We start from the raw sequence: 71,683 nt of genomic DNA on the forward strand, positions 1-71,683 counted from the left end.
CACAAAGAATATTCTGGAAACCGCTATCCACACTCGGTCATTGTACCTTTAGCTCTTACCTTCAGAAAGCATCATGGGTGCACACGCAGAGGTCTGTCTCTAGAGAAGACACTTTGCCAAACCTTTCCCTTAAAGTTGCCAACTAGCAAGGTAAAAAAAAAAAAAAAATGTCAGGGTAGGACAGGCTGAAACGCAGTGCCAACTTTCAGAAGAAGCTGAGGCGGTGAAGAGATCAGGAAAGAGGGAGGCTCCAAATTCAGGATGAAGGTTCAGTAAAGGAAAAGATTCCCCAACCAGCAAACACAGACTCAGAATTTACTGGGAAGTGTTTGCTGTGGAAAGGCTTTCCCTCCACAGCACGACTCAGAAGCAAAGCCGCCACCTGCATCGGAATCCCAAGACAAGAGAGCTGCGTGTTCAGACTCAACACGGCCAAGCCTCCATCTCTCCCCAAACCCCAGACTCCTCTCCCTGCTCGCCTCGGATGCCCGCATTCGGGCTGAGCGGGCGTTATTCTTTCTGCTCTTTTCAGAACCTCCAGCTTTTGTTCATAGTTGCCGAGTTTTCCACCTGAGCTCTCCCAAAACGCACAGCCTGAGTCAAGGACTTGGGTACAAGTGGTTTATTTGGAAGATGCTGTCAGAAAGCAGAAGGCAAAGAGAGCCAATGAGGGCGCATGCTAAGCTGGCCAGACCTGAGTCACAGGGCCTGGACCCCGTGGGATGCTCTGAGCAGCATCCCGGGGAATATCCCCAGAGTCCTGACCCTGCAGTGAGGGTTGTCCTTGGAGGTTTTGACCTGTCCCTCCTTTGTGTTTTCAGCCACATCTGACACACTCCAGTGTGACCCACCTTCTTCAGTTTAAGAGAAAGCCCAGAGGTAGCAAAGCTAAGAGGGTTGTCGGGCTGTCCTGGAAGCACCCTGCAAGACCTGCTGTGGTGCGCATGCGTGGGCTTTCTCCTCCTGCCTCCTGGACAGCTGGAGCGCGCAACCACCTTAAAAGAAGGAAGAGGTCCGGCGTGGTGGCGCACGCTCGCTCGTAATCCCAGCATTCAGAAGGCTGGGACAGGAGCATCACGGTTCGAGGACAGCCTCAGCTACTTAGTGAGGCCCTTTGCAACTCAGTGAGACCCTGTTTCAAAATAAAGAATTTTAAAATTAGGGCTGGGGGTGCAGCTCAGAGGTAGGATGTCCCTGGGTTCCATCCCCAGATACCGAAAAAATAGAGGAGGAGGAAGAACGTGAAATGCAGATGGTCTCAACTGCAGACTAATCTGACCTTGGCTGACACTTGGAGTTTGTCCTCCATGCCCTGAACCTGAAGGCTTTTTATCAATCCCTTCTCCCTGTGCTGTCATGGAAAAGACCCTCCTATCATCGTAAGGGAAAAAAGAAACCCATGAGGAAATAAGACAAGAAAAGCGCTGCCCTTGTGCGTGGTGAGCGGCTGCGCCCGTCAGTATGCTTGGACTGTGATAATATTCAAAAACACTGGGGGAGCGCCTGTCCACATCCATTGGGCACTTTGCTAACCCCATTCCACCTGCCCTCAGGAAGACTCAGAGCTAGGGCCAGGCGACCTTGGGCACTTCAAGTCATTAACCTCCCCCTCTGTAAAGCAGAAGTAGTAACTGTGCTGACACCACAGGGCCTTGTGATTAAAGAAGCCAGTGTGTGAAAAGACACTTTGTAAACTACAAAGGGCCATTCGGTTACCAGTTATCGGAGTTATTACAGCAGGCCTGGCTCCGCGGCTGCGAGCTGAACCCAGCCAGCCTGGGGTTTTCTTCTCTGAAAGACCTGGCTCGGTGCAGGCACAGACTGTTTCCTTTGCACTTTTCCACAGTCCCTTGCACTCGGTTTTTTTTTTTTTTTTTTTTTTTTAACAGTCTATTAGAATGGCTCTCAGCTTCCTCCTAGAGAAAGCACAGCTCAGACCCAGAAAAGTACATGGCCTCCGGGCACTGCACAGGTGACAGTTGGCTGCACCAGCACAGACCTGGACGCTGTCCTTTTCATGGTCTCCAACACGCTCTCTCTGCACATCTCCCCTGGACACTCTCAAGTTCCCCCTTGACTTTCTCCATCCAACTTACACCCCTTATTTTAGAGTCAGCTTCCCCCATTCTTCCATGAAACCCTTCTCAGGCCTTTTTACCCATGCAGTGAAAAAAGTATTTTTTTAAGCCGGGTGTGGTGGCACACGCTTGTAGTTTCAGTCCTTAGGAGGCTGAGACAGGAAGATCGCAGATTCAAGGACAGCCTCAGCAAATAGTGAGACTTTCATTATTCTAAGCGAGACTCTGTTTCAAAATAAAAATAAGCCTGGGAATGTAGGTCAGAGATAGAATGCCCCTGGGTTCAATACCCAGTGCCACATACACCAAAAAAAAACAAAAAACAAAAAAAAACAACTTTTTTTTTTTTTGGTGGTACTGGGGTTCCTGGAAACCCTTCTACCTCCGGGCTACACCCCCAGACCTATTTTTCTACTTTTTTTTATTTTTGGAAACAGGGTCTCTTAACCTGCGTCATCCTCCTGTCTCCGCCTCCCAAGCACGGGATCACAAGCGTGTACCACCACACCTGGCTAGAAAAAAAAGTATTTTTCACTATATACTATGTGCCAGTACTGTGCAAAATGCCAAGGGCACAATGGTGAACCTACCCATCTTTAGCCCTTCCTTCACAAATCTAGAAGGTTCTAGAGACCTTCCTCATCACACTGGTTCAGACGACTTGACGTGGGACTTTCCTTTTGTATGTCCCTTGTGTGTGCCCAGCCTGAGAGTGAGACCTTTTAAGCAGTCCGTCTGTCTGTCTGTTTCTCTCTGTACTGAGGGATGAGCTCAGGGGCACTTTACCTCTGAGCTACAGCTACGCTCCCAGCCATTTTTAGTTTTTATTTTGAAAGTGTCTCACTAAGTTGCTGAGGCTGGCCTGGAACCTGCGATCGTCCTGTCTCAGCCTCCCAAGTACTGGCATTAGAGGTGCGCACCAGTGAGTCCAGCTGAGTGGGCTATTTTGTACCTTCCCATTTATAAGAAAAATGACCTATGGTCTGTGGTAGGCATTTGTCCCAAACTAAGGTAGAAATTCAACTCGGTGGAGGATTAAAACATTGCGCATACCTCGACAGGCATGACTAGCCCCAGATACAGGGATCCTAGATGGACATGAACAATTTCCTTTAGAAATGTTGCCATTGGAATATATATGTATACATATATATATTCCAATGGCAACATTTATATTATATTATATTATATTAATTATATTATATTATCTGGTACCACAGGGTCTAGAAGCCAAGTCAGCCATGAGTTTCTAGGGTGTGATTTGAGTATTAATTAACATCAGATGCCACCTTGTGGACAAAAGTTGAGATTCAGGGCCTTCGCTGGGCAAAAGAATTGCGGATGGTGTGGGAATCAGATATAAAGCGGCATCCCGAGCGTACTATGCCGTCCCAGTGAGGAGAGTGTGTGCCCACACTGGCCATCAGAACAGTTCTTTGGCCTAATCTCTGACCTCCCTACAGCCCTAACGCTCAATTCACACACAGGACATTGCCAGCCTCCTAAACCTGCTCTAATCCAAGTGACTGTCACTGCCTGTACTAACAGACTATGTGGAAATAAAAGCATACATCCCTCTCTAGGCTGCAGGCATTCAGCATAACTACTGTTCTCCTCCTCCTCCTCCTCCTCCTCCTCCTCCTCATCATCATCATCATCATCATCGCAGTGTTGGGGATTGAGCCCAGTCCACCACCACCTCCTCCTCCTCCTCCTCCTCCTCCTCCTCGTCGCCATAGTGCTGGGGATTGAGCCCAGTCCTCCTCCTGGTCATAGTGCTGGGGATTGAGCCCAGTACTCCTCCTCTTCCTCCTCCTCATAGTGTTGGGGATTAAGCCCAGTCCTCCTCCTCCTCCTCCTCCTCCTCCTCCTCCTTCTTCGTAGTGCTGGGGATTGAGCCCAGGGACATTCTACACCTACTTCTGAAAGATACTCACAGCCCTATTTTATTATTTTATTTTGAAATAGGCTCTTGCCAGGTTGATGAGAGCCTCACTACATTGCCGAGGCTGCCCTCAAACCTGCTCAGCCTCCCGAACATATGCTATCTCGCCCCACTGAGACCGACAGTTTGCACACAGAGTTCACACAGACCCGAGGATGAGGCTGGGGATGTAGCTCAGTGGCAGAGCGTTTTCCTGGACTTCCAAGGCCCTGGATTTGGTCCTCAGCCCTGATGGGTGGGGAGGAATAAGGTAGGTAGACATGTATGCAAGTTGTTTATTTGATTATTGCACAGATGGGTATCAATTACGAACATATTAAAGATAAGGATGAAGCCATCATTTTCCTACGGCAAGTTCATAAATTTTTCAATTTTTTTCCCTAAACTATTGTTTAGGAAGTGAGAAAAAGTAAAGCAAAATGGTAATGAGTGATTCTTGATGGTAGGTTGGCTAAAAGGCCTGTGTGATTTCCCTTCTAATCTCATATGAAGAGCATGTAATCATACTATAATTATGGACTTAGAGACTGGATAGAGCCCGTATTATATGGACATTATCATAGGCTGTGGAGGCCGGAGGAGCTATTATCCCTCATCTGGTCCAACCCTTTCATTTGGCAGAAAAGGAAACAGTAGACCCAAGAGATTAAATGATACACCCAGAGTTGCCCAGGACCGCCCAACCAGTCAGTGACCTCCAGGACTGGCTCTCAGTTCTCCAGACATAGGCATCTACCCTTCAGTGCTCAGAGGTTAAAATGGGCCAGAGCAAATAAATCGCTTCATTGTATCAACGAATAAACAATTATTCTTGTATGGGAATTCACTATAAGGTAATTGTATGCACTTCAAGTTTATGTTTTTAGAAACTTGCTTCTACAGAGGCCAAGATGGACGTGTAAGATAGCATCAATAAACAAACACTGTGACTGAAATCAAGCCACCAGAAATAATCTCTTTAAAACAAGAAGATGGGGCAGCGAAGCATGACTCCAAGAATCTAAGAGCATTTCTCGGATGAGAGCTCCTGGCTGCCCCAGTTCACCAACGCCAGGAAGCGTAGACACTAGGTTTCCACTTGTGTAAAGGATGTTTTTCTACCCTGGTGAGCAACAGGCTCAGGCTCACTTTTCTCATCAAGAACATCCTTTTCTCCTGGCTCCACTTCCCAGGACGATTGCCCTTTCGGTCCCACTAACCGTGGCACCCTGAATGTGTAACTTCTCTAGACTTCTCTAGACAAAATCAAGATCTTGAGGGGAAACAGGAGAGGGAACCATGCGTAATTACCCTCAGACCCTGGGCTCTGGAGTAGCCCGGTTCTAGACACCACTAATCATGCATAAGCCTGCCCAAGAAACACAGGAACTTGCTAGCACTTGGGTGCTACAGTTTGCTCAGATTAAGCTGGGGTGCTACAGCCCCACAGGTGAGAGAGAGGCTGTGGAGAGGCAGGAGGCCCAGCAGCAGAACCTTCCCGAGCATCCCCACTGAGGTAGCCGAGCAAGGAGACGAGGGAATATCACCCAAGTTGGAACCTGGGGGAGGGGGAGGGGACAAGGACATGAAAGCGGACGAGGTAACCCTCCAGTGTTGCTATTGCGCATGCCCAGCACCGGAAGGTGTGAGAACGCCGAGGCAGAAGTCTCTGCTGCCACCTGCTGGTCCTCTCACCTCTGACACCCTCCACCCGCAAACCCACCCGTTCTGCCCCGTGTCCATTGCCTGTCTCTTCAGGACAAGGTCACCGTGGCCCCAAACTCATCTCCTCCCTGCCTATTGGGGTACTCTGTCGCCGCTCACTCCTGTGCACGTCCACAAATGCCTTCTTCCATCATGGTACCCCCTGCTCAACTCCGCCCCTCCCCACGGCTGAAAGGTCGCACTTCTTATGCGGGCCACCAATGCCCTTACCTTCAGTTCCCTGTCAAAGCATCTCCTGCAAAGCCCTCTGCCTGCAAACTATGCTCTGCACCCCCAAACTACACTCATTCCTCTTAGGCCAGACGATGTGCTTTTTTTCCTCATATACAATGATAACCCACCTCTACCCCCTCCCGCTAGTTACCCCTATCTTGAAATGGGGTTATATTCTCTGATTATATCCCATCAAGGTCACCCCCTTTTTCTTCTTTTGTGGTACTAAGGATTGAACCCAGGGGCATTCTACCGTGGAGCTACACTCCCAGCCCTATTTTACTTTTTTTTTTTTTTTTTTGGTGGTACTAGGGGTGGAACCCAGAGGCTTTCTACCTCCGGGCTATACTCCCAGACCTATTTTTATATTTTATTTGGAAACAGGGTCTTGCTAAGTAGCTGAGAACCTGAGTAAGTAGCTGAGGCTGGCTTCGAACCTGTGCGATGCTCCTGTCTCAAGCTTCCCAAGTGTGGAGATTACACCACCACGCCCGCTTTACTTTTCTTTTTAAAGAGTCTAAATTGCAATAGACCTCACTAAGTTGCTGAGGCTGGCCAAGAACCTGCAATCCTGTCTCAGCCTCCCAAGTACTGGGATTACAGGTGTGCACTGTCACGCCCAGCAAAGGTCACTCTTATGGACCGAAACGGAGGTATTTCCTGTAGCTAAGCCACTAAAGGCCAGGACAACTCGAGACAGTAAGGAGACCTCGACCCCAGAGGAAAGAAAATGCCACGACTCATGGATTTCCCGGGGACGGAATGGAGTGTGGGTGCTCTGGACCGGCTCCTGGGCAGGAGGCGGCTGGGCAGCAACTGAGGGGCAGCTCTAGCCAGGGCCCCAGCTGAAGATGAACAGTATCTACCATCTTTCTCCCAGCCCACCTTTTGTGAATCTGGGGTACCAGGCAATAAGCACTGCGTTGGGTCCCAGCCATGGTTACGTGGTTGCTCTTAGAAACCAACTTTGAGTTGAAGGCGAATGCCTGTTTCTGTAGTGGAGATCTTCCCACTGCTGCAATTTTAAGCCGCCAGCGTGCATTGCCGAACACTAAGCTGGGAAGAGATGCATACGCCCTGGGCTAAGGAGCTGGCACAGGGGTAGCCCCAGCCACCACCGAGGGGCAAGGCAGTTGTCTCGTACAGCTTGGCCCAACAGGCACGATGCTACCGTTCAGCTTTCATGTCCGCCCTCCCTGCCATTGGGGGGGACAAGATGTGACTGTACGAAAAATCCAGATCTAGTCCTGTATTCTATTCGGCCCTAAGGCCTGCAAGGGTGGGGATTTACACTTCCCTGCCCCACAGCTGCAGCACGACGCTGGGCACAGGGGCGGCACTGCCCACTTACCGGCTGAGTTTCTAGGGTAGGGAGCAGAAGAATGAGTGGTTATGCACCAAACAAAGGCCAAAACAGGAAGCAAGAGCAAGCCACCAGCACGTACTGACCCCCAATCCTGCCCTCTCGCATCGCCTATCCCCAGTATCTGGACCCAACGGGGACTGAATCCAGGGGCATTCTCCCTCTAAGCTACACCCGAGTACTATTTTATTCTTTACTTTGAAACAAGGTCTCACTGTGTTATAGAAGCTGGTATCAAATCTGGGATCCTCCTATCACAGCCTCCCAATTATTGGGATTATAGGCTATGCTACCATCTGGCTGGTTTTTTATTTCCCCCTTTCCTTTTGTGGTGTTCCAGATTGAACCCGGAGGTGTTCTACCACTGAGTCACATCCCCAGCCCCATTTTAGTTTTGAAACAAGGTCTCACTAAGTTGCGGAGGGCCTTGCTAAGTTGCTGAGGCTGTCTGTGAACCTGCGATCCTGCTGACTCAGCCTCCCGAGTACTGGAATTACAGGAGTCCACCACTGCGCCTGGCCTCTGGCTTACTCTTGACCTGGTATCTTCCCTAAGGGCTGTAGTGGTCTTGCTGGGAGGTCATCTCTGGCTTCTCAAAGGGGTTCCCTGACTCCCACCTCCAGAAAGGTTATTGGTCACTCTCAGGGCCTTTCCCATGCGTGTGGGGAAAGAAATGGGCACGCCCATCACATTCCAAGCAACACATGTACCCTGCCACCCCTCCCCAGGACGGTGAGCCAAAGGAAGTGTCTCCGGGCACAGACACCTGGGTGCTGCTGGGTCGGTGGTCAGTGTCCAGTGTGGAGAGGGTGAACCCCATCCGGGCTGTCCATGCAGGTGCTTGGTGCACCAGATCCAGAAGGAGCGTCTCTTCTTGCTGCCCCCTCTCCTGTCGCTCCGGCGCTTCCCACCACAGAGCAAGACACTTCCAAGATCAATGCTTTATTTGCTCTAGCTCCTGTGTTACAACTGTAGCAGCATATCAGAAACACCCCACACGCGAATACACACTTCACCCCTTCTCCAGAGAGCGCGCGGCAACCGCCAGGCAGAAACGCCTTGGCAGCGGCCACTGGTGTAAGACATTACACCAGTGTCCTGCAGGTAGAAAGCAGCAGTACATTCGCATTTCACAGACATAATCGTCCTTAAATAAAAGTTAAATTAAACCTACTGGCAGAACGGCGAGTTGGAGATACGGCCTCTGGGCCATCGGGGGATGGAACTCAGAATAAGACATCAGCATTAAAGAGAAAAACAAGCCACAAGCATTAATAGTAAACAGCTACACTCAATCCAAGTCAAGAAAAAAATCATCCCAAATTGAGGATTTCTCCCATTTGAAAAACCATGTTTTATTCTAAAACTCCCACCTGCAAGTGGCTAAACCTCAAATCATAGTGTGAGGAGAGCTAATGCCCATGAAAACGAGAGAGAGACAGAGACAGAGAAAGACAGAGACAGAGAGACAGAGAGAGAGAGAGAGAGAGAGAGAGAGAGAGTGTGTGTTCAAGTAGGAGCGCTGTGCCATTGTGACACTGCTGTCATTCCAGAGATGCTGATGGCCAAGCAGCCGCCACGATGCCCTTAGGTGGGTCGCTGGGAGGGGGCGGCGTTCCTGCTTCCCACTTTGCAACATCAAATATCACTATCAGCTCATGGCTACAGCCTGCACAGGGCAATGACACCAACTTCCAAGCGAAGGGCAAGGTGGGGGTCCGTTCCATTCCCAAAGAATTAGTACACACATCACCTGTTTAGTGCTTCGAGACTTCCCCAAGTGTTTCCGTCCCGTCACACATCACTGGCTTGGCCTCCCTAGGACCTGGTGGGGTGGGCAAGACGGGGCGCAGGGCTGCTGGTCCACCTGTCATCTCAGGAAAGGAGGGCCAGGCTAAGGGCCCTGACTCCCAGCCCACAGAGACCTGAAGTCCGGTTCCTACCTTTCCATCCTGCATCCCTCCAGCCAAAGGGCCCCTCCCTGAAACCAAGGGTGTCTCCTGTAAAGACCACCAAGAAAATCCTATGGAAAAGGAACATTCCACAACATTCCACAGTGCATTTGTATCCAGTGGATGAAAATGAGTGGTGGGGATACATTTCGAAGGATTTGATGGACATTCCACTTCAGGATCTACAATTCGACTCCCCCTCTGTTTGCAGCACTGAGCACAATTTCACACGAACCCAAGAGAGGGTTGGAGAGATGTAAACACTTTTCAGCAGCGGCGGGAGCACAGGCACTGGCTTAGGGCACACGAACGAGACACCCAAGGTGGCTCCCTCCTCTCCTCCGTCTGAAAGAGGAAGGCTGTTCAATTACACAGCTTCTCTTAGCCACTGGAACAACACCAAAACCTACACCCAGAGGCCTTGTGCGCACGGTTCAGGAACGAGAGCTCTCCAAGAGCAACTGAGTTCTTCCTGCAGTCAAACCACCCAAAGGCCGGTCAGGTGTGCGATGGCTGTTGCCATGACGAGGGGCCAAGGCCGGGACTGCCAAGTTGAAAACAAGGGGCCAAGGCCGGGACTGCCAAGTTGAAAACACACGTGTTGTGTCATGGCGTTCCCGGCTCATTCAGAGACCAGCTCTGGGGAGGGCGCGGCAGAGGTAATGTCCATCCAGTTTTCCCTTGGACAGTGCGCAGGAAGCCCGCAGAGCGGTGGAGCTGGAGGAAACAGGCTTGTATTTTCTTGTGATGGCTGACTCCATTTCAGAAAACGAGGTGGCAGTGAGACCCGGTATTCCTGGGTGCGGCGGCGAGGTCAGGCTACGGAGCGGCTCTGGAGAGGTAGCCTCTGGCTGGGACAGTGGGGCCCCAGCTTGAGGGGGGCCCGGCTGTGCCGCTGTGCCATGGGAGGCGTGGCCGGGGAACTGAGGGTTGGGGGACGGAGGAAGGCCACAGGTAGGCCGACTGTGTTTTTTTTAAAAAAACCTCTAGACTACACAGGGCAATGTGGATTAGGAGGAGACTCAGCCAACACACACACACAGAGCAAGTTTAGTAAGTGCCTGAGAAATAAAGGCAAACACACAAGTCAGTCCTGGATAAAGGGAGGATTTGTCCCAGTGACCTGCTCAGCAAGTGGCCAAGGGTTGGCAAATCGAGGGCGTCTAAGTGCCAGGCAGGGAGGCAGAGCCACGTCACTCCCCAGGGAGGACACGTTCTCAACGGGTTAGGACTGGTCTCCCCCACCCCGAGATTCTCCTGGGCCCGCCACCATCGAGTGTGAGCCTCCCTGCACCCGGCCTGTGTGGACACAGCCGGGGAAAATGTGCCAGGGCCTGAACTTTTTAGTCCTGGAAGTTTTAGGAAAAGATAAAAAGTTTAAAAGGCACATGAAGGTGACTGAATTAAAAAAAAGGATAGCTGCAAGTAATATAGCATTACTTTGATCTTATTTTCAACGTACCTTTTCCCTTCCCCATCAAAAGAGAAATTTTAAATATAAACTTAATATTTATTATTTTTACATTCAAGTGAAACTTCCACCTGGGGGGGGTGCTGCACACAATTTCAGGCCGCGGTTGGCCATTTATGACTTTGGTGCCTGTTTACTTGGCCCAATGGAAGAATTCAGCCCTCTAATAGCTTTTAAAAACAGCTCGATCATGGCGGCTGTAATACTATTTATGGACACACACACACACACACACAAATTCAAAAACTTCTACGTAGAAAAATAAAGGATAAACATTATCCACCTATTTTAGACTGTGTAATGAAACTTTTATATACATAAAACTTTCTTCCTTTTTTAAGGGGTTCAGTCTGTGATCCCTCTTCCCTGCTTGTGTGACCTAAGGATCGAGGCTGCCACCCCTGGGGAGGGCAGGGAGCAGAAAAAGCTACATTCCTCTCAGGGTGAGCAGGAGAAAAGGCCGTTTCTCACTCCCCTTAAAAGTGTTCCCATCGGTCACCACCTGGGATGTCCAGCGGACAGCTCCCGGTGGGCGGCCAGTGTCCCAACCTCCCTTCTTCCTAAGGCATCGGGGAATGCCCAGGGCCCGTCAGCAGCGCCCTGCACAAAAAAGGCCCGGGTGTGAGCGCGAAGGGATGGAGGCAGGCAGGGGGGGCCCTTTGAGAACAAAAGATTCTGGAACCACTTCCCACAGCCTGTTCCTTTAGTATGGAGCCCGGTTTTCCAGCTGGCGCTTGGTGAGGAAATATTTGAAGAATTCGTAGACAGACCAGGAGATGGCGGTGGAGGGGATCTGGTAGATGACTCGTGCCTGGATGCCTTTGAAGTAGCCGGCCAGGCCGTTGAGCTGGTACACGGTCCGGAAGGCGTTGGCCATGCCCGACAGCCGGCCGCTGACGTTTGCCAGGGAGAGAGCCATGTTCTCCTGTGTGTTGAGAAGGGTCTTGCAGACGTCCAGTGGGGTGGTGGCGGCCGCGGCCAGGGCCCCGGCCAGCCCTCCTGAGATGATGTGTGATGGCGGGTTATACTCGCGGCGAGGGTTGACCTGCTCCTGCAGGAACTCGTAGGTGATAAAGTGAATGGACTGGAAGGGAATGTTCATGGTCAGCTGCGTGGTGTAACTCCGGTAGAAGGCCCCCAACCCCTCGGTCCTCCACACCGTCCGGATGCAGCTGAGGGCTGACCGGTGCTGAGAGTTGTACATCTGCATGCGCTGTTTCACCACTGTGTTGGGGTCGCAGGCCAGGCGGGCAGGCAGTGGGCAGAGGGTTGGTTTGGCCCCACCCCGGGTCGGAGTGAAATGGAAGCCAAGCCAATAAAAAGAAACAAGCATGTTAGACACACTGGTGACAGGGACGGAGGGGAGCGCGCACAGCCCCAGCCTGAGAGCCTTGGGGGGCAGCTTCCCCCAGGCGGTCCCCTGTTAACATTCCACCATCATCTCTAGGACCCAGTGCCAGGAAGGTGGCTATCTCCTTAAGTGTCTCCAAACAGGCAGCCACTTGGAGTTGGGTGAGCCGAACTGATCACCCGACCCTGGCTGTCCGCAACCTTCTGCATCTTCCACCAATCTGAAGCCTCCCTCCACCCCAAGCCCTCTGCTCTCCTCTATGGTCCCCAGCCCATCTGGTAGACGTGTGTACCAGCCGCGTGCAGTGGTGCATGCCTGTAACCCCAGTGTGCAGGAGGCTGAGACCGAAGGATTACAGGTTTGAGGCCAGCCTCGGCAACTTCGCAAGACTGTGTTTCAAAAGAGAAGATAAAAAGGGCTGGGGCGTAGCTCAGAGGTAGAATGCCCCTGAGTTCAATCCCCAGTACCCTCCTCTCAAAAAGCGTGTGCCTCGCTCGCTCTCTGGGTCAGTGTATATGATGGTGAGTTTACTTCTGTGTCATGGTGCACTTAGGATAACTCTAGAATTACATCTGCCCAAGCTCAACAACAACCTCCAGTGCAGACACTGGCTTTGTTAATACAAAAGTAACTAGCGGTGCACGGGACACGAGCAAATGGGGCTGTGCCCCTAGACCTGGGCTCTGACGTGCCTCGCACTGCCAAGTGAACTCCTATGAGGTGCTTCACTTTTACAGAAACAAGGACCTTAAGTCGACAGGAACAACAAGAGTAGGGCCTCATTTTTTTTTTTTTTCTCCTTTAAAAGAGACAGAATAAAACCCTTGCTGAGTTTACAGGGGCCAATTAACTGGGCACTAGCCAGGAGGCATAAGATACCGAGGTAGCCCTCTAAACCAACTGTGAGTCAAAAACATTCAAGACAAATGCATGTACAGAATTCCCAGTATAATGACTACGTGTAAAGCATTCACATTGTCTTATAAGTAATCTAAGGATGATTCGGAGTGTATGGGCAGGTGTGTGTAGGTTAGATGGACAGAGAGCACTCCAGCCATCCAGAGATTTGGGCACCCACAGGGGTCGGAGGGATAACTGTAATGTGTGTGTATCAATTGGGGTTTTTTGTTTCCCAGTGAAAGACTACTTCCCATCTACCTAAGAACGCTTCTCTCCTGGCCACTGAGCACTCTGTCTTGAACACATTCATTACGGGATAAGCCAGGAGAACAGGTGAATATACTTCAGGATCTCAGATCTCTTGCAAAAGGCAGAGTGTGTGAGCTACAGCAGAACACAGGCCATCTTTCTGAAAGTGAGCCGGGTGACTCAGTGCACAGGAGGAAGCCAGCCTCCAGGCGCTTAGTGCCTTCCTGCCCATCTACCTGCTCACCCCGGCATCAGGAGAGAAGGACCCCTCCCCACTTCCCGGTGTGCCCCTGCATGGCCCTGAAGGTGGAGAAAAGTCCCCTGTCTGCTAAGACATGATAAGCAGTCAAGAGCAGCTAAGAAATCTCAGTCTTAGAAGACAAAACACAGGCTTCCAACCCAAGCCTTATAAACTCTTCTCTCCAATTTTCCCTTTCAGCAAGGGACCATTTTCAGGTACAGGGATAGGAGAGAGATTTGTGTGTTACCTAAGGCCACCGCCAGGTAGAGAATGACCCAGACGAAGGCATGCCCAGTGCCGGTCCCCAACCCTCCTCACTATTCAGTTACCCACTGGTGGAGGACGCCAGGATGTATGGACATCCAACGGAACTCAGGCTGCACGGCCGAGGCTTGCTTTAGTACACTCACAAAAAAAAAAAAAAAAGACAGCCAAAGCAAAACGGCCACATGACTCGGAGTGGTGGATCCCCTGGGGTGCACGACGTGACTCGCTATTTGCCTGTACCTTCTATTTCCCATAATCATTTCAAGTTTTAAAAAAGCAAACTGGATGCAAGGCCAGATGACTGGCCCCCTAAATGTGCTTAGGGAGCTGAAAAAGGTTTACAAGGGCCAGCTATGTACACGTGTGTGCCTGTACATGTGCATACCCACATGCATGCACAGGCCTCAGAGCAGGGAAGTGTGTGCAAAAAAAAAAAAAGTCACCGCGAGCACTTGTTCCAACAGATACAGGGTCCCTCTTCCCAGGGATTCCACTTTGGTAAGCCTGGGGGGCAGGTCCCCAGAACACTGCCAACAGCTGGGGCTGGGGACCACACTTTGGTAGCTCTTGCTTAGCACCTTGGACAACAGGAAGACCGTAAGGCTTGGTGAAGCTCCCTTCCTTCCGCAAGCCTTCAATAATGTCGCAGAGTCCAGTTCTCAAGGCTCTGATGGTGCCAGAGTCCCGTGCCCACTCTCTGCCCCGCTGCTCATGCCTGCCTTTCTCCAACCCTCTCTGCACATCCCCTACTGACCCTCCCTGGAACCGTGAGACATTACCTTCTGCCGGGTTCATTACCGCATCATGCAGCAGGGTGGCCATACTCCCAGCTATCCCTGCAAAACAAACTCCGGAAAATTACATTCTGGCACCGGCTGTTCGGAGGAAATCCCTGGAATCCTAAAATCAGAGGAACCCTGGACTTAGCCTTCTAAGGAGCAGAATGTACTGGCAGCTCCACCCAGGTGAGCATCCATCCTTAGCGCCCTCAAGCACACACGGAAATGCCGACTGAAAGAGGTGCAGGTTGACAGAGGCTCGGCTACCCACGTGCCAATCCTGCCGAAACCTCCTTTTCTTTCTTGTAGTCAACCCTGGGCAAAGGCTGGACCTGCTAATGTTGGATGACACCCAGAAACCACGCTTCGTGGCTTTTTCCACATCTAGATTTTAATTCTCTCTCATCCCTTACTTTTGTCTACAGATTAGCCTCCTGTCCCCTTAAGCCAAAGCAATCAAAGGGGCTAATACTATGGATAGGGGAAAGAGTCAGAGGAGAAATCGTTAAGGAAAGCCCTTAGCTAAAATCCAGGCATTTTTGTGAAACTGATTCACAGAAGAAGAAATCAAGAGGATGGGCGTCTGGCAGATCCAGGTTAAGTTTGCAAAGTCATGAAGAGTCTGTCTGGCAGATGAACCACAGCACCCAAGGGTCTCCTCTGGCCTGGCTTTGAGAACAAGGAACCCCCAAAGCCGCCGCCTGGGACTCTACCCTCGGCATTGCATTTTCTCCATTGGTGACACTGCTGCCCACCAGTTAAAGTTACCCCTGGAAGGTAGGGGAGGCTGAGGGGCAGACAGCAGGCTAAGGCCTCAGAATGCACGGAATGCCCCCACCCTGCACTTGGAACTATTCCCCAAGGCGGTAAAAGGCAGCCACGGCCACACCACCACGCTGGAGGGACAGCGCTTGGCCGACCTGGGGGTAAACCCAGTTTTGTCAAACCTTCCTTCAAGGCACTAATCATTACATTAGGCAGCTTGGGCAAAAGGAGGCCCCCGAGGTCATGGACCAGAGCAGGGACGCGGCTCTGAGTGGCCATGCCAATAAATGCAGCTAAGGGCCATCTGCTTAAAAGTCAAAGAAAAGTCTATAAACCAGCCAGGTGCACACATTTCAAGGGCAAACTATGGGGAGGGATGCCTTTTGATTCTCTGAATAGAAAAGGGGGGAAAAGCAGCTATCACTGGCCACATCTACCTCTGTTGTTTCAAATAAATGCATTTTGTTAAAATAATATTTTATGTAGCTATTCTATACCCAAACAAACAAACACTGCTCTCCCACATGACAGGAGGAGAAGACCCTGGGCCGGGCTTTAGGAAAGAGCCGCCCCCCACGCACGACCCCACCCCGCCTCTCTCCCTCGGATCAACCATGCAAAACCATCTCAGCCCTCGCTCGCTCGCAGAGAGGTGCGACTCAGACACATGGAGGAGATGGGGGCAGGACCCCCGGGCCGCTCGAAGCTCAGAGTGGGAAAGGCCTTCCGCAGTGCGCAAGTCCCCTGTCAGCCATAAAACGTCTTGACCTTTTAAAGCTTAGTTAGATCTCGGCGTTGTAGAGACCTGCTGTAACCAGTTTTTAAATAGTCTCAAAGAAGCTGTCCAGATAACATTTTTTTTTGAATCCAGCATTCAAAAGTTTTGTTTCTATTTTTTGTTTTTGTTCCTATTTGTCTTTTGTTTCCCCCTAGGTCTGATCATTATTTCTGAATTAAAAAACAAAACAAAAAAAAAAGCAAAAATGGCCCACACAACAACCAGGAAAAGAAACATCTCTGCCACTGACTCCCCCACGCTTCAGACAGCGAAGGAGCGGGGTGGAGAAGGTGTATGTGCGCATGTGTGTGCACGCATGCGCGCCTGCGTGCGTGTACGTGTGCGCATGTCTGGGTGGGTGTGCGCGCGCGGCCCTAGAGTTCTTTTTCGGGAGCGAGCTGCTGAAGACGGAGGCTGCTGGGTCACAGGGAAGAAGGCCCCAGGGGGAGGAGCGTTGAAGAAGGCCACTTCCTAACTGCAGGCAAATGCTTTCAAAAATACCGTTGGCTAGGTGGCTGTTCCCTGGGTGGTTGAAAAGGTCATTTAAAGTCCTTTTTGTGTTTTCGTAGCAGGCAAAATACATGGCGTGGGCCGGCCCAGCCCCCATCATCATCACGTTGAGGCCTCGCAGGGGCCTCCAGAGGCCTTCTGTCCGCGCGATTTTCTTGAGAGCTCCGTAGATGCTCGTATACTGGGCTTTGGGATCTGGATTCAAACTCTGCATCCGTGTCTGCAAAGAGGGTGAGAAAACAAAATCGCAGGAGTTAATGAGTGTGCAGAAGGAAAGAGACAGGGCGGGGGGATATAGCTGGTGTTCAGTTTCATGGGACTTCTTTTTATTATTTTTCTTTTGGGTGTGTGTGTGTGTGTGTGTGTGTGTGTGTGTGTGTGTGTGTGTTACTAGGGATAGAACCCAGAGGCATTCTACCTCTGAGCTACACTCCCAGCCCTATTTTTTATTCTTTATTTGGAAACAGAGTCTCACTAAGTTGCAAAGGACCTCACTAAGTAGCCGAGGCTGTCTGTGAACCCAGATCCTCCTGTCTCAGCCTCCCAAATGCTGGGATTATAAGCGTGCACCACCACCGGGCTTCACGAGACTTCTAAAGTGTTACCCCCAGCCTCTCCCCAGCCTCAAGGCACAGGGACTTCACTGTGCCCAAAGGAGAAGGGGACAAGAGGTGAGAGGAGTGGGGTTTGGAGTAGAAGATCCCACGGAGCCCAGCCGCTGGCAAGCTGTGTGGCTCCGGATGAATGGCCCTGGGTACCTTCAATTAAGAACAGCCAGGCATGGTGGCGTACGTCTATAGCTGGAATACTTGGGGAGCTAAGGCAAGAGGACTGAAGTTTAGAGGCTATTCTCAGCAACTTAGTGAGTCCTTGTTTTAAAATAATAAATAAGCCGGGCGTGATGGCGCACGCTTGTAATCCCAGCATTTGGGAGGCTGAGACAGGAGGATTGCAGTTCGCGGACAGCCTCAGCTACTTAGTGAGGCCCTTTGCAACTCAGAGAGACTCTGTTTCAAAATAAAAAATATAAAATAGGGCTGAGAGTGTATGTAGTTTGGAGGTAGAATGCCCCTGGGTTCCATGCCCAATACCACAATAAATAATAATAATAATAATAATAATAATAATAATAATAATACTGTAAGAAATAAAAAGGGCTGGGGGTATAGCCTGCAAGTTGAACATTCCTGGGTTCAATCCCCAGTGCCAACAAAAAACAAAACAAAATAAACAAGTTTGTTGCAAGCAGCAATGAAATAATGCAGGTGAAAACCCTTTCTAAACTTGGGGGTCCTGGATCACGGGCCCAGGTATTCCTTTACCTCTGCAGGGCAATGCTTACAGGACCCCTGTGTACCAAAATGCTCAAGTCCGTCTTATAAAATGACGTATTTACGCATACCTCACACGCTCCTCCTGTATAATTGTTACCGCTAGATCATTTATGAAACCCAACAAAATAAATGCTATGTAAATAGTTGTCGTATGTATTATTTATGGAACACTAATGAGAAGTCCATCTGTCCAGGCCCAGTACGGATGTGTTTTTTCTCCCTGAGTATTTTCGCCATACCGCTGACCACGCCTGCTGTCATGCAGAGCCCGCCCGGTGCGAGGACGCTGCAGCGTTCTCAATATCTGAGCCCTCCGTGCTCACCCTCCCTGCAAAGGTCCCCAGGTTCTCTGGGCCTGGGCCACCTGGCCACTCTAAGGACTCCTCGGGTTTCATTTTGACACAATGACACTGAAATGCAAAAGGCCTGTTCTTGCTTTCTTCCTCTGCACAGTCCCGTGGCCTGAGGCTGCCCCCTGCCTCGGCTTCCCATCTCTGGGGCCAGGTGTGAGCGGAGCCTGCGCTGGGGGGAGGGCTAGCTTCCCCTTTCAACCCGGCTGGGCCCTGCCCCTGTCCCCAGATACTGGATCAAACATCAGACTAGCTGAGAACTTTAAGTGTGACAATGTGCACCTGCTTCTGTCTCTGTTAGTAATAGAAAGAGCTCATCCAGGTGCTACAAGGAGGGTCTCTCCTTATAAACCTGCTCGCTGGACCACTGGCATCACACCAAGCTTTACCAGCGAAATCGGGGAATGATTCAGCCCCTCCATCCCCCTTCTAAATTAGGCAAGAACAAGCTGGGCCTAGTGGCACATGCTTGTAATCCCAGCATTCAGGAGGCGGAGACAGGAGGATCGCAGTCGCAGAGGGCAAAAATAGAGCAAGGGGTGTAGCTAGGGGTATAGCTCAGAGGTAGAATGCCCCTGGGTTCCATCCCCAGTACCATACACACGTACACACACGCACAAAAAAAAAGACTAAAAAATAGGGCTGAGGGTATAGCTCGAAGGTAGAATGCCCCTAGGTTCCATCCCCAGTAATGCAAAATAAATAAATAAATAAAATAAAATAGGCACCGACACGACTGACCACGATGCAGAACCCTTGTAGGAGAAAGGAAAGGACACGTGGGTATCTCTGCACTTCGGCGACCTCTCCGTCCTAGGGTACTCAAAGGCAGTGTGTGCAGGACAGAGGCCCGAACACGGTCAGCGCGGAGCGGGGCTCGGTCGGGCCCGCTGGGCCGCAGTGGCCGCGCTCTGCCCAGAGCCTCGCTTGGCCTCACAGCGTCTCCCAGTTTCCACCTGCCTGTGCGGAGCACCCACTCCGGGCTGGCACTCAGGCACAGAGGAAAAGACCAGGAAAACAGCCAGAAAATGTACAGTAAGAGGAGAACAGCACAGGCCACCCAGGGAACCGGAAAAAAAGCAGAGAAAAGAGCCCAGGATTCAGCAAGCCCGCACTCGCCTCTGAAGAGGGGACAAAGGCATCTTCATTGGGTAAGAAACGAGGCAGAAGCTGGGCTTAGTGGTGCACGTCTGTGATCCCAGGACTCTGAAGGCTGAGACCGGAGGATCACAGGTTCAAGGCCCGCCTCAGCAACTTAGGTAAACTTTTTACAAAAGACGCTTTTTATAAAATACTTTTTACAAAAAGACCTGGTTCTGGTAAAAAAAAAAAATCCTTTTAAAAATAAAAATTCCTAATAAAAATTAAAAGGCTGGGGATGTCACTTGGAGGTAGAATGCCCCTGGGTTCATCCCCAGTATCAAAACACAAACACAAAATGAGACAGAAGCAGCCAGAGAGAAGATCATCAGTTTAGTCTGGGTTTGTTTCTTTGTATTTTTTTTTTTGCCATGAGGTGACTATCTAGAAAATGTGGAAATGAGGTGTGGTGTTTTATATCTACCCTGTGAACCTTTTCTCTTTCAAAAGGTCAGGGAGAAGGGGAGAAGAACTCATGTGTCCATCGAGGAACAAAGGGTTACATAAAATGTGGTCTAACCATTCAGTGGATTGTTATGCAGTGAGGAAGGTATTCTGCCGCATGCTACAATACAGGGGAACGTGAAGACACTGCTGAATGAAGTCAGCCAGTCACGAAAAACTAAACCCCACCTGATTCCACGGGCGCCTGGAGCGCTAGGACTCCCGGAGACCACGCAGGGTGGGCGCCTGCGGTGGGGGAGGGCTTAGTGGAGAGCCGGCGTTTATGGCTACACGCTTGGGGTTCTGCAAGGTAAAGAGTTCTGTGGATAGATGGTCACAACGGTTAAATAACAACAGAAATGTATTTAACATCACTGAACTGTGTACCTACAAGTGGTTAAGACCTGGTCATCCCGGTACCTGGGGAGGCTGAGACAGGAAGGAGGGTGGCAGGTCCAAAGCCAGCCTTGGCAATGTTGCGAGGATCTCAGAAACCTAGTGAGACCCTGTTTCCAAATAAAGAAATAAAATAATCAGGCTGGGGAAATAGCTTGGAGGTAGAATGACTGTGGGTTAAAAACAAAACAAAACAAAAACAAAAAGGTTACAACAGCAAATTTATTTTACTACTTTTTTTTTTTTTTGCAGTACTGGGGATGGAACTCAGGGGCACTCTACCTCCGAGCTACACTACCCCAGCCCTAATTTTTTACTCTTTATTTGGAAGCAGGGTCTCACTGAGTTGCGGAGGGCCTCACTAAGTAGCTGAGGCTGTCCTCGATCCACGGTCCTCCTGTCTCAGCCTCCCAAATGCTGGGATGACAAGCGTACACCACCACGCCCAGCTCTACTACAATTTTTTAAAATAAAAAAAAGGAGCGAGGATAAAGGGAAGGAAAAGTAAATCAGGTTGTGCAGAGAGGAGGCGACTTTATCAACAATGACAGCAACACACACACACACACACACACACACACACACACACACACACGAGAAAGAATTCCATAAATCACTTTTCCTGTCTGGGTTTCAGTTCCTGCTCAAGACCAAGCCTCTCCCTGTTTCCTAAAATCGCCTGCCTTCCCCCTCTGCGCTGTGACCACTCACAGGGCACATCAGCATACGGAAGGCTCTGGGAAGCGCTTCAGGAAAGAAACCTGTCCAACTAGGTTCCACAAGCCACTTCCTAAGTGTTCCTCTTTGGCAACGCAGGCCATTTTTAATAATCGGTTACGCTTTGCCGGACTCACTTGTGAAAACGCAGCCGCAGCCAACAGCCGGCTGATCTGAGTGCCAGGGACGCCCAGGCGTCAGCCGACCCTCTGAGCCCCAGAGGACGGGCAGTAGGGGGCAGGCTGGAGACGGAGGCCATAGCAGCGGCTCCTGGAGCAGCCTAGGCCCGGCCAGCATGTCCTCTGGGGGCTCCGTGCCTACCTGCATAATTGGGTCCACTGTCAAAGGGGCAGGAGGGGAAGTATGTCTGCCAGTCCAGAAATCAGGAGACCTGGGCTCTGGCTTGGCTCTGCCACTCTTTGTGGGGCCTCTGCACATGTTCTCCCGGGTCCCAGAACCTCGGCTTCACAGGAGGGCTTGGGGCAGTGACCCAAACTCTGTACCTGTGCTGAATCATAGCCATAGACTCCTAGCAAGGCTAGAATGGTGGGCAGGGGCAGCTCTTACTCAGATTCTCCCCCAAGATGACGACACAGGCGAGGCAGGGCCTGGTCTCTCACTGAGGGGAAGAGGGGGGCGGGTGTGTGTGTATGTGGAAAATGTTCTTCTGTCCCAGGTGAGACAAAGAGAGGATCATATAACAGGGCAGCGAGGGCCCTGGAGAGAAGAGCGAGCATGGCGCGGTGCAGTCCCTGCCCTTTAAGATGGGAACCTGGGCCGGGCGTGGTGGTGCAGGCTTGTAATCCCAGCATTTGGGAGGCTGAGACAGGAGGATCGTGGTTCGAGGACAGCCTCAGCTACTTAGTGAGGCCCTTTGCAACTCAGTGAGACCCTGTTTCAAAATAAAGAATAAAAAATAGAGCTGGAGTGTAGCTTGGAGATAGAATGTCCCATCTCCAGTACTAAAAACAAAACAAAACAAAACAAAAAGATGGGAACCTGGGATCTCATGAAGGAGAGTAACTTGCCCAAGACCCCGCGGAGGTGGAGCCTGGGTCGGCGCAGGCAGTCCCAGATCTCCCTGAGGATCTTACAGGAGTGCACTGCCCAGTCCAGGCCTCACAGCCTCCTGCAGGACCGGAAATCAAAAAACTCCCCGTGTACAAAGTACACATGGCACTTTTTGGATCAGAAGATAATGCAAACTCTACTCACTTGGAGCCATGTATAATGAGGTTGCCGGGCAGAGAAGGGATGGCTTGGGCTCCCCAGGGAATCCCCTGGGGGAGCCAGTGCTGAGCTCCAGGCTGCCCGCCAATCTCTCTGTCCCAGGCCTCTTCCCAAAGAAAGGCGCCCGGAAGCACCAGCCAACTGCCAGGCGGCGGGAGCCTCTGCCCCGGGGTCGGCTTTGGAATCTGAAATCAAGCTGCCAAGTTGAATTCGGCCCTGTCTGCCAACTGCTCCCAAACACACTGACATTTACTAAATCCAACCTCGGTACAGTGCCCAAGGCCAGCTCTGGCTGCCAGCTCCCAGTCCTACCCTGAATCCCCCCACCCCTCGCCAGGGCAGCTGGTGACGCCGCTCTGCAGACCCGAGGCCAGCTCCCTCAGCAGCCACCCACGACAGAGGACGGGGCCAGGGAGCTCAGAGAACTCGTTCCAAAGAGCCACTGCCCTGCGATGCGCGCAACGCACCCCCGGGGCCAAAGGAAGCAGCTCTGCAGCCTGGCTTGGAGGAAAGGATTGCCTTTGGAGCAAAGCCACGAACCTCACCCGGGCAGTGGGAGGAAGCCCTGTCCCCCACCTTCCAGAATCCTCAGGAGGCCCCGCTGCAAATGCAGAAGCCCAAGCCACATCGCAGTGAACTCCCTGCCCTCCAAAACCCACCAGTGTCCCTGACTCAGAACCTGCCTCCTCATTAAGCTCCTTCACAGAGGACGGACTCTTAATAGGGCTTTCGGTGGTCACGCCCTGGTCCTTTGAAATCGCGTGTAAAAGCTCACCAGGATGAAGCATGAGGACGCCTCCAGCATCGCGCCCCACGCCCACCAGCCCAGAGCGAGGCCAAGCAAGAGCCCCAGAACCAGCACATCTAAGCTGAGTCAGGAGGTCGTATTCCAAATCGCAGGGTTTTATACCTTCCTGCATTAGGTACATCCACACGTATATGTAAAGATATGCATTTCAATAACCCCTCCCCAACACCACTAAGTAAATAAATAAATAAATAAATAAATAAATAAATAAATATGTACATCTAAGCCGGGCATGGAGGCACATTGCTTGTAATCCCGGTATTTGAGAGTCTGAGACAGGAGGAGCACAGGTTCAAGACCAGCCTTGGCAACTTAGCAAGATCCTGTCTCAACATAAAATAAAATCAGGCTGGGGGTATGGCTCCAAGGTAGAATGTTCCTAGGTTTAATCCCTAGCACTACACACACACACACACACACACACACACACACACACACCCCATATATATATATATATATATATATATATATATATATATATATTCATGCATATGCAAATGTATGCATATTTATATGTCTATATTTAAATATATGCATATCCATATATGTCTACATTTAAGTATATGCAATGTGTGGTTTTAACTATATATACATGCATATGTATGCTTATTTTATTTTATTTTGGTGGTACTGGGGATGTACCTCCGGGCTACACTCCCAGACCTATTTTATATTTTTTATTTGGAAACAGGGTCTCTTAAGCCAGCGAGGCTGACTTCGAACCTGCGCAATCCTCCTGTCTCCGCCTCCCAAGCGCGGGGATTACAAGCGTGCGCCACCACGCCCGGCCATCTGCATGTTTAAGTATATGTGTATTAGCCAGGCGTGGTGGCGCACACTTGAATTGGCAGCATTTGGGAAGCTGGGACAGGAGGATCATGGTTTGCGGACAGCCTCAGCTACTAAGTGAGGCCCTCCACAACGTATTCAGACCCTGTTTCAAAAATATAGAATTAAAATTTGGGCTGGGATGTAGCTCGGAGGTAGAATGCCCCTGGGTTCAACCTCCAATACTGAAAAAAAAAAAAAAATGTGTGTGTGTTAAATACACATCCATGTGTCTACTTGATCAAAAGGAAAATGAGCTCCTCTTGGATTGTAGAGACCAGCAAGACACAATGAAGTCCCAAAGCAGCCGCTGCCCCCCCTAGAAAAAGGGGTGGACCACATCCCACGGTGGCGTGGTACCAGGGAGTTCCTGGCACATTCCTTCTGAAAACAGCTCCCCACGTGGCTCTGAAAAGGCCCGACTGACCACCAGCACCTTGCAGCAAGCTCAAGGGCCGGCTCAGCAGAAAATCGGCCGGGCGGTCTGCTGAGACATGGCCAGCTGAGGCCAGCCAGACCAGGTCTGCGTCCCATGCCTCAGCTCCCCTATGGAGACGCCACCCTTCCCTGAGCACGCAGGCCGCCCTGGTGTCGGGGGACAAATGGGAGGAAGTGGCTTCAGACACGGGACCAACCACAAAGGTTCTCTTGCCCTTTCACCCCCACACAGGGGTCCCAATGTTTGGAAGGCTCAGTCGTCACCTCTCTGTCCTGCCTTCCTGGCCGCCTGCCTGTCCCTGCAGTGTGGGGCAGGGACTGCAAGGCACTTGTCATTCAAATTCCCCAGACAGATTCCTGAACCATTCTGCGGTCTGTAGGGGGCACTGCTGTTTCTGGGGATGAAAGGACTAAGTGAAGAGCTTCTATCACGTGTTAATAGAAAATACCAATTCCCCCATGATGATGTGGACCAAGCACAAGCACCTCTTGATCCCAGGAAGAAGTCCCCACAGCTTCTGCTTGTTGTCAACACAGGCCACGGTGTGTGTGTGTGTGTATGGTGTAAAGATTCAGAGTCTGCATCATATCCAAGGGGAAGGTGGCCAGAGAAGGGGTCCCTTTTGCTGCACCTCGAGAGGGAAGATGTACCAACCCCTAAGAAAGTGAAAGCCAGCCGGGCGTGGGGGCGCACGCCTGTAATCACAGTACCTGGTAGGCTGAGGATTGCAGGTTCAAGGTCAGCCAGAGCAACTCAGTGAGACTCTATTTAAATGAAAAAATAAATAAGTAAAAGGGGCTGGGGTTGTAGCTCAAAGGTAGAAGACCTCTGGACCAAAAAGAAAAAGAAAAAGAAACAAAGTCATCACTACAGTCCCTTCTTTTTCTTAAATACTTTTATTTCCCCCAGTACTGGGGATGGTACCCAGGGGCATTCTACTTCCAAGCTACACTCCCAGCCCAATTTTTGTTCATTATTTTTAAACAAGGTCTCCCTCAGAGCTGAGGCTGTCCTCAACCGCAATTCTCCTGTCTCAGCCTCCCAAATGCTGGGATTACAAGCGTGTACCAGCACGCCCTGCTTTCTTAAATACTTTCATCAGTGCATTAAGTCATATCATAATGTACTTCATGATAGTGCAGTCCCTTCAATACTATGGGATTTTTTGGGCCACCTTACTTTGGGGAGGGGGAGCCAGGCATGGAAAGGAAGACAGCTATTCTGGGTCCAGGGCATGCAAACATGCAGGGGCCCTGGGCATCGAGAGCCTCGTGGCGGGGGCACGGTGGGCAAGGGAGCACACACAAGCATGCCTGAAGCATCCGATGGCCCATAAATGTCTGCTGGAAGAAAGGCAGGTTGGGGCTGGACAACGGGAGGTGGGAGGCCCTGAATTCCTTGCTGAGGAGTCTGGAATTTACAGTCAGGTGTTTTCCATGGCTTTGTACCACACACAGGATGGGACAGAAGCTCCAAAGTGCCACAGTCAGCAAAACGGATGGGCGGCCCCCTCACAGCTGGGAGAAGGTGGCAGGCCCACACAACTGCAGCCCTTCCTGCTGGGCCCCAGGACAGGCTGGCCACTCTCTCCAAGGCTCACACACCACCTAGGTTTCCCTGTCCACCCAGGGCAGCGGCTCACAGCCAGGCCTGTGGCTAGAAGGACGCCATCCCCCATTCCAGACCCAGGAGCCCGGCCTGGCCTTCTCTAGAAAATCCTACAGCAGAGGCAGGGAGGAGGAAAGAATCCATGCCCAGCCCACGCCCTGCACACCAAGACGCCCTCAGATCATCCCAAGGATTAACTCATCTCTGCCCTACAGGTGGGGCAAGTTCCTGGGAGTCCAGGTAACAGGGCTGGGATTCCATGGGTGCAACTGGCGCCATTAATAGGAGAGAAAAGGAAAGTGGGCACCAGGCGGGAGGGAAGCCAGAGTGGGGGCCACTCCTTCCCACCTGCCCAGTACTGGGAACAGGAACATCGGGCTGGGTTGCAGGTTCTAGTCCCGCATCCACAACAACAGACCGTGGCCTCGGGCAAACCAGCTTGCTTCTCTGGGCCCTGGGTGTCTCCATTTACCAAATAATAATAAAAGCGATAAGAGTATCAGCTAGCTATCCTCATTTTACAAATGGGGAGACCGAGGCACAGGGTTGCCAAACAACCTGACTTACCCCCACAGGCACAAAGCACAGACGCAGGGCAGAAGCAGGGCGATCTGGCCCTGGGCTCCTGCTTCCGGCCACGGGGCAGCCTGGCCTCTCGCGAAGGCGTGGACGCTGAGAGGCCACAGGTGCACTCTAACTTCCCTTCTGTCTCCACATGTTCTGTGTCTATGAACACGCTGGGTCACACACAGGCCACCTCCTACGTGTGTGACCCTGGGGGAGGAGAGCAGCCCTGAGCCAAGGTCAACTAAGTCCTCACTTGGCAATGTGCATGCTGGGGGGTAGGAGGGCATCTACGCCAGGCATGCACAAAGCGTGCTTGCGGGCCAGTTCAGGAGCTCACGCCCAGAGATCACTCGGCTCCACTCGGTCCCACAGCCCTAGCCGTGAGCTTGGAACGGGACCGGGCAATAGTTGTGGTTCAATACAACCCCATCTGTCTCCTAAAATAGAGCCTGATCCATTCCCCTGCGGAGGTTCATGGGTCATGGACAGGCGGGGTGTCTTGACAGATGAAAACTTGGTATTGTTTTAGAATACCACCTCCCGGGTACAACAGGAGCTGTTGGTTTGGGTCACAGTTCTGCAGTCTGAGAGGCCCAGGAGTGTGGCACCATGTCTGGCAAGGGCCTCTGAGCTGCACTATAGCCTAATACAAGGCGGGAGGCCAAGCAAGCTCATGCAAGTCCGAGAAAATGAAGACAAACGAGACCTCTTATCAGGAACCCACTCGGTGATAACCAACCCGCTCCCACCATGAGGGCACTAACCCCCTGTGATCTAATCACCTCTTGAAGGCCCTGCCTCCCAACGCTGTTGCCAGGGCAATTAAACAGCGTGAGTTCTGGAGCAACAGCGGCGTTCAGAGGCAAAGACTGAACGCTGATGGTCAGCCGCTTCCAAGAAGGAGTTTAACTCGTAGCTAGGCGAGTGGACTACGCCAGGCCTCCCACTGACTCAGCCGGCCCGGGGATGTCACTGGCCTATAAACGCCCCGCTTACAAGTAGGGACAAGACGTCCCGGCCAATTGCAGAAAGGCCTGCCTCACCCTCTCGAGTGTTTTAATTTCTTGGCATGTAGGAAGTAGCACCGCCTAAGCCTCAACAACGGAGAACAAACGTAATAGGAGGGTCCAGGCTGGGCGCTGCAGAAGCACATCCACCCGCCCAGAGCAGGTGACCCCCTTGTGCAGGGAGAGAGAAGAACCCAGGCGGGGAGCATGTGCAGAGAACACGGGACAGTGCCAGGAGCCCGGTGTCGTGTGTGACGTGGTGAGGCTCTCCAGCTCTCACTTGACCTACCTAGAGTTCTGCCCCCAGGAGTGTCCCTCTTTGTTTTGCTACCGAGAGAATACTAACATGACTGGCCCGGGCTCCCACAGCAGCATTGCCCCTCGGAAAAGCCTCTAACCAGACTTTGCTAAAAGTCTCTGCTGCAGACTCATCAAACCTAGTTCAGCCACCCACACAGGGATTAGAGATGGCCTCTGACCATGAGGACCTTAGATGTTCTGGTCGGGGAGAGCAGACTGACAGGGGTCCACAGGGATGGGGTGGGGTGGGGTGAACAGGGGTCACTGGAGACCTTGCACATCAGAAAGGCAGCTTCGGTTCAGGGCCCTGCGCACGTGCCTGGCACAGAGGACTTGAGGGGCCGCCTCTGAAATTCATCCTCGACTCGACACCTACACAGTGGCTGTCAACTGCAGGCCACACCCCAAGACAGAGATCTGAGGACACAAGGACTGTCCCCGGCCTCAACCACCTTGCAATCAAAGCCTGTTCTACTACTTTTGAGCTGTATGAACTCGGGTAAGTTACTTAACCTCTCTGAACTTCGGTTCTCTCATCTGTAGAAACTCCTAAGCTCAGAAGTTTATTATTTATTTATTTATTTATTTATTTATTTATTTATTTATTTATGGGGGAACTGGAGATTAAACACAGAAGCATTCCACCTCTGAGATATAACCCCAGCCCTATTTCTTTCTTCTTTCTTTCTTTCTTTCTTTCTTTCTTTCTTTCTTTTTGCAGTACTGGGGATGGAACCCAGGGGCATTTGACCTCCGAGCTACACCCCCCAGCCCTATTTTTTATTCTTTATTTTGAAACAGGGTCTCACTGAGTTGGAAAGGGCCTCACTAAGCAGCTGAGGCTGTCCGCAAACCTCGATCCTCCTGTCTCGGACTCCCAAATGCTGGGATTACAAGAGTGTGCCACCACGCCCAGCCCTATATCTTATTTTGAAACAGGGTCTCACTAAGTTGTATAGGGCCTCACTAAGTTGCTGGGGCTGGTCGTGAACCTGTGATCCTCCTGTCTCAGCCTCTCAAGTAGTAGGATTACAGGTGGGCACCACCGCACCCAGCTCATGTTTCTTGAGATGAACAAATAGGAAAACTTAAATGCCATCAACTACCTAGCACAGTACAGTAAGTGCTCGGTATATATTAATCTTACTGTAATTATTTTTGGAAAGGTCCCAGTGTTCTGGGGGGGGGGGAGCAAGGGACACTCCCTCTGTTCATACAAATGGCCCAGGCTCTCATCAAGAACTGCCACAAGAGCTGGGCGTGGTGGTGCACACTTGTAATCCCAGCATTTGGGAGGCTAAGACAGGAGGACTGTGGTTTGCAGACAACCTCAGCTATTTAGTGAGGCCCTTTGCAATTCAAAGAGACCCTGTTTCAAAATAAAGAGTAAAAAAATGGAGCTGGGGGTGTAGCTCGGAGGTACAATGCCCCGGGGGTTACAACCCCAGGACCACAAAAAAAAAAAGAAAAAAAGAAAAGAGTTGCCCCAAGGTCAGGCTTGGCCTGGCTTGAAGGAGTGGGTATTTTCCTTTGCTTGCTAATAAAGCGCTGTCTGGCACAAAGGGTTTCACTGCAGGCTTGAACAGAATCTATTAGATGCCAGAAAAGGACAGAGTCCTAGAGGGCAGCTACCAGCCACAGGGCCCGGGTTGGGGGACTCCAGGCCACAGCATGAATTTCGCAGGAATGAAACCTTACCCTGATCCCCTCTGACCAACAAAGCTCAACAAGCAAGGTGGCCTTTTGGTTTCTGATGAGTACAGATCCTGGGAGGCCTGGGCCAGGATCAGACCTGCCTGGAAAGTCCAGCTGTGGGGCTGCTGCCCTTCATCATCCTCCTCCTCCTCCTCCTCCTCCTCCTCCTCCTCCTCCTCCTCCTCCTCCTCCTCCAGCTGTTTCCTTATCAGTACCAGGGCTCACCACGGCACCTAACTTCTAAAGGCCCTAGCATGGGATGGGCAGACAGCTGCCTTTTGCTTTTATTTCTGCTATTTTAGGATAAGTAGCACATTCGTAGAAAGAGGCCACTGTTGCTAATTCCTTCCTCACTGCGTAGGGGGAAGACGCTCAGTCCACCCTGGGGGAGCAAAGCTACCGCTCACTGCCACTAGGAGGCGCCATCACACCCACCCCAGCAGGCCTTCCATCCTGTGGTCCCACTTTCCAGAGGGAAACCAGGGCCCAAAAGAGCCCCACAACCACCCCGAGGTGAATGGACCCTCCTCCATTCACCTTTCTTGGCTCCTTCCCATTTCTTCTGTTTTTGTTTTTTGCCGCTCCCTCGGATTGGCTCACCATTTCCAGATGAATGGGGAGGCCTGCTCAATTAATCCTCATTATATAAGAGGGAAACTTGGATAGTTAACCATGGGGTGGTGGGGGATGGATGGCTAGTATCAGTTTACACAGGCCCAAACAGTCCCAAACAAAAGTGCTCACTCACGTGGCTCCCTGCTCCTGGCTCTGGGCCTGGGGCCTTGTTGGGGACCTCTGACAGGTGCTACCGTCAGGCCCTGCTCCAGCTGGTGTAGCCAAGGCCCTGGGCAGGGCTCAGGGCTTCAGCCCTCTGGACTGTGGGGAAACAGGCCTGAGGGCAGTGGCCGGAGGAGGACCAAGGTCGGCTTCAGGTCTGGGTACAGGGGAGCCCTCACCTATTGAACACAGTGGTCCTGGAGGCCTTAAGCCCAGGTGGGGGTGGGGCGCAGGCTCTTTGGTCCCCCGGATTCTGGAGGAATCCACCACAGGTGTTTATGCGGAGCACTGGACTACCAATCAGGACAGATGCTCCAACATGTGCACTTAAACTCCATGGGCATCAAGAAAACAGAGGAGGCCTGTTCTGAGAGTCGAGGACCTAAATTCCTGTCCAGCTCTGTCGCCACCTCCCTCAGGGATTCTGTGCAATCGGTTCAGCTCCCTGGACACCAACCTCCATGTGAGTTGGAGGAATCCGCACCAGCACATGAGCCCCACAGGGAGGGCTATTTCTTGTGTTTTGGTCACCAAATAAAGTATAAAATAGGTCTGGGGCCGGGCGTGGTGGCGCACGCTTAATCCCAGCATTCGGGAGGCTGAGACCTGGAGGATGGCGGTTCGCGGACAGCCTCAGCTACTTAGTAAGGCCTCTGCAACTCAATGAGACCCGGTTTCAAAATAAAGAATAAAAAATAAGGCAGGGGGTGTAGCTCAGAGGTCAAATGCCCCTGAGTTCCATCCCCAGACCCGCAAAAAAAAAAAAAAAAAGAAAAACAAATGTGCATGTATGTGGGTGCATTTGGGAGCAGTGTAAGTCTACATCACTATGCAGCAGGCCTACTCAACGCTTAAAAATACCTGTATTAAAAAACAGACACTCCATGAGCAACTGGACGGCCCATGCGCCGTTGGTGGGGATGTGAAGCAACGTGGCTGCTATGGAAACCGGTTCGGTGATTCACAAAGAGTAAGAGTCACCATCAGATCCAGCAACCCCATCTGTGGGTAGACATCCGAAAGAACCAATAGTGTGTCCCGAAGAGAGAGCTGTATCCTCATGTTCACAGGATGGTACCTAAGAACCACGAGGTGGAAGGGACTCCAGTGGCCATCAGCGACCGGATAAATAAAACCCGGTCTATCCGAACAACAGAACACCACCCGGCCTTAAAAAGCACAGACACTCCGACGTACACCCATGACGCTGACCAACTCTGAAAACACAAGCACAAGGCTAAGGGAAACATTCCAGTCACCAAAGCACAAACACTGTGTGAGCCCAGTTACAGAAGGTACCTAAATAGAGTAAGCAAGCTCTTTCTTGTTTTTTTTTTTCCCCTAGAACAGGGGTGTTCTACCTCTGAACCACACCCCCAACCCTTTTATTTATTTATTTATTTATTTATTTATTTATTTTTGCAGTGCTGGGCATTCTATCTCCAAACTACAGCCCCAGCTCAGTTGTTTATTCTTTATTTTGAAACAGGGTCTCACTGAATTGCAAAGGGCCTCACTAAGTAGCTGAGGCTGGCCACGAACCTGCGATCCTCCTGTCTCGGCCTCCCAAGTACGTGGATTACCAGTGTGCGCTGCCATGCCTGGCTTTAGAGGAGTCAAATTTTAAGAGACAAAAAAAAAAAAAAAAAAAAAAATGCAGAATAGGGGAATGCCTGGGGGAGGAAGAAATGGGGACTTGTTATTTAAGGGACAGAATTTTTGTCTTGAAAGATGAAGAGACTTCTGTGGCTGGTTATGTAACAATGGAAGAGAACTTCACACTACTGAACTGTACTTTTAAGGCAAAATAGCAACTTTTACACAGGTTTGGCCGCAATTAAACAGAAATCCGAAGTCTAATTAATAGCCTGACCAGATACATTTCAGGGTCTGAAATCCTAACACAACAAAATAATTCCCTGAGGTTTCCTCTAATGCCTACCTGGGAGAGCAGAGGGGGCTTTTGTCTGGTTTGAGTAATGGCTGCCAGGGTTCTCAAACGCACCGTGTAATTCAACTGGATACAGCAACAGCCCTGGCCCCAGAGCCTAGTGTGGAAGGAAGCTTCAGGAAGGTCAGCCCGCGGTTCTCCCAGGCAGAAGGCGACACTTTAACGGAAGATAAACTGCTCAGGACACAGAGCTTGCGCCTCTTCCTTCCCACGTGCTGACACGGGCCGGACGCTTCTCTCTCCAATACATGCTGCGGCTCCTTGTTCCCCTGAAAGACTGCAGGAACCGTCCCGGCTGCTCAGGCAGGGGGAGCCAGTGAAAACCAGCCCTACGTCTGCATCTTGGGCTCTGAGACGCTGCCCTTGGCAACCCAGCGTGCCTTGGCGCCAGCTCACCTGGAATCCGCTCTGGACAGGTCAGAACCCCAGAGGCGGCTCCCAGTCGGGCGTGGTCCTGCCAGCTGCTACAAGACCAGTTTGCACACCGTCCAGGGAAGCCACGCCTTCTAGAACATGCCCCAGAGTTAGCCTATTATGCACCGAAAAAGGATCTTTGGAAGCGGGCTCCGTTGCCAACTTTCTCTCCCTCATTGTGTGTCTGACTCCTATGAAAAGTTAGGGAAAACCACGAAGGATGGCAGAATCCTGGTCCACCGATGTTATCCCGGTGCCTCATTATACACACTAGACCTCAGCCAGGGATTCCCAGACCAAACTGAGTTTCACCCACAGGCACACACACCGCAGGTACCCCCAAGTTATCCCCATGCTCTCTGCTTATTTTGACCTGTGGCCCTGGCCATGCTCTGCGGCCCAGCACATGGGAAATCAACTGAGAACATGAGCCCCATCAAATGGGCGCACTAGGGGCCTAACCCAGCATCCGGGGTAAACTTCCCGGATGTTTCCAAAGCCAGGTTTCCCACAGACACCCCAGCAACTTGTCTCCACAATGCAGGATGGCATATGTGTAGCTGGCTGACACAAACCCTCTCCCCAAAACAAAGAGCTTGGGTATGCGGCTTTAAACCAAAGCCACCCAAGAAAAGGGCTCCCAGAAGCAAGAGGAGGAGGTGGAGATGGCGTGAGAGTTTGTCCCCGACGCATAAGTCTCAGCAAGTAAAATGACGTGGTTCATTCTGCCCACTAGCTGCAGGTCATGCAGGACTGGGGCCATGGCAGATGAAGCCCTTGCCTTCGAGGTATTTAGTGGGAGAAGAAAGGAAACCAAAGATCACACAAATACAAAATTCCAAACTGTGTATTGCAAAGCAAAAATAGAAGGTGCTAGGAGCACACATGCAGAGGACTCAATCAGACTTGGGGTGGGGGTGGGACTGATGTCACAGTGGAGACCTGAGGCTGGGACTTTGAGGCCTGGGAGAAAGAGTGGGAAGAGAGGCACATGGGGCGGCAGGCGGCCAGGCCCTCAGAGGCCGCTCGGTTCCAGAGCTGAGCCCCGGATGGGCCCCAGGACACGGAGCCTGTGCGGGGCCTTGGACACCTGCAAGGGCATCATTTCCCCGTGCTGTAATGCTGTAATGCTGAGTTTTCTGTTTGACCTTGACCTTGGCCTCAAGGACAAAGGACAGAAATGAAGCAAAGGAAGCAGATGGTTTCTCACCAGAACACAAACCCCAAGGAGAGAGAGGCTGCCGGGCCACTCCCCTGCTCTCCCTCCCACACTGCTCCCCCAAAATGCCAGGCTGATTGGTCTGCGCTATGGCAGCGCTGGGTGACCTTTGGCCAGGCCTGCTGACCCCGGGATGACTCAGCTTCCTGGTGGTGAACTTGTGAAAGGTCCAGGCAGGAAGGAGTCAGAGCGCTATAAACAGGGCCTTCCAGAAGCATCTGCCGCATTCTCCCCTAGATTTCAGGGCAGGGCAGTGTGGCCCGTCAGCATTTCAGGAATTGCCCCGAAGAAAGGTTTGCAGTCGTCAAGTGTTATCGGTGTTGGTCTCAAGTAGGTTCAATAAACTATGGATTCTGGGCCAGTGCTTCGGAATTCAGGAACCCGCGGACCCAGAGTAGGACACGGGCCCGGCACATTCCCTCACAGAATCTTCCACAGGGGTCATCCTTGAGTCTACACTTCACACCCCAAAGTCACAACAGAGCACCCCAAAGTTATACTTCCCAGGGGATACGAAGTGCAAATTTTAGAACTGGAAAGTCCCCGGAACATTGTCAAATTTTAGTTCAATTTCACCATTTCACAGACAAAGACGCTGCGACTCAGGTGAGTTACATGTTTTTCCTAGAGCCACTCAAGTTGGTGGGGGCCTGGTCATCTGAAACCAACTGCAACTAACCCCCAAAGAGCCAGGACACATTTCACAGGAAAACCCACTTCACCCTGTTCTATCCACCTCTCTTCCCCGCTCTCCATAATTAAGACAACTGGATGCTGGTGGGTTCAGGCAGAAGGCTCCCCAGGCTGCCTGTTTCCCTTATACTCTGGGCTGCTTCAAGGAGGTCAGAAATCTGCTTTCAATTTGAAGCAGTTTCCGCTAAAAGCCTAGCTTTATAATAACTTTTGATTTTCAAGGGAATGGAAGGGCATTTCAGAAGCGATCTTATGATTGGACTGTCAGAAAACACAAAGAACCTTGAAGAAAAGCTGGAAACAAGAATTCTTGCCCAAGGTCAGGCACAGCGTCACCAGGGACACCTCTCAGAAGGCCGGGAGCAGGGCTAGATCCTGCGGTAAAAGGATTCTGCAGCCACCTACGTCCGTAGCGACGTGGACCCCATCACAGCAAACCGCCGGCTCAGCCTCTCTGCCTTGTTCCAAAAGCTAAAAGATTTAGGTGGAAAGCAAAGAAATAGCCAGGAGTCACTCCAACTTGCAAACACATATTATGTTGTGGTTATATTGCTTCTAGAATTAGAAGTCTGATATCCTTGAAGATCTATAGGCCAAATATACATCTTCAGTGACTTTTGAAGCAAGTTCATTGAACCCTTTGCCCACAAAGACTCAGGTGTTGCCTGGGAAGCCAAGGGTCAAGAGAGAAAGAAAAAAACCCACATTTTTTCAAAGCACAATTCCATGAAAAGTGAGATCTCCAGTCTCACCATTTTTAACCCTTTCACAGAGAACCTTCTTACTGCTTCAGCACCGCTCCTTTGGCTACAAATATCTGCTTCATCCAGTCATTTCTGGGCAACCGCCCAGCACTGCCTGGACCCTGGAAAAGGCCCATGCCTGTCCTCCCTCAAAGCACCCGGAAAAGGAACTGCATGACAGGGGCCTCCTGCGCCAGGGGACACCGAGAACACAGAAGCGCACAGGTGGCGTTGGGGGTCAGCAGCCCTGGCACCATTTCACAAAATCTTTCACGGGGGTCATCTGTGAGTCTACACTTCACACCCAAAGTCAAAACACAGCACCCCAAAGTTATACTTCCCATGGGATAGGGAGTGGAAATTTTAGAAGTGGAAAGTCCCCGGGACACTGTCAAGGTTTAGTTCAATCTGACCCATTTCCCTGGGCTGGCCGCTCAGAGGAACAGGACTGGGTATCAAGCCCAGCTCACAGAGCACTCTACAGGAACCGCCACACTCAGAGAGAGGGAGTCTGATAGGAGAGAGGGAAGGGGCAGGAGAGGCGTCCAAGATTCTCCGTTCTTTTCCCAAGTAACAAGGCACCGCCCCACCCAAGCCGAGCCCCCAGGACTGCGCTCCTGAGCGGCTCCGTGGCTCCAGACCCGTCCCTGTGCGTTGGAGAGCTCAGCTGTCGCCCACCCTCTCTCAAGTCACTCTCTCTCCTTACCCTCCACGGCGTGACCTGGGCTGGCAAAGGCAAACCCTAAACCTCCGCAAGTCACACGACTGACATTTGCCACTCCCGCCACCCAGTAATTATGGACCCATTATGTGCAGAAATGCCTTTGCTATGACAGCGCGGCCTCCCTCCCTCCCTCCTCTGCTCTTTGGCTCTGCAGCGAAAGCCCCTGCCCATGGAGGAGGCTGGCTCCACTGCACACTGCTAGGCCGCCCTGAGCAGGGGATGGACATTTCTAAACAGGGAGGCAGAGGAGAAGAGCTGCAGCTGCAACATCCCCCTGGAGACCTCAAACCAAGGTGGAACCCAAGAGCGGAGTGTCGGGGTGCAGGAGTCCAAAGATGGTCAGGCCAGGCAGAGCGCCGTTCTAGGGGACACAGAATCACACAGCTTTGTTTAGCATCCATACCTCCTTCAGGTCTAGATACAGATGCTAAGATATTACTGTACTGCTCATGACGTTCAGGGTGCCTGGGAATGGTCCATGGCCCTTAAAGGAGAGGCTCATGGATACACCTGTCCTCCCCGCCACGGAACCCTCGTGAGAAGAGACCTGGACCCCGTCTCCCACCCCACCGCCCCCCACTCTGTAATCAACAGTCACGCCGTGATGGCCAGGGGACAAAGGCACACCCTCACGGATGCCTCTAGAATCTGCCTAGGTCGGGACGCAGCTATGAGTCAGCAAGGCCACAGGGCGAGCCAACAGCTAGCCAACAAACCGCAGAGACGGCGACTAGGGAAAGCGGCTCTCTCCATTCTTCAGCCAGACACACCCGGCTCACCCTAAACACACACACACGCACACACACAAACACACACACACGCACACACGCGCACACGCACGCAGCATCTTCTCTCCTTTGCAAAGCCTCTACCTGTCAAGCCTGACATCTCGGAGCTGGCCATCAGCCGCCACCCAGCATCTTTCATCCACGGTCTGGATGGCCCAGGGTACCCCAAGTGGGGCTGAGAGCGGGGGAACGCGCCGTGTGCACCCAGGTGGCCCATGAAGCATGACTCAGGCTCTGCAGAGTAAGTCCTGCTGCCGGGCAACGCCAGCTCCCAGCCTGCACCCTCTGTTCCCAACACCAGGTCCCAGGCAAGGCAGGGCCAAAGCAGAGCCTTCCACCTGGGCACAGTGAGGAGAGGAGGACAGGGCAGGGGGCACAAAGACCCCCGCGGGCAGAGAGGAGACAGCAAGATGGGAAGGAGCCCAGGCATGAGTAAGCACGCAGACACACCTAGGACAATGGCCCAGTCACCTTCTGCTCCTAGAGGACCCTTCCCCATCATGTCCCCAGACTCATCTGCCTGGCCTTCAAAGGGACAGACTCTCAAAAAATAAGAGTGGCGCTGGGTGCACACTTGTAATCCCCACTCTTGGGAGGTTGAGACAGAAGGATCGCGCAGGTTCGAAGCCAGCCTCAGCTACTTAGTAAGGCTTTCAGGAACTTAGTGAGACCCTGTTTCCAAATAAAATATAAACTAGGTCTGGGAGTATAGTCCGGAGGTAGAAAAGCCCCTGGGTTCCACCCCCAGTACCACCAAAAGTAAAAATAAAAATAAAAATAAGAGTGACTGGGCGTGGTGGCGCACACCTGTAATCCCAGCTTTTGGGAGGCTGAGACAGGAGGATTGTGGTTCACCGATAGCTTCAGCTACTTTGTGATGCCCTTTGCAACTCAGTGAGACCCTGTTTCAAAATAAAGAATAAAAAATAGGGCTGGAAATGTGGCTTGGAGGTAGAATGCCCCAGGGTTCCATCCTCAGTAGAGCCAAAATAATAAAATAAAATAAAGAGTGAACATGTAAAATGATGATCCCACAGAGGCCCCTGCAGCCCTGGGCCCGACCTTCTGAGCACGCTCTACCAGCGTGTGACCGCCTTTCTGGGTCCCCAGCAGAAGAGGCTGCTGAGACAGCTACCCTTGTCTACACCACAGACGGGCAACCCGGGTGAGGGGAGACAAGCACCCACGGCCACACAGCTGCAGGGAATCCTCCGGTCCTGTGGGAACGAGAGCCTGGATTTTCCATTCCGATGAGCTCACCTTACCCTTTGAACAGGATCCCAGTTTGATAGCAAATACCATGACCTAGCACCTGCGGGGAGCTTTGCACTCCCGAAACCGTGCTCCCCGCGAAGCCGGCTGTGTTTCCTTCCGAGGCCCAATGGCAGGTGGAACGGGCAGCATTGTTACTCTTCCTGATTTCAGACAAGAAAACCACAGGCCCAAGTGGACCGAGGAAATACAGGACTCAGCTCTTCCCAACAGGTCCCTCTCAGACTGTGATGGAGAGAAGACTCCTAACCCGTCCAGATTCAAGTCTCCATGTTCAGGGCAATGAGGAGTCCCCAATGAAAAGAGACCACTAAAGCTGCAGGGAGAAGCCAGACAAAGCCGAAAATTGTCCTGCAGCGACCACCGTCAGTCATCATCCCCTGGCCCTCTGTACTGGAGGATTTGATGAAGAACTCCTAACTGTATGTTAGAGCCCTGCAGTCGGTGCCACCCTCCCAGGGTGCCATGAATTCCCACGATGCTCCCTGGGATCCGTCCCTCTCCCAGCCCTTTCCACTCATCTCCCCAAGCCCAGCTCAGGGCTGCCCGCCGTTCACATCCGCACCCGCGCCCCACCACCTGTCTGCTCTGGCCGGGTTCCCTTCCTTACTTCCCCCTCTCCTGGGGCCGAGAATTTTTCTGAAGCTCAGCTTTCACACCTATAAAATGAGAAAACAGCGTAAGCCTTCCCGCGCCTTTAAGAGATCAAATGACAGGGGTTACAGCATTACAAAAACACTGCCGCACAGAATTGCAGCAGCAATGGACAAACACGGCCAGGCACTCCAGCGATGATGTTTTCGGAAACAAGAGCAGGAACTAAGATGAACTGGGTGCTTACGACGCACCTAGCACCAGCACTAGATGCAACACTCCGGGCACAGCAGCTCCCCTAACTCTCACTGTAACAGTCTGCAATGGGTCCTGTTATCCCCATTTCACAGGCACCGGGGAATTTCAGCCAGGCGCTCTGGCCCCAGAGCCTGGGCTGCTGACCCAGCAGCTGCAAGTGTTAAATGCACTGCCTCTGGTACAACCTGTCGTTAGCTCAGTGCCTGAGGGTTACAAAAGCCATTGGCAAACACAACCTCACCGTTGATAGCTGCAGGACTGCTGGGAGCTTGTGGGAGGAAGTAGGTCTGAGGGGGAGTCCCCTGGAGTTCACCTTCTCCCCAGCCTCCCTCCCCTTTTCCTCTCCTTCCTCCCTGCTGAGCTGAGCACCTTCCCTTGGCCACACCCTGCCGCCAGGATGTTTCTGCCCTGGAGCAGCCAATTGGGATCGAAACCTTGAGCCAAAGTAAATGTTTCCTCGTCTAAGTTGCTGTTGTCAGGTATGTTGGTCACAGTGACAAAAAGCTGACCGGCACACTTCTCAACACCCCTATGCAAAGGTAGAGCGGGTGAAACTCCTGGAGCTTCATGGGGGTAAAAACCAGCCCAGAGAAATGGCCTGCCCAAGGTTTCCCAGCTGGTTAAGGGTCTGGCCGGAGAGGACCGAGAACAAAGAAACCCAAGAAACAGCACGAAAGAAAGAGAAATGCCCCCTGACCGTTACCCTGCCCTGAGATGGCCTGGCCACCAGCCCACCAATCAGTCGCATACATGACTACTCCTGCACCCCCCTTCCTTGCCCCATAAAAAGCCCCTAGTCTGTAAGGAAGGGGGCTTCTGACTCTCATGGATTCTTCTCCTGGTCAGTCTTTCCTCCCAGGCTTTACCTCAAATAAAATCTGTCTGGTCTATCGACCTGTGTTTTCTTTGCCCCCATATCTCCCAACAAAGGGCAGGACTGGGTCTTAAATATGCCCCATGGTTTGGTGGTTTTTTACAGAGGCCCCAACAACCATGCGCTCACCCTTCTGAGTCCTGCCCACGGCAGCATCTCAAATGTACCCTTCCTTGGCATGCCAGGGAACAAGAGCCGTCCGGCACAGAGAGCCACGGGGTCATGGCTTCTGCCAGCAGCAGGCTCCACCCACCACATGGCCGGCTGGACCTCAGGTTCCTGAGCTTTCTGCATCTCCGGCTGGCTTGTCCGGTGGATCCGAGGGCTCGGCTAATGCAGAGGAAGTCCTCTCTCTCGGTGACACAGGCTCAGTCCCTCCGCTTGACCCACAGGGGCCAGACATTTCCTAAACCTGTTATGCAACTCTTGCTTCAACAGGGCCGGCCGTGGCTGGGATTTCTCCCTATTTCGACATGTTTTGTTTTCTCTGCAGAGAGAAAGTATGAATATGAGGCTGCAGTACCTTTTAGTGACCAGACAACGGCTCTGGCCTGCCTGGGGTTGCTAGCAGGGTGGGAGACCTTTTCAAAAGCACCTCTGTGAGCCTGTGTGAGCTTCCAGAATGACGACTGACTGCAGAAAGGAGGAAGAGAACGAGTGTGTGTGTGTGTGTGTGTGTGTGTGTGTGTGTGCGTGCAAATGAGGATCTCTATATTCTACCACATAAGGAACCCGTGCCACTGAAGAGGGCCCCGCAGAGGTTCCAGACGGAGGCTTCCAGACCTTCAAGATGGCAGAGGCCCGACTGCTCCAGGGTCCAGATAACCCACTCCCTGTCCTTCCCAGCCAGGTGAACACACAGCCGCCCCTCCCCCAATCTGCAGCTTCTCTTCCCAGTTTGTTACCTATGGTCAATCATGGTCCGAGAGCACTACATGGAAAATGCCAGAAATAATTCACGAGCTTTTAATAACTTTTACTACCGTGTATTGTTACAATGGTTCTATTTTGTGTTGTTAATCTCTTCCCATGCCTAATTTATACATTAAATTTCATCTGAGATATTAGTTTAGGGAAAAACATTGTGTACTGGGTTCCTTATCCCTCTGCAGAAGGTCTTGGAATGTCTCCCCCCAGGACGAGAGGGGACTGACTGTTGTGCAAATTGGGAGACACACTTCTCTTCTAAGGGAGTCGGCTCTGCTGCCTGAGCCCAGGGTCTAATTATAGGGAGCATGTTTGCTTGAGGGATGGGGGCCAGGAATTCTTATTTTTGTAGCCCAGTGTCTAGTACAAAGCCAGGCAAAGAGGGCACTAAGTAAATATGGAATAAAATGTGTGGCCAAATAAGTAAATGGCCAAATGAGTAAATGGTTTCATCAGGGTGTCGCTGCTGCTTGCTGGGTCCTACTACAGACAGACAGACAGACAGACAGAAAGAAGGAAAGATAGGAAAAAGAAAAAAAGAAAGGAAGAAAGAAAGAAAGGAAGAGGAAAGTGAAGTGGCCTTTTATTGTGGCCAAGATGCACGATGGATTAAAAACAGAGCCAAAGCCAAAGCTTGGTATGGTGGTGCACACCAATAAGCCTGGTACTTGGGAGGCCGAGACAGGAGGATTGCAGGTTCAAGACCAGCCTCAGTAACTCAGTGAGATCCTGTTTCAAAAATAAAATATGACTCAGGGAATAGCCTGAATGTAGAATGTCCCTGGGTTCAATTTCCAGCACCAAAAAAAAAAAAAAGGAAAAAGTGCCATATAAAATAAACACAATTTTCTTTTTGGGGCCTTTTTTATGTGGTACTGGGGATGGAACCCAGGGGCATTCTACCTCTGAGCTGCACCCCTAGTCCTATTTTTCATTCTTTATTTTGAAACAGGGTCTCACTGAGTTGCAGAGGGCCTCACTAAGTAGCTGAGGAACTGTAATCCCAAATGCTGGGATTACAGGCGTGCACCACCACGCCCAGCTTCAAAAACTAGTTTTAATAACAGATATTATACCTCTGCGTACCATGCTCTGGTTGACACATCAGAAAAAGTCTAGAAGAGTCTTGGCCTCCTGCAAGTCACGCAAAGCAGTCCGGGCTCTCTGTGGGTTACCGGGCTCACAGACCACTGGTCTGAACTGCAGGAGGCCTGGGCTGCCCTGGCTCCCTGCGGACTCTGCCCCACAACAAGCAACGGATCTCAGCTCTACAACAAGATCCCACTTGGATACCAAGCACCAGGAGAGCTTTCTACATTGAAAACTGCGCACCCTGCACACTTGGCCCCGTTGTCTAACTAGACAGGAAAAGCTGACCTACAAAGGAGGCAGGTCGGGCACTGGGACTCTTCCCAGTTTCAGATGGGAAAACTGCAGCCGCCCAGGAAGCCGGAGGGCTCTGAGGCCGGACTAGGAGGCCGCGCTGTGGGTGACTGGCAGACTGAACTGCGTGGCGCGTTCACGGAGCACTTGCTGAGCACCTACTACACGCTGGACACTTTCTGGCCAAGGGAAACAAATTATGGAGGACAAAGGTGCAAAACACCCGCTGCCCGTTCTGAGCTTACATTCAATGAGGGGAGAGAGACCACAAACCACGGAGATCAAATATAAGCAATATAACTACTCAGACCGCTCTGTGCATCAGAAGGGAGTAAAGGCCACGCAGAGAGAGACAAGTAGAAAAGCACAGGAGACGGGAGTGCACATTCGCTCTTCCCCCCAGGTGGGCCTGCCCCGTCCCCAAGGAACAACTCCGAGACCCCTGAACCAGGGCAACGGAGAGAGAGAAGAAACATGTTCATGGCTGCTGCAGATGCAGAGGTGCACAGGTCTTCTGTACACAGGGGACGGGGCTGGGTTGGGAAGCCCAGGTGGCAGGGAGGCGCAGAAGGCAGCCTCTGGGGCCCAGAACACCCTCGCTGGACATGCCTCCTCTGCAAGAGGCACCTGGAGATGCGGCTCCTGGACGGCCTGGACCCGATACAGATCTGGGAATTATCAGGATGCAGGTGGAAACTGAGACATAAGCGCCTGGGGAAGACAAGAGGGTGGAGAGCAGAACTCTAAGGACCCAGGAAGGGACAGAGGGCAGGAAGGGGCAACTGAGCAGGAGGCCCCACAGGGGGAAAGGAGGTAGGGCCAGAGGGTCAGAGGCGGCCAGGGGCACAGTTAGCAGCAAGCTCGCTGGCAGAGCCTCGGCCTCAAGGTTGTAGGGAGCGATGGGTGCAAAGGCCACGGGGCAGGAGGACAGGAGAGGAAGCAGAGACCAAGTATCAACAGAGCTTTCATAATACCTGGTTACTTTAAGGGGGGAAAAAGAGCACAAGTCTGTTTATTGGAGCTTGTTTACAGGGCAAGCTAGTCGGTTCCCCTCCATGTGCAGGGCCAGGCAGTACAGGTGAGAAGTCTGTCTCAGATCTATTCAAATGCTTTCCAGAAGGATCCAGGGGAGGGCTAAAGAAGCTGGAACTGGGTCCCCCGAGAGAGAGGTAATAAAAATGTCCACCACCGTCATGTATGCGCCGAGCCCTGCAGCAAGACCTTGAGAGTTGTTGCCGTGTTCAGTTCTCCAGACACCCCTACAAGATAGATCCTGGTATTAATGTCCCCGCTTTGCAGGAAGGAACCCGACCTCACAGGGGTCGAGCTCTGTGCACCAGGGCTGGAGCCAGGATTCCAACCTGGGTGTGGTTTGCCACCTGGGAGGAATGAAAAACACCTGTTCCCTTAAGATGGGGCCGAGACAGGACCGTGTAGACGACCAGTGGCAGAAGGATAAATCTGCCTGGGGTCCTGTTTCTTTAGCATCTAGGAAGGGAGATGTCAGGTTGAGGCTGATGGCAGCAGAGGGCTGGGAAGACCAGGAACAAGAGGAGGGCCTGACGTGAACAACCTGGACACGTGGACGGACAGACAGCAGAGCCGGACACGCGGCAGGGGAGGCGGGAGACTCGCTCCTGCAGGCCTGCGTCGCCCAATGCACAGTGGGCTCCCAGGATCGAGGCCAAGGCAGGACTGTGTTGGAAGAAAAGACCAAAAAACTGAGCACCCAAGGGTGCTGTGGCAACAGCCCTGGGCCCTGGTTACAAGGCGCTGGGACTGACGAGACCAGAAGTGGGGAGGTTCCGGGTTAGAATAAGCCCCTCCCCCCTGAAGTGAAGGCCATTGACTGATTGGTTCACAAGCTGGGTGGTGACCACAGGACCCTCCAGAGGGCAGATCCACAGGTCTCTGTGATGGAGAAGTAGTCTAAGGGCCAGGTGCCAAAGTCCTCCCAGAACAAGGGAAAGGGACCCATAATTATGCTGGGCAGGAGGAGGATGAAGATGGTAGATTTGTTGGAAACATCTGCATGCATCAGACACTGTCCCGAGTGTGGTGCGGACCTAGCCCTCCTGCGCCCTGGAGTTAGCGCCCTCAATCCCCTCCCACGGGTGGATTGGTCTGGAGAGGTCCTGAAGGTCACTCACTCACAGGTGGAGCTGGGGCCGTCCCAGGCGGTGTGAGCAAGGGTCCAGGCTCCTAACCATCCGGCGGAGGGGCTGACCTCCTATCAGCGCAGAAGTGCAAGGGACATGGGAAGACAAGGGGAAGAGGGACTTCCACAAATAAGGGACGAAGGGGGGAAAACAGCAGCAGGAAGGGGGGGGGGGTCGAGGAAGAGAAAGCAAGAATAAAGTCAGCCTCCTCGCTTTGCCAATAAGGAAATTAAAACTGGGGAGAGCTAAAGGTTCTCTGCCCATCCAGGTAAGCCAAAGATAGATCTGAACCCAAAAGGTGAGAAGGGGGCTTGTTGGGAGCTGCAGAAAAGTCTGAAGTTTAACAAGAAGGTGACTGGGCACATCCCCCCCGAGTCACGGGGGCCGGCCTCCAGAAGTGGGTACAAACCCCCATTCTGCTGGGCCTCTGGCTGGCACTGATGTGGCCAGACGGTGTGCTCTGGGTTAGAAATAGACCAAAATGAGCCCGGCGTGGTGGCGCACACTTGTAATCCCAGTACTTGGGAGGCTGAGACAGGAGATCGCAGGTTCGAAGCCAGCCCCAACAACTTAGCAAGGCTCTCTGCAACTTAGTGAAACCCTGTTTCCAAATAAGAGATAAAATCAGGCTAAGGGTTTAGCTTGGAGGTAGAATGCCTCTGGATTTAATCCCAAGTGCCACACACCAAAAAAGAAACAAACAAACCAAAATGATGAGATTCTCCATGAAAAGGGAAAGAGTACTAAGAGAGTCAGGAAAAGAGACAGGATGCCCTGTGGTTCCAGAAAGACTGCTGTGGGCTTCGAGGTGAGCAGATGAGTTTGGTTGGGGTGGGGGAGTCAGATAAGGTGACCACCCTGAAGACAGGCAACCAAGACTGTAAGCCCGGTGCAGTGCATACACCTGTAATCCCAGTACTTGGGAGGCTGAGGCAGGAGGATGGTGGGTTCAAGACCCCCACATGGTAACTCAGTGAGTCTCTGTTTCAAAAATAAAATAAGCCAGGTATGGTGGCGTACACTTGTAATCCCAGTGGTACTTAGGAGGCTGAGACAAGAGGATCGTAGTTTGGCAGCCAGCTTCAGCAAATCAGTGAGGTCCTCTGCAACTCAGTGAGACCCCATATCAAATAAAGAATAAAAACAGGGCTGGGGGTATACCCCAGAGGAGAATGCTCTGGGTTCAACCCACAGTACTACACAAAAAATTAAAATAGAATGAGCTGGGGCTGTAGATCAGTCCTCCTAAATTCAATTCCTGATGCCGCAAAAGAAAAAAAAAACAAGAGAAGAAGGAAGGAAGGAAGGAAGGAAGGAAGGAAGGAAGGAAGGAAGGAGAGCCAATGGCCATAGATCAAGGCAGGTGGGAGAAGAAGCCCCAAAATGTCCCACTGTTCCAAAGAGTAGATGGGATGGGACAGAAGCCTTCTCCAATGACAGGGCCACAGGGAGCAACGACCTGCCCAAATTTAAGCAGGAAAAGGCCTGGGCAGTTGCACCCCTCTCTTCCACGTGACACCAGTCCCCGAGCCCTGTGACACACCCCTGTGCACACACCCCTTACAACTGTTCAGCCAATGTAACCAATTAAGTCTCTCCACAAACCCCAAATGTGGCACCTATTCAAAAGCAGAAGCGTGAGCCAGGCCTGGTGCCGCTCATTGTAATCCCAGTACTTGGGAGGCTGAGAAAGGAGGATCTGGGTTCACGGCCAGCCTCAGCTATTATGAGGCCCTCTGCAACTTAGTGAGCTCCTGTTTCAAAAAGAAAGAATACAATCTCGGGCTGGGGGTGTAGCTTGGAGGTAGAATGCCCCTGGGTTCCATCCCCAGCACCAACACACACACACACACACACACACACACACACACACACACACACACACACACACAGGCATAAGCTTTGGTGAATAAAATAAATATAATTTATGTTTTTTAAGAAAGCTCAGCTCCCCTTGCTGCCCCCTGTGATCCTGGGTACCCCTTCCTGCCCCTTTGCCCAGCCAGCTCTCACCCACTTCTGGGCAGAGGAAATGGAGAGTTGGGGACCAAGTAGCAGCTTGACTTGGGCACAGATGTGGGCTCTGGGCAACGGCACGTGGTCTGGGGGCCACGAAACAAGGGCCCACACTGCAATTCAAGAATACACCTTTTTAAGCCAGGCGTGATGGCACACGTTTATAATCCCAGTACTTGGGAGGCTGAAACAGGAGGATTGCAGGTTCTTGGCCAGCTTCATCTACTAATGAGGCCCTTTGCAACTCAGTTTCAAAATAAAGAATTAAAAATATAGGGCTGAAGCCGGGCGTGGTGGCACACACTTATAATCCCAGCATTCAGGAGGCTGAGACAAGAGGATCGTAGTTCATGAACAGCCTCAGCTACTCAGTGAGGCCAACAGCAACTTAGTAAGACCCTGTTTCAAAATAAAGAATAAGACTTCCGGGAAGATGGCGACCGAGAAAAGCGGGGCTTAAGAGTCCCGCTAACAACCAATCTCCATTACCACAAAAAGAGCGCCTTTCATAGCCAGAAAACACCATCACCAGAAAAACAAAAAAACCACCAGGCTCCAGAGAGAAAGCGGACTGAGAACAGAGCACAGGGCCACAGAGGAGACACACGCACCCGAGGACGCGGCAGCAGCGCCATACTGCCGGCGGCAGCGGCGAACTCAGCGGACGGCTACAGCAAGCCGAGGTGAGCCGCTGCGGAACAGCCAGGTGGGATCTTTCGGCGCAGACAGCATTTAAAGCTCCCAGTGGCTGAGCTCAGCACACGCTGCAGGGATTCAAGTGGAAATCAAAACCAGAGAAGAAAAAATACGCCAGCCTCATGGCCGAGGGCGTGGCAGAGGCGCCATATTGCCACCGGCGGCGGCAGCAGCAGTGAATTCACCGAGTCCAGCACAGCTACATCTACGTACTCAAGAACAGTGAGTCAAATTGCGGGCCACAGAGGAGAAATCCCAGTATTGTGCCTCCTGGGACTTGACCCAGTGAGGGAGTGGTGGTGGCAGAGATATCACACCATAGGAGAGCGTGCAACCTGGCACCCCCCCATAGTTTAAAGCAGCCTCTATCGACTCCCTGGGTCGGAGACTATGTGATACAACTCAGTAAAGGAGTAGTAGGGTCTGAGATAATACAGACTCGAGATCCAGAGCACCTTAAGTGAAGCCATAGTGACCCAAGGGAAGAACCCAGAGAAGGCACAAACCTCCGAAATCATGGGAAAGAGGAATAACACTGAAGTAATGAATGTGCACAACCCCACAACATCAGAACCTGATAAAACAGAAAATCAGAGATTTCTAGAAGATCAAATCAGGAAAATAACTGTAGAAATAATAGAGGTGCTTCGAAAAGAACTCAGAGAGAGCCAAAAAGAGATAAAGGATGCAATTAATGAAGTAAAGGCCTCAATTCAAAGCACAAACAACCGATTAGACCACATGGAGAACAGAATCTCGCTCTTAGAAGATGAGCAATCCAAAAATGAATGCATAGTTTCTAATCTAGAAAAAGATATCCAACAGCAGGAATCTGACATTGAGGAAATATGGGCCCATCTTAAGAGAGCTAACCTAAGAATAATTGGAATAGAGGAGGGAAAAGAAAGTGATACCAAAGGGATCAACAATCTCTTCAAGGAAGTAATAGCAGAAAATTTTCCAAATATAGAGCAAGAAGTTGATACACAGATCCAGGAAACTTATAGAACTCCCTTTAGACAGGATCGGAGAAGAGGATCCCCACGCCATATAATTGTCAAAATGACCAATGTGGAAGCCAAGCAGAGAATCTTAAAGGCAACAAAAACAAAGGGCCAAGTGACATTCAGAGGAAAACCAATTAGAATCACTCCAGACTTCCCAAACCAAGTCATGAGAGCCAGAAGGGCTTGGAGTAACATATTCCAAACTCTGAAAGAAAACAACTTCCAGCCAAAAATTTCCTATCCAGCAAAACTTTCTATCAAATTAGATGGAGAAATAAGAAGCTTCCATGACAAACAGAAACTGAAGGAATTTATGTCTTCAAAACCAGCGCTAGAGAAAATACTCAAAGAGATTAACTACAAAGAAGAAATAGGTAACACTCACCAGAACCAGAGAAACAAGAGTTTCCATCCAACAGACAACTAAGATTGGTTATCTGTGGAGATTCATTATTTATGTTAGTCTTTTACCTATCTCTAAATTGTATTGTTTGCCTTTATTATTGTTAATTTTTAGGATTTCTAGTTGGAATATTAATATACCTTCAGATATAGCATTTGGAAATATTTTATCCAATTCTATTAGTAACTTTTAACTCTGTTTACATTGTCTTTGGATATACAATATTTTCTTTTATTTTTTAGGGAGTTTGTATATTCTTCTATTGCCTGTGCCATTGAAATCACATCCAAGAAATCACTGCCAATTTCAATGTTGTGAGGTTTTATGACCCAGATTTTCTCCTAAAAGTTTATAGTCTTAAGATTTATATTTAGGTCTTTTATCTAGTTTGAGTTAATACTTGTATGTGGGATTAGGTAAGGGTCCAATTTTATTCTTTTCCATGTAATTATTATTTTTCAACAATATTTAGTTAAAAGATTATTATTTCCACCACCAAATCTTCGTGGAAACCTTGTCAAAAATAACTTGACAATATAGGGAAGAAGTTAGCTCTAGGCTTGTATTTAACTCCAATGGTCTATATATCTGCCTTTAGAATAGTACTACACTGTTTCAATTATTGTAGCTTTATATGGTTTGAAATCAGAAAATATACATCTTCTAGCTTTGTTTTTGCCTCGAGATTGTTTTGGGTATCTAGAGTCCATATTCCATATCAGGATAGATTTTTTTCTGAAAAATAAATATATGATAGTTTCACCTAAAAAAAAGAAAAAAATATTCTCTGGTAAGAAAGAAAGCAAAAAGAAATATTGAAATGTTATCTTTAAGTCATCAAAAGCTTGGTATCAGACAAATGAAACTGTTATGTGAGATTATCATTTTTAATTTTGGATAAATTGCTATAATACTAGATGTCAACCACTAAGCCAAGCATGGGAGGGAGGGATGGGGAGAGAATGGGGTGGGGATCGGGTGGGGGCTGACTGGGCGATGTGTGCATGTATGTCTACAAAAGTTTGTATCCCACTATGATGTATGAATACAGTGCACCAATAAAATAAAATTAAAAAAAAATAAAGAATAAAAAATAGTGCAGGGGCGTAGCTCGGAGGTCGAATGCCCCTGGGTTCCATCCCCAGACCTGAAAAAAAAAATATATATATATATATACACACACACACACACACACACACACACACATATATGGCTAGTTAGAGGTGTAGCTTGGAGGTCGAATGCCCCTGAGTTCCATGCCCAGTACTGCAAAATAAATAAATAAGGCTGTGGGTATAATTAAATTAAAGAATAAAAATTAGGGCCGGGAGTGGTGGCACACGCTTGTAATCCCAGTACTTGGGAGGCTGAGACAGGAGGATCGCTCAGATTCAAAGCCAGCCTCAGCTACTTAGTGAGGCTCTCAGCAACTTAATGAGACCCTGTTTCCAAATAAAATATAAAATAGGTCTGCACATGTAGCCCAGAGGTAGAAAGTCCCTAGGTTCCATCCCCAGTACCCAAAATACACAACACACACACACACACACACACACACACACACACACACACACACACAAAATAGGGCTGATGATGTAGTTTGGAGGTAGAATGCCCCTGGATTCAAACCCCCATACTAAAAACGCACATGCACGCACACACACACACACACACACACACACACACCTCTCTTTTTACTCTATCCCCCCATCACTTTTATCCTTTTTTTATTTTTATTTTTTGGTACTAGTGATGGAACCTAATGGCATTCTACGTCTGAGCTACAATCCCAGCCCTTTTTTTTATTCATTTATTCATTTATTTTTATTTTGAACTGGGTCTCCTTAAGTTGGTGAGGCTGGCCCTGAACCTGTGATCCTGTTGTCTCAGCCTCTTCCGGTACCAGGTTTACAAGTGTGCATCACCAGCCTGGCCCCCAAACCATCTTTAAAAAAAAAATAAAAACGCACCTTCCAAGCCGGGCAGGCGTGGTGGTGCTCACCTGTAATCACAGCACTTGGGAGGCTGAGACAGGAGGATCACAAGTTCGAGGACCGCCTCAGCAAGTAGTGAGACTCATCAACCTATCAAGACCCTGTTTCAAAATTAAAACAAAACAGGGTTTGGGATGTATAGCTCAAGAGGTAGAATGCCCTTTCTAGAGAAGAACAAAAAAAAAAAAAAGGAGAAAAGGAATATGAAGGAAAGAGAAGGGAGAAAGGAAAGAAAAATCACTATAATTTTGTTCCAGGAACTAGAGCAATTTGGGATTTCACGCCCTTTTGAAACTGAACGGTTGAGTCTGTATTGTGCTTTGTTTCTGAAGCCTGAGGTGGTGGGAGGGGCTCCGGCAGGGCCTGCACCCCCCCTGCCCACAGCCACCAGGAGCACAGACCCCGGAGTCCAGGCGATGCCTGCACCTGCCCCGCCCATCACACCCCTGCTCCCCTGCTCGGCTGCCCCCGCGCCACGAGGCCACCCTGCACCAGTCACCCAGCACCGCCAGCGGGGAGGCTTGCGAAGGGCGGGGCTTCCCGCAGGAGCCCAGCGAGGAGGGCCCTGGAGGGTCAGCGGAAGTGCCCGGCTCCCAATCTCTCCGTTTCCTCTCCCTCCTGCTCTCACCGAGGCGGCCTCCGCGTGGTCCTCCAGCCTCGGTGCCTAATCTGGTTGGAATTTCCTCCTCCACCCACCCGGCAGCCAGCCTTGGGCACCCTGACCAGACCCGGGGTTCTCGTTTCAGCCCTGAGCGCTGGGCCACACCACTTGCCACTCTGGAACACCAGCAGCAGGTTCCAGAACTTGCTGGAAAGTCCAGGGCGCTGCCAGGCACGCCCCCCCACCCCCACAGAGACCTGGGCCACCCGCCTTGGTGCCCCCTTGCACACACTCGAATCTGGGGCAGCCTGGCCCTTTACAGGTGAACCAGCGCTCATATCTTCTGCTTGAAGTGAGGACTAAGAGCAAGAGGAAGACACCGAAACAAAGCAGAAAAGCTGCCCCGAGTTTTCCAAATAGCCGCTGAATAATCCCAAACTGCTGACTGCTGGGGCACTGGGCACTAACACTGCGGGGCATCCGGTCAAGCAGCGTTCAGATGCTTTGGTCCGTCTCTCTAGGGGACACACACAACCCACAGAACCGCACCAAACAGCTTGTCTCCTTAGCGCACGCACACCTCGTATTTAGTACTCTCAGTAGTCTGTCTCTCATTTTTTTAAATGCTGAGCCCTCCAATAGGTCTTACACCACAGTTTAAAAACCACAAGCCAATTAGCCAGGCGTGGTGGCCCAAGCTTGTAATCCTAGCATTTGGGAGGCTGAGACAGGAGGATCGCGGTTTGGGGACAGCCTCAGCTACTGCTTACTGAGGCCCTTTGCAACTCAGTGAGACGGTTTCAAAATAAAGAATAAAAAATAGGGCTGGGGAGCTGGTTGGCGCATGCTTGTAATCCCAGCATTCAGGGGCTCAGACCAGAGGATCAGGATTCGCCGACAGTCTCAGCTACTCAGCTACTTAGTGAGGCCCTCCGCAACTTAGTGAGACCCTGTTTCAAAATAAAGAATAAAAAATAGGGCAGGGGGTGTAGCTCAGAGGTCAAATGCCTCTGGGTTCCATCCCCAGACCCACACACACACACACAAAAAAAAAAAAAAATAGGGCTGGGGGGTGTTGCTCGGAGGTAGAATGCCCCTGGGTTCTATCCCCGGTACCACAAAGGAAGGAAGGAAGGAAGGACAGACAGACAACCACCAGCCATGCAAATGACATCGGGAGGTAAGATTTACAAAAGCTACTTTAATGGTAGAACCATCCGCATTAGAGAGGCTGCATTCTGCACTTAAGAGCCACAGGACCCAGCAGCTCGCAGGTAGGGCTCCGGATTGAAGGCGTCCACAGCCCACACTTCCTGGGCCAGAAAAACTGGAGAAAGCAGGCCAACCCAATACTCTTGAATGTACAACTGCAGGATCAAAGTTAAAACCGCCTGCCTTTCAAAAACCAAAGAAAACTTCTTTCCCCCCTTTCAAAATACGATGTGGTTTCATTTGCAATAATCATTTTGAAATTCTAAGTAACATAAAGGGACAATGGGTGTTGTGTGTTCAAAGAAAGCGGGTGTGGGTTAAAAGAGGTGCACAAGTTCTGAACTAGTCACCAGTGCCCACTGCCTCCGGGCACAGAGCCCTGTCGAAGGAAAAAGCAAGTTAGGTGCAGGGCTGGCGATCCACCGCAGGCCTCCCGACAGCTCCGCACAGTCCTCATTAGCCCAGATATTTGAGAGGAACACAAGTGTGCTTTCCCCAAGCAAAGCACTTTCAAAACTAAAATATGAAGGTGTCCCTGCTGGGCACAGATACCTGTGCTGGCCTGCGTAGACCCTGGCACTCAGCTGCCACCTCCCCAGGGTCATGCAACTTTTGCTTAACGCTCTCCGTGCCTTTTGTCTCTGCTGGACACTGGACAGAAACATCCTTGCTACCTTTTTCAAGAAAGGTGTAGAGAGGCTTTATACGCAGCCCTGTACGCTTCAGAACAGATTACTGTCTGAAGTCAGAGTCGGAATCCCACAACGAGAAGAACTTCCCAAGTAGTTAAGCCAAGACCTCATTTTACAAGCAAGCCCCAGAAGATCAGCGACTTGTCTCTGGCAGCAAAAACAGCTCCTTCTACCTCGTACACGGAAGCCAACCTGTCCACAGATGAAACTTCTAGAAAAGTAATACCAAGTGTTAGTAAGTTGAGGTCTGAGTCAAGGCACGCCAACATCTAAGGGGCAGGAGGAGGGGCAGGGAGAACTAGACACAGGTCACACAGTCTAAATATTCTAGACAAATGCTTAGGGTATCCAAGGAGCTCAAGCACACAGCTAATTGCTTCTAGCCCTAAGAGCAAGCAAAAACGAGGCTCTGAACTGGACTCACAGCAGAGAGGCCACCCGGAGGTGGGAGGGTTCTCTGATGGAGTGTTTATCTCCACAACACCTTTATCTCCACGACACCAGTGAGTCTGGAGCCTGCTAGAGAATTACATCTCCCTCCTCCTAATTCCCCCAGACTCTGCCCTAAGGCACTTCGAACAGGTGAAATCTTATCTCATCTGAGGGGTTCTTTCCATGCCACACCAATGTCAGCTGACGTCTGTCCTGGGTCTTTCTTGGAGATCTTTAAAAACCTAAGAGACAAGGTTTTCCCCCATCCCCATGGTAACACTGGCAGGGAAGGATCTTTCCTCCAATTCCCACTGGGACACTGGGGTCAGAAAGGGCCTTGACTCAGGCCAGGCAGCACCTTGGAAGCAAACCTTACAATGACTGCCCCTGCCTGTTCTCACTGGACTTTTGACCGCCTAGCCCTGACCGTCACTCAGCTCTGAGAAAACCCTCTGAATTAGAACTCCTGGTCTCCACACCTGCTCACATGGGGCCAGCATTAAAGATACAGGTCCGTGGACCCTGCCTTGCAAGATAACTGCTACCTGGAGGTGTCCCTAAACTCTCCAAAGCGCCCTGGGGCTGCGGCCAGAGAATTCTGGTGGCTAAGAGTCGGGACACAGCAAACATTTCACCTCTGTGTGCCTCAGTCTCTTCCTCTGTTAACTCCCAAGATTGCTTACTCAGTGAGGTGAGCTGTGTCCATAAAGTGCAGGTGTACCAGTCAGCGCTATATTACTTCCTGCCTCTCTGCGCCCCCACCCTCCTTCAGGGTCCTGGACGGGCAGCTCTCAGTCTTACAGCCAAATCCCACCTGTTAGAGCTGCAGTCTTGCTGAGATGCATGTAAAACTACCTGGAGAAGTGACCGGGGCAAACCGGATGCTTATTGCACAAGCCAACAGCCGTGGCTCTCCCGCCGGCCTGCCCACCTCCCAGCAAGCAAAAGAAGGCAGACGCCACTGCGGGTCTCACTGCCGATCTGCTGCCGGGGGAGGAGGTGCAGGGGGCCCCATAGGGTGTCACCGAGCCAGTACCCCCGCAAAAAAAGATTTTCCCAGGAGCAGCCAGGAGAGCCTCTGCCATCCCCAAACCACCTGGGGGGCGGGCGCAGGCTGGGTCCGCCACATCCCCCCGCGAGCGTGGCTGGCGCCGCCCCGCGCCGGGCGCTCTCGGAAGCGGCGCACGTGTGGGCAGCCGGGCACCGCGCCCCGCGGCGTCCCGGGCTCTGCCAAGCTGCGGCGCCCGTGGCCGGCGCTCGCCACTCGCGCTGCGCAGCCGGGGCGGGGGCCGGGGCGGCGCGGGGCGCCCTGGGCCCGGGCTGCGCGCCCGCCCGGCGGAGACCCCGGCCCCGCGCTGCCCGGGCGGGTGGAGCGCGGGATGCAGACGCGCGCACGCGCCCCGGCCCCGCTCGCCCCGCGCCTGGAGTCCCCACGCGCCTCACCTTCACCGAGTCCACTGGGTACATGATGGAGTGCTCCAGGATCCCGGCCATCGCTCCGGCTGTCATGTGCGTGGATAAGGAGGCGCTGGTCGGCAGGTTCTCATAGTCCTCCGACCCGGCGTCCTTGCGGCCGCCGCCATCTCGGCTGTCCCCATCCATCCTCCGCCCCACGGCCTGGCTGCCCACGCCGCCGCTGCAGAGCTCCATCCGCCAGCCCCGCGGGGCGCGGGAGGCTGCAGGAGGTGGGCAGGGAGGGGGAGGGGAGGGGGCGGAAAACTTCACTTCTTAAAGTGGGACCCACCTCCCCGGGGCTGCGGCGGCTGACGCCATGGCGGGCTGGGGCGGAGCCGAGGGGCCCGAGACGCCAATCGCTGGGAAAGAAGAGGCCGGCCGCGGCCGCGCCATTGGTGCGCGGGGCGGGGCGCGCCCGCCTCCCTTGTGACGTCAGCGCCCCGTGCAAATTTCCCAGCGGCCGGATGGGGGCGAGAGCGGGCGTCCAGGGTGCCCGGGAAGTTGTGCTACCTAAGGGTCCTCGGGGTCAGTCAGGGGGATGGACTCTGGGCAGGCTCAGCCCGGCCGCAGGGGGATTTGCCCAGAGCTGGAGGGAGACCAGGAACCGCGGCTCTGGGAAAAACCCCAGAATGGGTTTTGCTTAACAGTATTGCTTAGCGAGCTCTGGCATTCCTAAGGCCAAACACGAGGCAGGAGGAGTTGCTGGGAATGTCAGTTATGAAGCAGTTAGGGTGGTTGAGACAGGGGGAGTTCTCGGATTGGAGACACAAGAGGGCAGGTATCAATGGAGGAGACAGAGTTAGAATTCAAGGTCCCTTTGCAGCCGACTTTGTTGGAGAGAACTCCATCTCGGAGAAATTGTCTCTTTCACTGAAAGCAAACAGTGAAGAGCTATGTGTGTTTCTCCTCTGATCCCCCAGAGAGGGCTGGCCACCCTGCCCTGGATCGAACAGGACAGTAGTGACTTGGATGGAGCCCTTAGGTTAGGCGCCCCCTTGGACGTTTTCTTTGGGTTTGGAAGTTCTTTAGCGACCTGGTCTCACTGATGGAGTGTCAAGTGGCTAAGAGTAAAATCTTGCAACCTGTGTCTTAAGACTCTGGTGTTCTAAACTCTCAGAGTCATTCCAGGCTGGCTTCTATATATTATACCACAGGCTGCTTTATTTTAACTGAATGTTGTCTTGTTCCATCTGGGGAAAAGGGGAGAAATAAAAAGGTAGGCAAGGGACCTGTCTGCTTAGAGAAGCCTCCATCTCCATGTACACACGCCAGAGCTGAGGATGCTCGAGGAGATCAGCCCCTACAACACCAGGCCTCTCTGCCTTATCTGGACAGTGCTTCTGGTCAGGAAGGCTGGGCACCAACAAATGCAAGGGTGGAGGACACCATGAAGATACTGTGCCCGCCAGGGTGCAGGTCACCGTGTCCCCGGCAGCTCCTAGGGGTCTGAGATTCGGCATCAGTCGAGGTCAACAGAGGCACCACGTTCAAGGGCACTGTCTCCCCATTTCGGGTCCCAAGCTGTGATCGGGAGAAATGAGCTGAGTGTGTAGTGATGACTAGAGAAAAATTCCCATGCTTTTGTCAAAGGTAATTTTTAAGAAAGGCTCGGAAGTGTCTGCTCACTTAAAACTAGATGCCTTTTAACCAGTATGTGTGGAACGACGCCCAGAATCCTGAATGTGCATGCAGTTCCCTCTTAAAGCATTATTTACAAGAGCAAACCATTAGAAACAGCCTAGATGTTCAACCCGAGGGGACTAAGTCAATTATGACGTGCATGCTAGCGAAGTATTATGCAGCCATAAGATTGTGGCTCTGTTACGCAACAACACAGGAAATGATTCACTTGATGTCGGGTGAAATATAAAGCAAAGCAAAATCTTTTAGTCACGGCATTCATAAAGATGTCAGTCTGCACAGGAAAAGTGGGACAGTTACTGCCATGAATTTTAGGCGACTGCTTTGACTCTCGTTTTTTCAGACTTTATATAATGCTTGTATGACTTCTATAAACATTTTTTTTTTTTGGCTACTGGGGATTGAACCCAGGAGTATTCTACCTTTGAGTTACACTCCCAGTCCTGTTTTTATTTATATTTTTAAATTTCGTGACAGCATCTCACTAAGTTGCTGAGGCGATCCTCGAACCTGCGACCCTCCTGTCTCAGCCTCCCAAGGACGGGGGTTACAGATGTGTGCCACCACACACGGCTGATTTTTATAATTTATAAATTTATGTAAATTTATCATTTAAATTTTATAATTTAAAACAAAAAGAATAAGTCATTCTTTTAGGATATAGGATATATATTAGGATATATATATATATGGAGAGAGAGAGAAAAATATATACCTCCTAATGGATAAGAAACCCTCTCAAATTTGCAACAGTGGGTGGTTGAGGGGATTCTTGGCAAATATGCCATAATCATCATAGACATTAGATGGTTTAATTTCATTAAATAAATGTTAATGCAGAACCAACTGAAAATCTTGGGTGGGACTACTGATTGTAAGTATTCAGTTTTTCTACGTATATATGCTCAGTATGGTGGCTGGACCCTCAGTGTTCATCTGAAGTCTTGACTGTTTTGCAGGAGCACATTTCCCAGAATGCCTTGCAGCTAGGAGTCCAGATGTGAATTCTATATTCTTCCAGTAGATTCACCAGCAAGATCTGCAAGGCGGCAGTGAGCCAGGGGCTCCCTCCTGCTGCTTCGATGTTGTCTGCTGCCTGGAAAGGCTGTAGACACTTGAGGCAGGAGCAGCTGGGAAGAACACTGGCTTCCCTGCTGCGACAAGCAGTGCAGGATTTGGTCACCAGATTCCTAGGCGTGAAAGGCGTTTGTGACAGCAGCGATGGCGGCAGCCTCCTTCCCGCACGTTGGTGCCTTCTGATTCCTCTCCTTTAAGGGCAGGGCAGAGGTAGCTGGCCCCTTGGAAAGCCAGCTTGGCCTGTGGAGCTGGGAGGCATCCTGCGAGGCTCAGCTTCAGTCTGCTCCCCACCCCTCCAAACATTGCTGTGCACAGCAGCAGAAGGGAATGAGAAGGAAGAGCTGTCCTGGATGTGCAGACCCAACAGCCCGCCCAGCTCTTCCACCTCTGGAGAAGGCTTGTCTGGAGAGCAGCATCCCAGCATCCTACGGTCCCAGCATCCTAGCATCCCAGCATCCAGCATTCCAGCATCCCAGCATCCCAGCATCCCAGCCCAGCACCGTGGCTACACTGCCAGCAGGGAGGAAGCAGCTCTTTGAAAGGCAAGAGCCCAGGGACACTGGAGAATGGCTGCTAATTTGGACCTCTTCCCTGGGGACAGGCCAGGAGACTCAGAATGACTTGCTGGTTCTGCCTGTTTTCACGCTGCTCTGGGCCAACTGGAAGCCAAGCTGTACTTAGAAAGAGGAGGGCACCGAGCACGTAGACTGCAGAGCACCTGCCTTGGGCAGGGACCTGGGCAAGATCTAAGCTTCCCCCGTAGGCTAGCAGTGTGGCTCTGGCCTACTGGGCAGGCTGGCTTCCTCCTCTGTAGATCAAGGTCATTCATACATATCACGTGCTGGATGAAATACAGAAAAAATAGAGTAAAAGTAAAAGCTCGTGGTGAAGTAGACATAATGCGGGGGTTTGGGAAGCAAAGAGGACAGAAAAGGAAGAGGAAAGAGATCCAGGATTTCTCCAAAATCTTAATTTTCAAGATAATTAGAGCCCTGACACCTGCCCATCCAACCACGCAGCACTCGTATACACTCCCAGCCTACCCAGAATTTAGCCAATGCTGGGTCTTCCCAGGACCCCCAAACCCTCTGCCATGTGCAGAGAAGGGCCCCTTGCCAGGGAACAACTGTGGCTGGCATCGTGCCCTCCTAGGGCACTGGGTGGCACAGGCCCAGGCAGTGCGCTGTGCCTCTGATCTTTGTTCTTCACAACAGTGCTCATCCAGGAGCTGGTTAATTTTAAGTCAAGTGTGTACGTTACAAGGGCCACAAAGGCCTCTGGACACATACGAGCCCACACTCCTGTATGTATCTGCTCCTGTGGCCCTAGAATCCCTTACTTTCCTAACGGCAGTACTGGTTTTTTTTTCTTATTGTTTTATTTTGTTGTTGTTGTTTTGGGTTGTGGGGGGGCTGGGGTTTTTTTTTTGCAATAAATGGGGATGGAAACCAGGGACATTCTATCTCCAATCTATACCTCCAGCTCTATTTTTTATTCTTTATTTTGAAACAGGGTTTCACTGATTTACAAAGGGCCTCACTAAGTAGCTGAGGCCGTCCACCAACCATGATCCTCCTGTCTCAGCCTTCCAAATGCTGGGATTACAAGTGTGCGCCACCATGCCTGGCTTCTTTTGTTTATTTTTGCTGTCGTAGGGATTGAAGCCATGCTAAACAACTGCTCTACCTCTGAGCTACAACCCTAGCCATTTTTTTTTTTTTTTAATTTTGAGACAAGGTCTCACTAAGTTGCCCAGGCCAGCCTTGAGCCTCTAATCCTCCTCCATCAGCCTCCCAAGTCACTGGGTCACACGCATGCACCACACCTTGCTGACAGTACTATTACTGAAGCTCCATCTGTGACTTAAACTCAGGGAGAAGTTTCCCCATGAGACAGAAGGAGAAATGGCGGCAAGAGCTAGCTGGAGCCCTAAGTCAAGAGAAGAAGAGGTGAAGGAGAGCCATCGGATGCAGAGCACAGAGCTGCCTCTCTGTTCCAGACTTCTTTTAACAGAATGTGATGAGTGGGCCAAGCGCCATCGTTGGCCATGCACCACAACGCTGGCATCTGTAATCCTTCTCTCCCCTCACCTGTTTCCACGAATATCCTGGGTGCCTCTGTCACCTAATAAAAATCTCTCTTCCCTACTCCACACCAGAAACTCTTGCCCTATTTCTCTCCTCCATCCTGAAGGCTTGGGAGAATCCTCTCCTCCACCTCTCTCCTTACCCGCATGCATTCACTTCGCAAACTTTGACGTGATTATTTCTAAACTCTGCCATTCCATGGACGCTCGTGCAAAGGTCAACGAAGACCTGGATGCCAATCAGGCCTGCAGCTCGCCCCCTCGGGATTCCTCCTCCTTCCCCTCTCTCCTCCTGCCTTGGTTCTATCCTACCTTCCCTGTGGTCTTCTCTCCCATCCCCGTGTCCCAGTTACCAACACCGGCTCTATTTTTTTTATTTATTTATTTATTTATTTATTTATTTATTTATTTATTTATTTTGCAGTACTGGGGCTGGAACCCTGGGGCATTCTACCTCCGAGCTACACCCTCAGCCCTATTTTTCATTCTTTATTTTGAAACAGGGTCTCACTGAGTTGCAAAGGACCTCACTAAGTAGCTGAGGCTGTCTGCGAATCGCAGTCCTCCTGTCTCAGCCTCTCAGCTGGGATTACAAGCGTGCGCCACCACGGCTGGCTGGGCTCTATTTTAATCCTGGCCTCTCCTCTGTGCTCAGCCCCATAGATTCAGGTGCCTCCCAGACAGCTCCCCATGAATATTCTGCCCACCACCCTAAATTTAAGAGAATATAATTATGCCCTATGGCTGCTGTAATAGAATATTTTAAGGTAGATGGCTTGAAGCAACAGAAGTTTATTACCAAGGTCAAACTACCAACAGAGTCACACACACACCTCTCTCTCTCTCTCTCTCTCTCTCTCTCTCTCTCTCTCTCTCTCTCTCTTCTCTCTCTCTCCTTCCAACAATCCTGGACATTTGGCTCATGGACACATCGCCACTGCATCTGTAGGTGACATTCTCCCTGTGTGGCTTTGTGTTATATTGGATTTCAGGCCTACCAATACGATCGGGCCAACATGATCTCATCCAAATGATGACATTTGCAAGACCCTATTTCCAAACAAGGTCTCACACACACACAAATTCTGGAGGGCATAGATTGGGAGGGGGCACTTCAACTCCGTGCAGTGCAGTGGTAGCATGAGCCCCAAGAGCCCTTGGTTCCGTCTCAACTGATGTCTTGCCTATGAAATGGTGGTCCAGGGTTACACTCAAGGGTGGCAGGGCCTTCTCCAGCTAAGTTAAATTCATAATCTAAAACCAAATTCACAGTCTTTTCTCTCAATCACCAACTCCTTTTAACATTTTTTTCTCTTCATTTAAACTTTTCTCTGTAACCGACGGGCAGCAAGCTTAGTTCTTCCTGACTCTCTTTTTCTCTCTCAGATCTTATTAGCCATATGTGGATTCAGTTTCTAAGAGCATCACTTAGAGCTATTGTAATAGCCAGGCATGCTGGAGCACACACTTGTAATCTTAGTCCTCGGGAGGCTGAGAAAGGAGGATCATAGGTTCAAGGCTATCCTGGGCAACTTAGCAAGACCATGATTCAAAAGAAATAAAAGGGCTGGCTATGTAGCTCAGAGACAGAATACCCCTGAGTTCAATCCTCAGAAAAAAACAAACAAAAAACCTTTAGTAAGTAGCATTGTTAGTAATTCATGCCATCAGGCATAAACTGAGACTGTCCTGGGAGAGCCAGGACACCTAACTCTGCCAAGCCCTTGCTTGTCATCACTAAAATGGTCTCCCGAAATCCACCGTCCTTTCCTGCCCTTACATCTTCAGACGGAAGATTGTTCATGTCTCTGCCTGTTGGAATGGTGCTCCGGTTCATTTCCTAACCCCAGTGGCACCTTCCATGAAGCCTGAGCCCTCAGAAGCGAGAGGAGCCCCTGGAGCTCTGCCCTGGGCCTCCCGTGGTTCTCATGACAAACATCCTCCAGCTCCCATTGCGCCCTAAGTTCCTTGAGGACCGCACTGAGTCAGCTGTCATTCCCTGAGTAAGAGTTTTTTTTTGAAAAGAGTTTCCTATTTCTCATCGTCCTAAATAATAGCATTAAAGTATCACAGGCATTCATGGTGTCCAGGGATGTTTTTTTCTTTCTTTTTAGTGGCACTGTGGGTGGGACCCAGGGAATTTTCTACCTCCGGGCTACACTCCCAGACCTATTTTATACTTTATTTGGAAACAGGGTCTCATTAAGTTACTGAGAGCCTCATTAAGTAGCTGAGGCTGGCTTCGAACCTGTGCGATCCTCCTGTCTCAGCCTCTTAAGTGCGGGGATTACAAGTGTGCGCCACCACGCCCTGTTCCGATGTTCAGGACATTTACAAGACGGGCAGCAACTCAGAATCGGAAGGCTCTGAACACAGTTGTGAGAAAACAAGGGGGAAAGAAGTGACAGTTCCTTTTCTCCCAAAGTTTACGTCACAGAAGCTAATTCGGATGCTTTCTTTTTAAGGATAGTGTGGAGTTATAAAGCTGAGGACCTGGAAGAGACCTAGCATATGATATAATCTTTTAGCCCCATCTTACATGCCAGCAAAAGGGACCCAAAGTAACTTGTTCATAGACGCAAAAGTGGTTGGTGGCAGAGCCAGGATAAAGCCTCAGGTGTAACACCCAAACTCTTTTACTCTCTCACCTTTGAAATAAATCCTAAGGCTGATAAGACTCTTTTATTGCTCTCATTAGTCATAGTTCAGATGCCTGCTTTTTACAAATCAATAGTCATCAATCCCCACCTCTGGCCAAGTACACATGACACAGCACATTAGCACAGGCCACACCTGCCAAGCTCGCCAGGTGGTTTTCCTTGAAGCTGTCTACATACACCATTATTAAGAGAGCCGGTTGATCACCATCCGCCAGCAGCACGGTGCCCCATCTCCAGCGCCTCGTGTAGGCTTTGAGCAGGAAAGGAGAGCGCTTTAGGAGAACGGGATGGTGTGGCCTACAAATCAAAAACAGGAGCTCTGGAGACGGAGCGAGATTAAGTAAATAAGCACCCGCTGCTTGCAAGAGCTACCCTAGTGAGAAGCAGCACGGTGGCGATTCGTGACACCGGTGGTTGCGATTTCCCACGTCTCTGCTCATGGCATTCTGTTCTGTGGTGTGTGGCAAGTCTCTCCTGACAGTCAAGTCTGGACCTCAGTTTCAAGGACTTGCTGGAGGGCAATTGCAGATGCTGAATTTACAAGATTAAAAAAGGTGCCCAGTCCTGCCTGACACGGCAGGGCAGCAGGGGCTGAGCTAGCACCAGGAGTCTCTTGGGTGAGGGAAAAGAAGGGTTAACCAAAGGCAACCATGAAGTCATCCATCACCACTGCCCAGTCGGGAAGGAAGGGCAGTAGAGAAGAGCCCTGTGGGGGCCTCAGAGGACACGGCTCTCTCCCTTCTCTGGGGTTTTGAGACTGAACCTTCAGCTCCTGCGCTGGTGGGTGGAGCGGCAGAACTCGGAGATTCCCAGTCATACCCGCTGGAATGGGCTGGATGGTACCTATTAAATAAAAGCCCCGGCCACGCGCAAACTGTGAGGATCTAATCCAGCTTCTTTTCCCTAAGCCTGTTTTGTTAATCGCCAGAGTCCCACTTGATATAATAAATCAATCTTCCTCAATTTAGCTCAAATATGGTCACTCACAAAGTTTGTCTAGAGAGCAGTGTGCTCTGTAGCAATTTATCCCCCAAAATATGGCTCCCCAGGACACTTTGTCAAAAAAATCAGGGCTCATAGCCAGGCATGGTGGTACATATTTATAATCTCAGTTCATGGAAGGCTAAGGCAGGAAGATGGCAGATTGACAGCCAGCCTCGGTGACTTAGTGAGGTCCTCCCAAACCTAATGAGACCCTGTCTCAAAATAAAAAATAAAATAAAAATGAATAAAATAAAAACTTAAAATAATTTTTTTAAAAATTATATATATATATATATATATATATATATATATATATATTGGTGGTACTGGGGTTCCTGGAAACCCTTCTACCTCAGGGCTACACTCCCAGACCTATTTTTTTATATTTTTTATTTGGAAACAGGGTCTCTTAAACCAGCGAGTCTGGCTTTGAACCTGCGCGATACTCCTGTCTCCGCCTCCCAAGCGCGGGGATTACAAGCGCGCACCACCACGCCCGGCTAGGATAAAATAAATTTAATAATCAGGCCACTTTGTGAACACAATAGGAGTGTTTGGGGATCTGGTTTTAAGAACTAACCTGTGCTGGGCGCGGCGGCCCAGGCTTGTGATCCCCGCGCTTGGGAGGCGGAGACAGGAGGATCACAGTTCGCAGACAGCCTCTGCTACAACTTAGTGAGGCTCTTTGAAACTCCGTGAGACCCTGTTTCAAAATAAAGAATAAAGCCGGGCGTGGTGGCGCACGCTTGTATTCCCCGCGCTTGGGAGGCGGAGACAGGAAGATCGCGCAGGTTCGAAGCCAGCCGCGCTGGCTTAGGAGACCCTGTTTACAAATAAAAATATAAAAAGTAGGTCTGGGAGTGTAGCCCAGAAGTAGAAGGGTTTCCAGGAACCCCAGTACCACCAAAAAAAATAAATAAATAAATAAAAACTAAATCAATCCTCAGTCCAAAATAAATAAATAAATAAATAAACAAGGACATGAACATGCCTTGGTTGGTTTAATAAACTTAATTTCACCATATATACCAAATCCCCAGCACTTGATCCCACCCAGCGCAGTTGCACTGGCAGTCACTCAGAACGAATCGCTTGGGCGTGGGTAAACCACGTTTTGTTCAAGAGGCTGTGCATTCGTCCAGGCATGAGACTATTACAGACTCGCCTGTTTACACAGGGAGAAACGTGGGCACTTTCTCTGAGTATGGCTGGATCTCTCTGTCCTTGACTCATCATCGGTTCTAGGACAGCAGCCTGCTCACTTGGTCTGCATCTCTCCGCTCCCAGAGTTGGAGGCCGGGTCACAGCAAGCCATGGCAACTTGTGTAACTCCTGATAACTTCCAAGCACTTTCTCGTATCTTATCTCATTTGGTCCTTAAGGCTGTTATTAGGGAGTCAGATAGAGAAATTCAGGCCCTGTAATATTGCCTGATGCCTGAGTTGTATACCCCAAGAGAGCTGATTAATGATGATACTATCACAGGAAGGGAAGTCGATGAAGGACTCTGCCCTTGATTGGGTTCAACTTTTTTTTTTAACCAACTATTGGAGAAAGTCATGAAATGCAGACATAGCAACCACTTGGAAGACACAATTCTAGAAGGACTTGCCTCTTAAAATGTTAAAATTCAAGATTTTTTTTTACACTTTAAATAATATAAAAATTTCTCCAGCTGGGCGTGGTGGCACATGCTTGTAATCCCAGCATCTGGGAGGCTGAGACAGGAAGATTATGGTTCACAGCCAGCCTCAATTACTTAGTGAGGCCCTTTGCAACTCAGTGCGACCCTGTTTCAAAATAAAGAATAAAAAATAGGACTGGGGGTGTAGCTTGGAGTAGAATGCCCCTGGGTTCCATCCCCAGTACCGAAAAAAAAAAAAAAATTCTCCTTAAATCCTAAACATGAGGGGTGTACTGTACTGGCCGGAGTCCCCCAGAACTGGTGGGATGGCACAGGACACTGTCATTGCCCGTGAGCTCGCACAAAGTCTTGGCATCTGTTCCCTGGCTCTCCTCACCTGGGCAGCTGTCAGCCACCCTTCCAGTCCTCAGTAGCCGTCACCGTCACCTCCTCTGGGAAGCCACCCTGGCCACACAGGTTGGTTTCTAGCTACTCAAGCAAACAGCCTGGACTCATCCATAACTCTCTTTGTCTTCCACACGGAACACACCATCCATCAAGACATAAGTTATCTTGGCCTTCAAAACATTACCTTCCAAATCTAACTTGGTGTGTGTGTGTGTGTGTGTGTGTGTGTGTGTGTGTGTGTGTATGAGCACGCGCATGCGCGTGTATGTGTGCATGCGTGTGTTGCTGGGAATTGAACCCAGGGGCATTCTGCCTCTGAGCTATACCCCCAACCCTGTTTTTATTTTGAAACAGGGTCTCACTAAGTTGCAGAGGGCCTCATTAAGTTGCTGAGGCTGGCTGTGAACCTGTGATCCTCCTGTCTCCGCCTCCCAAGTACTGGGACGACAGGTGTAATTTGATTATTTATTGTGCTCGTTGGCTTATGTTTTGCATTCACTGTTTCCCCTGAATAAAATATAAACTTCTCAAGACAAAGATATTTGTTTTGCCCGCTGATAGGTCCCAGAATCTCTGTGTGGTAGGAACCTAAAAAATACTTGTGTTGTTGTGTTGTTGTTGTTGCTGCTGCTGCTGTTGTAACTGTTTGTTTTCTTTCTTTTTCAGTAGTGGGGATTGAACCTAGAGGCATTTACCCCCAAGCAACATCTCCAGCCGAATTTTATATCTTATTTGGAAACAGGGTCTCACTGAGAGCTAAGTTGTTGAGGCTGGATTTGAACCTGTGATGATCTTCCCATCTCAGCCTCCCAAATACAGGGATTATAAGCACCTGGCTAAAAGTACTTGTTTTAATATGCAAACGATGACCGAATACATGGGGATCTTGGGTGTCCCGTTTGCGCTCCCCTGTTTCACAGACACAAGCTGCGGTGTAATTGACTGAGGTTTGTTTCTACATAAAAACATATCTTCTAATGATATGTTTGTCCATGAATAAATCCTCATCATTATGCAAAAGTTTACCCTGCTGACCATTTCCCTAGGCTGAAAACCACAAACAGCCCACGGCTGGTCAGCCTGGCGGAGTGCTGAACCTCTAGCACCTGGGGCAGAGACCTGTAGGGAGAAATGACACATTTATTGGGTACCAAGCACTCTTCTTATGTTTTACACACACCGAGTCATTTAATACAACAGCCCAGTGAGGCGGATATTACCATGATCCTAGTTTACAGGTAGGAAACCCGAGAAGCTAAGAAGCCACGGCACCCAGCAAGGAGGGAGTCTTAGATCCTGACCTAGGAAGTTTTGGGTCCGGGAGTCAAGTTCCAGATGACTACACTGAACTGCCTCTACCTTCAGGAAGCAGCCAATAAAAACTGTTCCATGGATAAATCGATGAACAATCGCCGCAAAAAAAAAAAAAAAAAAAAAGAGTGCAGTATTAGATTGAGTTAGTGAAATGTCAAGATAAGAGAGGTCATAATCCCAGATCAGGGAACAGGTCAGCTCAGTTTAAGCTGATTCCTTTTCAAAATGAGATCAGTCAACAGAAGAGAGTCCAAAGACCTAATCCACTGTGGCGAATGGTCTGGGAATTATAAAATAGTCAGTGTGTGTGTGTGTGTGTGTGTGTGTGTGTGTGTGTGTATTACCGGAGTTTGAACCCAGAGGAATTCTACTTCTGAGCTACACCCCCAGCCCTATTTTATCTTTTCTTTTGAAACAAGGTCTCACTAAGTTGCTTGAGGCTGACCTTAAAACCTGCAATCCTCCTACCTCAGCCTCCCAAGTACTGGAATCATAGGTGTTATGCCACCATGCCCGGCTTCAATGTAACTTTTTAGCCTTTGAAGAGCCGGAGGGGGGATTCAAGCCCTCTCTTCAAATCTGTGATTCCTCCGGGCAACGGACTGGTCTGATGCTGTGGGGCCCAGAGCACACAGCAGACAAGGAGTGGCTGTGAATTATAGGGAGACGGATTTCAGCTCGCCATGTAGAGGAACTAAAAGTTAGAAACATTCAAAACCCCAAGGGTCCATCAACAGATGGATGGATAAACTAAGTTGGTATATACAGCTAATGGAATTTTATTCATCCCTTCAAGGAAGGACATTCTGGCACGTGCTACATGAAAGAATCATAAAGACTTTATGCTAAATGAAATGACAGTCACCAAAAGGCAACTATTGTATGATTTCATTTATTTAAGGTACCCTGGTGAACCGAATTCATAGAGATAGAATGAGGCGTTGGGAGGAGGAGACATGAGGAGTTACTATTTAGTGGGCACAGAGTCTTAATTTGGGCGGATGAGAAAAGTTCTGGGTACGGCTGGCAGTAATAGTAAAACAACATTCACAACGGTGTGAATGTACTTAATGCCACCAGACTGTACACTTAAAAATGGGTAAAATGGCTGGGCGTGGTGGCGTACGCTTGTAATCCCCGCGCTTGGGAGGCGGAGACAGGAGGATCGCACAGGTTCGAAGCCGGCCGCGCTGGTTTAAGAGACCCTGTGGTAGAAGGGTTCCATCCCCAGTACCACCAAAAAAAAAAAAAAAAAAAAAAAAAAAAGGGTAAAATGGGCCAGGTGCGGTAGTGTACACCTCTAATTTCAGTATTTGGGAGGCTGAGACAAGAGGATCACAGATTCGAGGCCAGCTTCAGCAACTTAGCAAGACCTTGTTTCAAAATAAAAAAATAAAACAAGGATAGAGGGAAATACAGGGGCGATCTGGAGTCGAGATGGGAACTGGCCTCTTTGGCCCTGAAGACCACTTTCAAACCTTTTCCATTTGTCCGTTTTCCACATTTAAGGAGTGCTCACTGTAGCAGTGGTGAGCTGGATGGTGGCCCTGACTCTCCACTACTCCATAAGACAACACCATCCTCACCCCCACTTTGGAATCAGGGCCTGCCAGATTCTAAAAGAATTGCAGGACTCCAGAGACTGCACTATGCTAAGGGGCATGGATCTCACCAATTAAAAATCCTAGAAGGTTCCATAGCTTACGGGAGGTCGAGCAGAGCCAGCAATGGGCCCAGACCTCTCCATGAAGGTTGGACTCCTTGGTGACTCCTCGCCTTCTCCCCCACTCTTTTCCCCTCTCTCCTGGGTATCAAATACTCCATATGGGTACTCCTGTCCAGTCACAGAGGCACTAATCTGTCATCAAAAAGGGGCATATCCAGCTTCCGAGGACATGACTATGACTAGCATGTCTTAGAGCAACCATCTTCTGAATGAGGGAGCACGGAAGCTTTGACATGGGAAACCCAGAAGAAAAGAACAAAGCAGCTTGCTTGTTAACCGGGGAAACTGATCCTGAAAGAGCAGGGCCGGTAAGGACAGGAGTGTCTTGACCAGCATTGGTCACATTGCTTCTGCTCTGAGTCAATGTTCCTGATGCACAAGCCTGGGTTTCCCGTGTCAGAGCTTCCGTGCTCCCTCATCTAGACGGTGGTTGTAAATGGTGGTTTGGGAACACAAGCTGGCCCATAAACCCATTTTAGTGCCCATTTTAATTTTATAAGCATGGTGCTTTGTATTTGAGACTATAAATGCTTTGAAGGAAGGTCTAGAATATAAGCCACATACATACATCATTTCAAATTTTTTAGTAGCCACATCAAAAATAATCCCAGTTCTTGGGAAGCTGAGACACAAGGATCATAGGTTTGAAGCCAGCCTCAGCAACTTAATGAGACCTCCACAACTTAGTGAGACTCTGTTTTCAAATAAACAAATAAATAAATCTGAGGTTGTAAAAGGCCCCTGGGTTCCATCCTCAGTACCAAAATAGAAGAAGAAGGAGAAGGAGAAGACAGAGAAGAGGAGGAGGAGGAGAAGAGGGAAGGAGGAGGGGAGGGGAGGAGGGAAGGAGGAGGAGAGGAGGAGAAGAGGCAGGTAGGAGGAAGGAGTCCACCGCCAGGAACAGTGGTTCACACCTATAATCCCAGTCCTTGAAGGGCTGAAACAGAAGGATTGCAGATTCAAGACCAGCCTCAGCAACTTAGCAAGACTTTCAGAACCTAGCAGAACCCTGTTTCAGAACAAAAATAAGAAAGGGCTGGAGGTTTATCTTGAAGATAGAATGCCTCTGGGTTCAGTGTCCAGTATCACACATATACACAAACACACACGCATGTGCACACATACACTCACAAATAATAATAATAAAAAGAAGCTGGGCACAGTGGTATACACCTGTAATCCCAGTACTTATGAGGCTAAGACAAGAGGATCACAGTTTCAAGGCTAGCACATAATAACTTTTGAGAGAATCTGTTTCAAAGCAAAAAAATTTTTAAAGGGCTGGGGGTATAGCTCAAAAGTAGAGTGCCCCTGAGTTCAATCTCCACTCCCAAAATAAAATAAAATAAAATAAAATAAAAACATAAAAAATAAATGTGTGAAATTTATGTCAATAATATATTTTATTTTTCCCAATTCATCCAAAGTAACCATCGATGGGAGATAGTGCATTCTCGATTCCTACCATCTGTGAAATCGGTGTGTATTTTATACTTAATGTCACATCTCAGTTCCGACTGGCCACATTTCCAGTCACGTGAGATCGGTGCCAACCATACCGAACATTGCAGTAGACTCTTTTCAAGGAGTCTGATGGTGAAGCCTAAGAGCCATGAGGCCACGCTCTTCAGAAGGCCAGCACTAGTGGAAGTTGTACTTAGCACAAGCTGCTGATAATGCACGTCCCACTGTGGGGGCGCCAAGGGGGAAGGGCTGAAGATGGACGAGAAAGGAAATAAATAATGGCTTCTTCCAGTAAAAGGCTTAATTGGGTGGGTGGGGCGGCAACGGTGAACGGGGAATTGTAGCAAGGCCCCAAGACAAGGTAAGCTTTGAGGCCAAAGCTGGTTGGCTTCTTACTGTAATTTCTTTAAATCCTGTTACCCTCTTTGTGATTTCTACTGTTCACTCTATTTCCTTCCCTCTGTCCCTGCTTCCTCCGTCTCTTCACTTTCCATCACTGAGATGTTACAGCCAAAGAGCCAGGCCTCCCACCGCCAGCCGGCCTGTCTCAGCTGCGCAATCTGGAGCGAGTCAACTGCCCTTCACCTTTTTTTCTTTCTTTACAAAATAAGGCGGGTAAAGTACTCAGGAATTCAGTTAGTCAGTCGATAAATACCAGGTGCCAAAGGAGCTCTGAAGCCCGTTCTGGGAGCTGCCAGTGCCCTCCAGTTCTCCTGCTTTGTGCTCCCTGTGACCTCTAGATGGTACTTTCTATGCTTCTATACTGGTTCTCACAGGCTGGAAGGTTCAGTTCCCGAACCTGAGCCTCCCCAGGCAGGCAGGACCGTCCCCGCTAGCGGCAAAGGGAAAGAGAATAATTACCAGCCAGATGGGCCAGCGCTGTGGCTGCCCCTCTGTGTCTTACAGTCTTGAGCAACGTCCTGCTGAGCTCTTTGGGCCACCCACCATGGTGCTAAGGGTGTCAGGAGGGAGGAAAAAAAAAATCCCTACACTGACCTTTGGTCTCAAAGGCTGATTTATAGATGTTTAGCTAGTGCCGGGCAGGCGGGGGGGGGGGGCAGGACGGTGCCCCTCACTACACCGGCAGTGAGAAGGGACTCAGCTTTCCTGTGCATGGAAGTTGGGAAGCTGCACATGGTTGAAGGCACTTGCAGGTCCCAGATGAGGAAGCCCAGGGCCATAACAATCTGACTGTGAACAGATCACAAGGGGCAGTATTCCGGTGGGGTGCTGGTGACAAAGGTTTTTTGTTTTTTGGGGTTTTTTTTTTTTGTGATACTGGGAATTGAACCCAGGAGCAATCTACCTCTGAGCTACTCTCTTATACTTCTTATTTATTTATTTTTTGTTTGTTTCAAAACAGTGTCTCACTAGATTGCTCAGTCTTACTATGTCGCTGAGGCTGTCCTCAAACCCCCGTCCTCCTGTCTCAGCCTTTCAAACACTAGGCTTATAGGTGTGTGCTACCATGCCTAAATGACAAAGGGTTTTGAACTCTAGAAGTAAAAGGAGACCCAGCCACAGGCAGACATCTCTAGGGGCCTGTCCACACGGAGACAGGGAAGAGGCAGCTGCGTGCGAGGCCCTGATGCCCCATCCTCTGCCGGTCTCCCTGGAGCTGAGACTTGCAGGGCTGTGAGCACCGATGGCCTGGGGCCTTTGGCTGAACAATTACAGGAAACCCGTTACTTATCTTGATGCCATGAAACACCAGATCCATCAGTTCCCGCTTCTGGCTCTGTGGTCATCCAGTGACCATCCGGGCCACCCTCGGGTTTCCACAAAGATCAAATTTCAGAAGGGGAATGTGTCAAGGCTATGAGCTACTCATTTCTCACTACAAATCCGTGGCTGGCTTGGCCTTCTAGTTCTATCTGTGAATCTCATGAGTTTAATAAAGACACACCAGTGCCTGAAAAATCAAAGTCCTCCTGGAGCGCCCACCATAGCAGGCAGGTTAATGAGTCTGGAAGTCTGTGGCTGACA

General features: G+C 50.6%; 1 protein-coding gene across 1 annotated transcript; it reads right to left on the reverse strand.

Moving 5' to 3' along the window:
* Positions 1-11,429: 11,429 nt before the first annotated feature.
* On the reverse strand, positions 11,430-54,908 carry SLC25A37 (solute carrier family 25 member 37; the record flags this gene model as incomplete). Its single annotated transcript, XM_080710490.1, has 4 exons — positions 11,430-11,950; positions 14,514-14,570; positions 16,558-16,786; positions 54,702-54,908. The coding sequence occupies 4 exons, from the start codon at positions 54,906-54,908 to the stop codon at positions 11,430-11,432; spliced, it is 1,014 nt and encodes a 337-aa protein (XP_080566616.1).
* Between the last annotated feature and the right edge of the window lie 16,775 nt (positions 54,909-71,683).

This window comes from Muscardinus avellanarius, assembly GCF_963383645.1.
Source record: "Muscardinus avellanarius genome assembly, chromosome: 14".
Lineage (NCBI taxonomy): Eukaryota > Metazoa > Chordata > Mammalia > Rodentia > Gliridae > Muscardinus > Muscardinus avellanarius.